Source organism: Neofelis nebulosa, chromosome 3 (assembly GCF_028018385.1).
Source record: "Neofelis nebulosa isolate mNeoNeb1 chromosome 3, mNeoNeb1.pri, whole genome shotgun sequence".
Classification (NCBI taxonomy): domain Eukaryota; kingdom Metazoa; phylum Chordata; class Mammalia; order Carnivora; family Felidae; genus Neofelis; species Neofelis nebulosa.
This window is the reverse complement of record NC_080784.1, coordinates 88,894,851-88,966,939: the sequence shown is the minus strand read 5'-3', so window position 1 is coordinate 88,966,939 and position 72,089 is coordinate 88,894,851. Positions and strand designations below refer to the sequence as shown.

Genomic DNA, 72,089 nt, shown 5'->3' with positions numbered 1-72,089 from the left:
GAGGCAAGGAATCTCATTTATCCGAGCCACGAGATTTACTGTACAGGACATGCAGAGCCCTCATCCACCAAAGATAAAGTAATTCTTTAGATGTCCACAATGAGTTCAGGACTGCTCAACTTACCTTAAAGTCAGCTCCTCCCTACCACCAGTACATGCAGCCCCCACACATACATGCATACACTTACCCACACCACACACACACACACACACACACACACACCACACAGCATGCACACACTGCCAAAAATTCTTGTAACAACAACAAGGGAATGGACTAAAACCCAGCACGCAGGCCTGGGGCAGAAGTTTAACATCCCTACTGCTTTGGATTTCTATTACTTTAGTTGATATTAATTAGATACTCTTTAAGGCACATTCTCTCGGTGATACTCAAAAATTGTCTTCCCAGTTTATAATTCCAGAACATGCGGACCCTCATAAGGCTTTTTGATACCAAGCCCCTGGGATAGCCACTTGTGACCATTCTTTAAAAACTTACTAGAGAATTTAGGGGTGCCTGGGTGGCTCAGTCGGTTAAGTGTCTGACTCTTGACTTTGGCTCAGGTCATGATCTCACTGTTTGTGGGCTCAAGCCCCACATCAGGCTCTTCACTGATAGCACAGAGCCTGCTTGGGATTCTATCTCTCTCTCCCTCTCTGCCCTTCTCTTTCTCTTTCTCTCTCTCAAAATAAATAAAAATAAACTTAAAAAACTTAGAATTGACAGCATAAATATAAAGAAATGATAATACTGATACTTACGAGCACTGTCTTAGTGCTTGACAAATGTTATTGAATTTAATTTTTGTAATTAATTCACAAGGGCTGCTTAATAAATCAAGTGACATTTGAATCCAGGGCGGCTTGATTGTACAAGCCCACGTTTTTACCTACTGATAATATTTTGCTTTACATGGCACAATTGGTAGAGAAAGTACAAAAAAGAAAAGATCTCTTAACCATGATTTGGCTTATTTAGAACTAACCAACTAAATAGTGAGAATAGAATTTTCCACTTGAGACAGAGAACAACTTGATAACCTCATACCTCATACACACACCATATTACTCATTTGAAGCCTATAATATCCTTTTCTTCCAAGAATTCTTCCAATTCTATCATTTGTAACTCATACCCTTTTTAACTACTTAAAATGAACAAAATGGATTTTTAAGTTTATACAAATTTAAAGTCTGGCAATAGAATTATAGTCCTTATACCTTTGGCAATGACCCCATTGCTGCATAAATGCCACCAGTGAATGAAAACTAATTACAGTTCTTTCAGGCTAAAAAGCGGCAGCTGAATACCACTAATTATGCAATGAAGCTAACAATAATACTAAAAAAACATTAGCAATAAATACATTCACAGGAAAGACAAATAAAGAATAAATGTAGCAAATCAGCCATTGTAGGAAAAAAAATGGCAAATGCTGAGATCTTCCTGTATTACAAAATGGATATTTTTAAGTGCTTAATTATCATACAATGATTACTTCTAGCTCTTCACAAAGGCAATTTTCATAGCTGTCACACACCCCCAAATGCATCGTTAACACATATTGATGATTTTGAGTTTTGTATTAATGGAGCTATGTCTAAGCTCACATGGCAAACAGCTAGACCCGACATTCAGTTATGCCAAGAACCATAGACCAATTTATAAGATCACAGTTGTCCAAATGACGGGGAAGGAAAAAACAGGGCTTTGTTTGGATTTGGGAGAAGTAATTGCTATTCAACCAGTGTTAACCTGGCCAAATTGCTCTTCCACGCGGACTTCTGTTCTGGTCAAATTAGATGCTGCATAAAATCCTAAGGATTCAATTGGGAACATATGCCAATTTTATCCTTAATGTGGTCTGATCCAGAAGAGACTTATTGGAGAGAGAGAGAGAGAGAGAGAGAGATTAATAATATGAATACAAACCAATCATAGCTGGCTGTCTAATTTAAAATTTTTTTTTTCAACGTTTTTTATTTATTTTTGGGACAGAGAGAGACAGAGCATGAACGGGGGAGGGGCAGAGAGAGAGGGAGACACAGAATCGGAAACAGGCTCCAGGCTCCGAGCCATCAGCTCAGAGCCTGACGCGGGGCTCGAACTCACAGACCGCGAGATCGTGACCTGGCTGAAGTCGGACGCTTAACCGACTGCGCCACCCAGGCGCCCCGCTGGCTGTCTAATTTAATAGTGCCCATCTAATAGTGAACATCCCCACCATTCTTCTCAGTAGGCATTTGCCCCAGAATGGGCAACAAGTGAGAAACCTGAGTGTCCTCTCACCTCAGCCTCAGTTTTCTTGTCTCTCCTGGGGTGAGCAACTCACTTGCTTATGGGCTCTTTAAAGAACTTTCATTTTGAGTTTATTTTTTTTGTGAATGGTGTAAGAAAGTGGTCTAGTTTCATTCTTCTGGATGTTGCTGTCCAGTTCTCCCAATACCATTTATTAAAGAGACTGTCTTTTTTCCATTGGATATTCTTTCCTGCTTTGTCAAAGATTAGTTGGCCATACTTTTGTGGGTCCAGTTCTGGAGTCTCTATTCTATTCCATTGGTCTATGTGTCTGTTTTTGTGCCAATACCATGCTGTCTTGATGATTACAGCTTTGTAGTAGAGGTTAAAGTCTGGGATTGTGATGCCTCCTGCTTTGGTCTTCTTCTTCAAAATTACTTTGGCTATTCGGGGTCTTTTATGGTTCCATACAAATTTTAGGATTGCTTGTTCTAGCTTCAAAAAGAATGCTGGTGCAATTTTGATTGGGATTGCATTGAATGTGTAGATAGCTTTGGGTAGTATTGACATTTTAACATTTTGAAGGACCTGAATGTGAGACAGGAAGCCATCAAAACCCTAGAGGAGAAAGCAGGAAAAAAACCTGTCTGACCTCAGCTGCAGCAATTTCTTATTTAACACATCTCCAAAGGCAAGGGAATTAAAAGCAAAATTGAACTATTGGGACATCAACAAGATAAAAAGCTTCTGCACTGCAAAGTAAACAATCAACAAAACTAAAAGACAACCAACAGAATGGGAAAAGATATTTGCAAATGACATACTGGATAAAGGGCTAGTATCCAAAATCTATAAAGAACTCACCAAATTCCACACCTAAGAAACAAATAATCCACTGAAGAAATGGGCAGAAAACATGAATAGACACTTCTCTAAAGAAGACATCCGGATGGCCAACAGGCACATGAGAAGATGCTCAATGTCACTCCTCATCAGGGAAATACAAATCAAAACCGCACTGAGATACCACCTCATGCCAGTCAGAGTGGCCAAAATGAACAAATCAGGAGACTATAGATGCTGTTGAAGATGTGGAGAAATGGGAACCCTCTTGCACTATTGGTGGGAATGCAAACTGGTGCAGCCACTCTGGAAAACAGTGTGGAGGTTCCTCAGAAAATTAAAAATAGACCTACCCTATGACCCAGCAATAGCACTGCTAGGAATTTACCCAAGGGATACAGGAGCGCTGATGCATAGGGCCACTTGTACCCCAATGTTTATAGCAGCACTCTCAACAATAGCCAAATTATGTAAAGAGCCTAAATGCCCATCAACTGATGAATGGATAAAGAAATAGTGGTTTATATACACAATGGAATACTATGTGGCAATGAGAAAGAATGAAATATGGCCCTTTGTAGCAACGTGGATGGAACTGGAGAGTGTGATGCTAAGTGAAATAAGCCATACAGAGAAAGACAGATACCATATGTTTTCACTCTTATGTGGATCCCGAGAAACTTAACAGAAGAACATGGGGGAAGGGAAGGAAAAAAAAAAAAGTTAGAGAGGGAGGGAGCCAAACCATAAGAGACTCTTAAAAACTGAGAACAATCTGAGGGTTGATGGGGGGTGGAAGGGAGGGGAGGGTGGGTGATGGGTATTGAGGAGGGCACCTGTTGGGATGAGCACTGGGTGTTGTATGGAAACCAATTTGACAATAAATTTCATATTAATAAAATAAATAAATAAATCATCTTCCAGACAAAAAAATAAAAAATAAATAAAATAAAATAAAGGCTATGGTCTACAGGTCAAAGGAAAAAAAAAGAACTTTCAAGGGTAATTTACTAAAGTTGACTATATGTGATTTTTGCCTTCCATGCTCTCTTTAGAATCTAATTGTCATGAGGAAATTATTAACAGTGAAGGTGAGTTTTTCTGTGATAATGTATATTTTATGTAAATGAACTAAGGATTTTTAATAAAGTCTTAATAGTTTGAGCTTGGGTAAGTACTAAGCACTGTAGAAAGAAGCTTGCATACATTTGTAATATTTTAGAGGAGGGGGAACTAGAAATGCTGGAAGTAATATTAGAATAAGAAACAAACTAGGTTCTAGAATTAACTCTGAAATTAATTACAAATGGTCCCCGAGTTACAATGGTTCAACTTACAATTTTTCTTAATTTTTTTAATGTTTATTTATTTTTGACAGTGAGTAGGGGAGGGACAGAGAGAGAGGGAGACACAGAATCTGAAGCAGGCTCCAGTCTCTTCTCTGACAGTCGAATAGTAGCAAGCCTGATGTGAGGCTCGAACCCACTACCATGAGATCAAGACATGAGCCCAAGTCAGACACTTATCAGACTAAGATACCCAGGCACCCCTGCAATTATTCAACTTTACCATGTTGCAAAAGCCATACATACTCAGTAGAAACTTTACTATGAAATTTGAATTATGATCTTTTCCCAGTCTGGCAATATGTGGTATAATGCTCTCTCTTGTTGCTGGGCAGCAGCAATGAGCCACTGCTTCTAGTCAGCCACACTTTCAGGAGGGTAAACAACTGATACAGTTACAAACATTCTGTACCCACCACAACCATTTATTTTCGCTCTCCATACAGTTCTCAATGAATGTTCAATGTTTGATTATGAAATAGGCTTTGTGCTGGAAGATTCTGCAGAACTGTAGGCTAGCCTAAGTGTTCTGAACACGTTTCTGGTAGGCTAGGCTAAGCTTTGATATTCAGTAGGTTAGGTGCCGTAAATGGCATTTATGATGGTTTTATGAACACATAACCTCACAATGAGGCATCTGGGTGGCTCAGTCAGTTAAGTGTCTCATTTTGGTTCAGGTCATGATCTCACAGTTTGTGAGTCTGAGCCCCACATAGGGCTCTCTGCTGTCAGCAAAGAGCCCTCTTCAGATCCTCGGTGCCCCTCTCTCTCTGCCCCTCCCTCTCCCTACTCCCCTCTCAAAAATAAATTAACATTAAAAAACATTTTTAGGGGCGTCTGGGTGGCTCAGTTGGTTGGGTGTCCAACTTCGGCTCAGGTCATGATCTCACGGTTTGTGAGTTCAAGCCCCACGTCGGGCTCTGTGCTGACAGCTCGGAGCCTGGAGTCTGCTTCGGATTCTGTGTCTTCTTCTCTCTCTGTCCCTCCCCAACTTGTGCTCTGTGTCTCTATGTCTCTCAAAAAATAAATGTAAAAAAAAATTTTTTTAAAACGAACATTTTTTTTAATGACATAACCCCACGGTGATAAATGAATATCTGTACATGCAACTTGGAAAAAGTTCATTTATGGTTTACTTACAAAATGCTCTATGACTCTATTCTTTTTAGCATTCTTATTACTACATGCCTATCTGTAATACTTCTGAAACTTCTCAATTGTTCCAAAGAGGGGAGAAAAAAGAAACAAAAATTGTTTTTTTTTTAAAGATATGAAGAGAAACAAAAGGGAAAAGTGAGTTTAAAAAAATATAATACCATCTATATGTCAGTGCAAATGATTAAATGAGACCCAGAATCTCCTGGACCTTAAGCAGAGGGAAAGGGGCTCAGAAAAGAGCACGGAATTATGAAAACAAAGTAAGGTGCAAAATGAGTATTTATTTTTAAAGAGCAAAGAATTACAACTCATTGCAAATTTAAAAGCTTCTGAAGAACAAACTAAAGGTGAAAAAAATTTTAAAGTTATTTTGCTCATGGGACAAGGGAGACCCCAGTGAAGCAAGAAACGAATTTAGCAAGACTCTTCAGAAGCTCAAAAACAAAAAGCGGAGTGGGTTCTATATGATGAGGATTCTGATTGGTTATGAAGAGGACTGTACAATCCTCAGAATTTGCCATTGCTCTCTTTGCCATTACAGGAGAGCCAGTACAGTTTCAAAGAGGTTGAGCAGCTCAGTCTAGAGTCATGCAGGAGGCATTCCGTTAGGTTTGTACTCAGAGCTGATAAACTGTCCTACCACAAATATCATGAAATCCATGATAATAATAATCACACTTCTAGTCATTCTATAAGACTCTATTTTTTGTTTGTTTGTTTGTTTTTGGCTTCACCCTCTTGATTGCTTTCCATATGATAATTTTGCAACATATATTCTTAAATCAGCATTTTCTCTATTTTCTTTCCTGCTTAAACAGTAATACAGATCAGTTGTACAACAATGTGAATCTACTTAACACTACTGAACCGCACCCTTAGAAATGGTTTAGATGGCAAAATTTGTATGTTTTTAGCACAAATAAAATTTTTTAGAGTATTTTTTTAAACCAATATAGAATTTAGACAAGTTTCAGCTTCGCAATTCATTCTCAGTATTGTACATTTTTAGTACTATTGTCAAACTGGGAGAAATCACTTTACAAATTAAGTTCTTCTAAAGTTTGCCTATTCAGTGACTAATATTAAATACTCTTCCTTAACGAGTTTGTTACTAATGTCTTCAGTGTCATAGGGCATAAGTTTTATCTTCATCCATGTCAATATTTATGACAAACTATCAAGAAATTCAAGGTTTTTCCCTATATGTTTCATTCATTCCTCTTCATTAATTGGGTTATCAAAAGTCTAAGACCCTATTCATTATCTGTACCAAAAACATATCTCTTCCCCCACATCAATTAATTGCTTTGGGTATGATTTTTTTTAATATGATGCTGAAATTTTTTCAGTATTCCAATATATCTGAATATGCTTAGCTCTTTAAAAATTAAATCTAGAGATGATAAAAGAGATAACTGAAACATCACAAAACATTTTTACAAAATGCAGTTCACATGAAATCTATACAGGTTTTATCAACTGTTTTGAATAACATTTCTTTTTGTTTTTTTTCATTTACTTATTGTTTGGCTTTCTCTTTTAAAGTGTCATTAATATCATTACACCTGAGTTGCTAGGCTTGAACCACTTTAAAATTCAAACCATTCCATCACACATGACCTCTAAAGACAAACCCAGTTGGCATGTGTGTTTAAAATATTCAATCCAGGAGATGAACTAGAAAATAAAAAAGGGCGAATTGTTTTTACTGAAGTAGTCCCCAGCCTCAAGGACAGTGGAGGCAGTGGGGTAGGGGAGAGAGAAGCCAGCAGATGATGGAAGGCAAGCCAGCAGATGATGGGTGGGTCTGGCTTGGGTGCCTGCACCTACCACTGAACAAAGTTAGTTTAGTTAGTTTAGCACCAAGATTTGGGAGACAAGAATAAGTGAGTATTTGCTACAAGGCATCTTGGGAAAGTGACTTTGAGATTGATGCAGCCTTTCAAGGGAGGACTTGACAAGTGAAGAGAAAATTAGCTATAGTCTTCCAATAATAAAAGGAATTAGCGAATGTTCTCCCCTTCTGAGGGCAAGAGACAGGCTGGGACCAGAGTAGTCTCCAGGGCATCACCAGTGCTTTCTCAACAGATGTCCTTGCTAGCTATAATTTAACCACTCATGCAATTATCTGCATACCAAATATCTATATCCCAATAAAACCAAACTAATTGTATCCCCCACTCAGCTTCCCCTTAACCAAATGCAAAAACACCCACAGCCACTCAACCACTCAAGAGGAGGGAAAGTTTCATGGAGAAGGAGTCAGGGTGGGAAGTCAAGTGTTCTTAATCAACTGACGACAAACTGACTTGCCTTTACAAAATAGTTTAAAATGCGTCACCATATGAACCCATTCCTAGAGCCCCTTCTGGATCCCTGAATAGGGCCTAGACAAGTAAGTGGCCCTAGAGCTCAAGTTTTATTCTCCTCACTGTAGATCCTCCTGCTTCAGACTCCAAGCTCCTGGACGGCAAGAACTGCATATTTTGTTTTTAATATTTGTATACCCAACTCCTTGCACAGTGCATGATGCAGTGTGGGTGCATATAAAATATTTTATGGATAGGGGTGCCCGGGTGGCTCAGTTGGTTAAGCATCCAACTCTTGATTTCAGCTCAGGTCATGATCTGGTGGTTTGTGAGTTTGAACCCCACATCGGACTCAGTGCTGACAGTGCGGAGTCTACTTGGGATTCTCTCTCTCCGTCTCTTGCTCCTCACCTGCTCACTCTCTCTTTCTCAAAAATAAATAAACTTATTTTTTTTTTATTTCATGGATAAATGAAGCAAGTGTGGCGCACACAAGAAAATACTGGAAAAAGGAGGCAATTAAATCTTCATGCCAAGATGAAGAGAAGGACCAAGTAAGGCTTCTGAAATTTCTGAAATAAAATGATATTTAGGAAAAATATATCAGACATTTCCAATTGATTTTTTTTTTGTCATCCTTCATCTGATCTCTTCTTCCTAAATTTGGGAGATTAGCCATTAGGTAAGTCTTGTGGGAGGCCATGCCCTTCTCTCATTACAAAAGCATAATAAGCCAGCTATATGCTTCCCTACCTTTAGGAGGCTAGGTGACAAGAATATGACCCTAAGCTTCGCCAATTAGATATAACCACTAAGGACTTGCTTCAGGAGTTAGAAGTGACAATCCATCCATTTTAGGAGTGCCAAGAGTATCTAGTGTCCAATGGCAGAGGGCCAGCTACAACATATGGTTTCCAAAGAATGCAGTGATGGTGGTACCAGGGCCAGAATTCATTGTTCAGCACCCTTTCTGGAGATTCAGAGCTATATGGAAACTTATTGGACTTATATTCCTTTGACAACACACTCTGTTTTTTCCTTTGTCTCCTATGACAACACACTCTCCTGCTGTCCTCCTGTCTCTTTAACCATTTCTTCCCTGTCACCTTTGAAGATTCTTTCTGACTTCATCAGCCTTTAAATGTTAGATCTTCAAAGTTCATCCTTACGCCTTTTTGTTTCCTCACTTTATAATAATCTTCGACTGGCAACCTCTTCCACCTCGCACTCTAGCTCCAGGCACCAGCACCTCTAGATTACAACATTTGTTCTGTCCTTCCACATCCATCCCTCATACCTCCCTACCTTCCCCCAGTTTATGTAATGCAGTCTCTATACTGAAATCAGAGTGGCCTTTCCAAAGGGCAATCAGATGAGCCCTACTTGTAAACGCTTCATTGGATTACAAATGGCTTTAGGATAAATACCAAAATCCTTACTATAGTTTACAAGGCTTTGCCCAGTCTTGTTCCTGCCTATCCTCCACACACATGACATGATGCTTGTCTTTTGATGAAACCAACCCAAGCCCTCTGTCCTGACCTTCCCTTCATTGAACTATTTCTTTTTTTTCAACGTTTTTTTTTTGGGGGGGGGGGGGGGGACAGAGAGAGACAGAGCATGAACGGGGGAGGGGCAGAGAGAGAGGGAGACACAGAATCGGAAACAGGCTCCAGGCTCCAAGCCATCAGCCCAGAGCCTGACGCGGGGCTCGAACTCACGGACCGCGAGATCGTGACCTGGCTGAAGTCGGACGCTTAACCGACTGCGCCACCCAGGCGCCCCTCATTGAACTATTTCATGTTCACTTTTCAAATCTCAGTTCTAGTATGACATCCTAAGGAAAGTCTTCCCTGACCCAGACTAAGTGTGATCTCTGCATTAAGTGTTCTTAAAGAACCAAATACCATTCCTTCATAAGACTTATCATTTGAAATTATATATTTGAGTATGTGATTATGGGATTTGACATCTAAATCTCCAGTTAAATGGTAAGGACTATGAGGGAGGGACCCCATGTCTTTTATTGTTTTTCACCATCACATTCCATCACTTGACTCTTCCTTTCCTTCATTCACTATTTAACCATCAAGCTTCATCATTCTTATTTGGAAATTTTCTCCTCCATTTTCACTTTATATTCAACTGTCCTCATGCTAGCACAAACATCATGCTTTCAGAAGTAAATTTTTATAACTGCTGTTCTATATGCTTGAGCTCTCCTTCTCAAAGTGCATCCCACATACTACTGCAAAATTTAGTATATGCCCCAAAGATAAGTAAAATATCGTTATACCATAAGCTTATAGTGGTAAGTATAAGGGAAGCCATCAGAGTTTTTGAGAATGTTAAAAGTTTCTCAGGGGCACTCAGATGGCTCAGTTAGTTTAAACGTCTGACTTCAGCTCAGGTCATGATCTCACAGTTCGTGAGTTGGAGCCCCACATGGGGCTCTGTGCTTACAGCTCAGAGCCTGGAGCCTGTTTTGGTTTCTGTGTCTCCCTCTCAGTCTGTTCCTCCCCCATTCGTGCTCCGTCTCTCAAAAATAAATAAACATTAAAAAAAAAAATTTAAGTGAGTTTCTTAACCTAATCATCCTAGTTCATCAGAGCCTGCAATCAAGGTACCTAAATGACCTTGTTTCCCAAATATTCCAATATAAAATATCACCTCTTGCTAAGATAGTCTGATCACATTCTAATTTGCATAATTTCTGACTCCCATCTTTTCTTCTTTTCTCAAATTGCTCTCACTTCCTAGAATGTCTTCACTGTGTAGTTTTTTGGTTTTTGTTTTGTTTTAAGGCCAGTCAATGAGGCAGAAGTGGATAAGGAACAAAGAAATCTGTAACTGGATGTTATCAGTTAATTGTAAACACCACTGCAGTCAGACCAGCCTTCCCTCATCTTGTTTTGACTATAAATCTATCACCCACATACAACTAAGGCATTGCCCAGCCCAGTCTATCATAACTTTCAAATGGCAGAAAATTGTAAATGAAAGCAATTCCAGTTTTGACCATCTTCTACCAAGGGACAGGATGGCAGAAGTAGGATCAAAAGCTTTTCATTACATTGAAAAATATGATAAAACCCTCTCTACTTCAACTACTTTCAATATTAACTAACTCTTTCTTTCCCTTACCCTCCCAAACATTTTCCAAATTCAGCCCATAAATCCTTCACTTTTTCCCCCAATCCTATCTAATTTGAATTTGTCTGCCTTTCCCCTGCTGTTGATTCCTAATAGGTTATTCTTCTTATTATAAATCTCTTTGACTCTTCTGCTCATCTGGATTGATATCATGTGCTATTCCAGTGTGAAGTGAAGTGAAGAGGCCCTTAACCCTCTTACATGAATAATTTTTGTCTCTGTTCCAAAATACCACGCATCCTCAAGAACAAGTCTTAAGAATTATTTCTCCCATAAAAACTTCCCTAATGGTTTCATCATATACTTTATAAACCTACATAATTAAGTTCTGTATCATAAAATTTTTAGCTCTTAAATACACACTCAATGATTAAATTTTAAATTAGAAAATGTTTTTGGAGATCGTCTGTTTCATTCTTCCCTTTTGCAGATGAGAACATCAAAATTCCATTTTTCAATCCTGTTACAGATGTATTCCTTATTGCCTCTCAATAGACTGAAGTATCTGGATAGTGGAGAATGGTTATATACTGTTTTCATGTCTTCCTCAGCCCAATGCATTGTACTATGTACAAAATAAATAAACACCTATTTAATATCTAAATTGAATAAATAAGAGACACTATGTCAAAAAATCATAAGGGAGTCATTTGCCCAAATTCCTCAACTTCAAATAAGAAAACTAAAGCCTAGACATAAGTGCTTTGTTCATGATAGCACATATAGTTAGAAGCCAATGTAAAGTATTAAAATATACTATTTTTAAACCATAATTAAGTATATTATTTTAAACTTAAAATATGATTTAGCTGGACTTGCGGGAAAGATGGTGAAGTAGGAGGACTTTAAGATCACCAAGTCCCATGGATACAACTGGATGACAACCACATCATTGAAAATAGCCCAGAAAATGAACAAAATATGGGGAAACCCTACCACAACAAGCAAAGAGAGCTGCTTCACAGTACTGGACTAAAGGCAAAAGTGGCTCAGCCACAACAGCACAGTGCAGGCAACACACACAAGAGACACCTCTGAAGTGCCAGGTTCTGGTGAATAATAGATGTTGCACTGCAAGGCACTACAGGACCTTTTCTTTACAAGAATTCTACTTTCAAGAGCAAGAGACATAGCTGACTTTCCTAACACATAGAAACAGACACATACAGTTCAATAAAATGGGCAGACAGAGGAATATATCCCAAATGAAAGAAGGCAAAAATCATAGTAAGAGATTTAAGCAAAATGAAGAAAAATAATATGCTGATAGAGAATTTAAAGTAATGGTCATAAAGATACTCCCTGGACTTGAGCGAAGAGTGGAGAATCTCAGTGAGACCTTTAGCAAAGAGATACAAAACATAAAAAGGAACCAGTCAGAGATGAAGAACTCAATAAGTGAAATTAAAAATACACTAGATGAAATAAATAGTAGACTAGAGGAAGTAGAAGAATGGATCAGTGACCTAGAGAACAGAATAATGGAAAGCAATCAAACTGAACAGGAGAGAGAAATAACAATAATAAATGAAAACAGACTTAGGGAATCTAACAACACAATCAAGCATAATAACAATTGTACTATATGGATCCTAGAAGATGAGAGAAAAAAAGGGGTGGGGGAGAAAATTTATTTGAAGAAATAATAGCCCCAAAATGCCTAAATCTGAGGAAGGAAACAGAATCCAGATCCAGGAGGCACAGAGAGCCCCCAACAAAATCAACCCAAGGAGAATCACACCAAGACACACAGTAAGTAAGTAAAATGGCAAAAATAAATGATAAAGAGAATTTTAAAAGTAACTAGGGAAAAAGGAAATAGTTACATACAAGGGAAATCCCATAAGGCTATCAGCTTATTTTCCAACAGAAACTTTGCAGGCCAGAAGGGAGTGGCATGACATATTCAAAGTGCTGAAAGAAAAAAAAAAACCTGCAGCCAAGAATACTCTATTCAGTAAGGCTATCATTCAGAATAGAAGGAGAGATAAAGAGTTTCTCAAACAAAAGTTAAAGAAATTGATGATCACTAAACCAAGCCTACAAGGAATGTGAAAGGGGATTCTTTGAGTATAAAGGAAAGTCCATAAAAAGAAATAAGAAAAGTAGGAAACACAAAAATAGTTAAAATAAGTATATCTATAAAAATCAGTCAAGGGAAGGGACTTGCAAAACAAAAGTATATAAAGTATGACACTATATACCTAAAAAGTTGGGGAAGAGGCATAAAGAATGGGTTCAAACTTAAGCAGCCATCAACTTAATATAGACTGCTATATGCATAACATGTTATACATAAACCTAAAGGTAGCCACCAATCAAAAACCAGTAATAGATATGCAAAAATAAAGATAAAAAAAATCCACATATATCACTAAAGAAAGCAAACAAACCATGAGAAGAGATCAAGAAAGAAACAGAGTACAAAAACAAGTAACAAAATGACAATAAGTACATATCTATCATTAATTATGATGAATGTAAATGTACTCAATCAAAAGACATAACATGAGAGAATGGATAAAAAAAGCAAGACTCATTTATACACTGCCTACAAGAGACTCATTTCAGATATATAGATTAAAAGCTAGAGGATGAAAAAGCATTTATCATGCAAATAGAAGTGAAAAGAAATATTTATATCAAAGAAAATAGGCTTTAAAACAAAGACTGTAACAAGAGACATAGAAATATACTATATAATCATAAAGGGAACAATCCAACAAGAAGATATAACAATCGTACATATTTATGCACGAAACATGAGAGCACCCAAATACATAAAGTACCTAATAAAAAACATAAAGAGTGTAATTGATAATAATACAATAGTAGTATGAGGCTTTAACATCCCTCTTACATCAATGGATAGATCATCCAAACAGAAAATCAAGAAGGAAACAGTGGCTCTAAATTGCACATTGGACAAGATGGCTCTAACAGATATATTCACAACATTCCACCCTAAAACAGCAGAATACACATTATTTTCAAGTGCATATAGAACACTATCCAGAAGAGATCATATATTAGGCCACAAAAATCTCAACAAATTAAAAAATATCAAAATTAGGGCATGGTATATGCACCTTTTCCAACCACAAAACTTATGAAACTGGAGATCAACCACAAGAAAAAAATCTGAAAAGAACAAAAATTAATAGAGGTTAAATAACATGCTACTAAGTAATGAATGGGTCAACCAAGAAATCAAAGTAGAAATAAAAACATACATGGAGACAAATGAAAATGAAAACACAAGGGTCCAAATCTTTGGGATTCAGCAAAAGCTATTGTAAAAAGAAAGTTTATAGGGGCCCCTGAATGGCTCAGTCAATTAAATATCTGACTTCAGCTCAGGTCATGATCTCATGGTTGATGAGTTCGAGTCCCAAATCAGTCTCTGCACTAACAGTGTAGAGCCTACTTGGGATTCTCTCTCTCCCCCTCTCTCTCTGCCCCTTCCAAATTTGCTCATGCTCTCTCTCTCTCTCTCTCTCTCTCTCTCTCTCTCAAAAAAATAAACTTAAAAAAATTTTTTTGAATAAAATAAATAAATAAATAAATAATAAAAAGGAAGCTTCTAGCAATAGAGGTCTACTACCACAAGAAGCAAGAAAAATCCAAGTAAACACCCTAACTCTACACCTAAATGAGCTAGATAAAGGGGAACAAACAAAACCCCAAAATAGTAGAAGGAAGGAAATAATAAATATTAGAACAAAATATATGAAATAGAAACTAAAAATGCAATAGTACAGATTTATGACCCAAGGAGCTGATCTTTGAAAAGATCAACAAAATTGATAAATCTTTAGCCAGACTCATTCAAAAATAAAAAATGAAAAAAAAGGTGGGCAGGGAGAGAAAGAGAAGTCAAACAAAATTAGAAATGAAAGAGGAGAAATAACAACCAACACCACAGAAATAGAAAGGATTGTTAGAGAATATTATGAAAATTATATGCCAGCAAATTGGACAACTAGAGGAAATGGGTAAATTCCTAAAAATATGTAACCTCCCAAATCTTATTCAGAAAAGATAGATTATTTGAGCAGACTAATTACTGGCAATGAAATTAAATTGGTAAACAAAAACTTCCCAACAAATAAAAGTCCAGGATTATATGGCTTCACAGGTGCATTCTACTAAACATTAAAGAGTTATTACCCATTCTTCTCAAACTATTCCAAAAAATAGAAAAGGAAGGAAAGCTTCCAAATCCATTCTATGAGACCAGCATTACCCAGATACCAAAACTAGATAAAGACACTACAAAAAATGAGACCAATATCCAACCAATATTTCTGATGAACATAGATGCAAAAATCCTTAACAAAAAATCAGCAAACCAAAGCCAACAATACATTAAAAAAAGTCATTCACTATGATCAAGTGGGATTTATTCACAGGATGCAAGAGTGGTTCAATATTCACAAATCAATCAACATGTACATCAAATCAACAAGAGAAAAGATAAGAACCATATGATCGTCTCAATAAATGCAGGAAAAGCATTTAACAAAGTACAATATCCATTCATGATAAAAACCCTCAACAAGATAGATTTAGAGAGAACATATTGCAACATAATAAAGGCCATATATGAAAAACCCACAGCTAATATTATACTCAATGGGGAAAAAAATCCCAAAGATTAGGAACAAGATAAGGATGTCCACTGTCCCCATTTCTATTCAACATATACTGGAAGTCCTAGCCACAACACAGACAACAAAAAGACATAAAAGGAATCCAAATCAGTAAGGAGCAAGTAACACTTTATTTGCAGATGACATGATTCTATAGAAAACCCTTAAGATATCACCAAAAAATCACAAGAACTGATAAACAAATTCACTGAAGTTTCAGGATGCAAAATCAATGTACATAAATCCGTTGAATTTCCATACACTAATAATGAAGTAGGAGAAAGAGAAATTAAGAAAGCAATCCCATTTACAACTGCACCAAAAGCAATGAAATGCCTATGAATAAACTTAACCAAGGAGGTGAAAGACCTGTACTCTGAAAACTATAAAACTCTGCTGCAAGACATTGAAAAGGACACACACACACACACACACACACACACACACACACACAAAACAGAAAGACATTCCATGCTCATGGATTGGAAGAACAAATATTGCTAAAATGTCCATACTACCCAAAGCAATCTATAGATTTAAAGCAATCCCTGTCAAAACACCAACAGCATTTTTCACAGAACTAGAATAATCCTAAAATTTGTATAAAACCACAAAAGACCTAAATTTCCAAAGCAATATTTTTTCAACTTATAATTTTTCTTGATGGTTATTTATTTTGAGAGAGAATGTGCAAGCATACACATGAGTAGGGGAGGAACGAAGAGAGTTGGGAGAGAGAATCCAAAGCAGGCTCCATGCTGTTAGCAAAAACCTGACTCTGGGATCATGACCTGAGCTGAAACCAAGAGTTGGGTGCTTCACCAACTGAGCCACCCAGGAATCCCCAAATTTTTTAAATTTAAATTCTAGGTAACATATGTTAAGAAATCCTGAAAAGAAAAATAAGGGTGGAGGTGTCACAATTCTAGATTTCAAGTTATACTACAAAGCTGTAGTAGTCAAACAGTAGAGTATTGCCACAAAAATAGACACGCATATCAATGGGACAGAATAGAAAACACAGAAACAAACCTACAATTACATGGCCAGTTAGTCTTTGACAAAAGAGGCAAGAATATGCAATGGAAAAAAGAAAGCCTTTTCAACAAATGGTGCTGGGAAAACTGGATAGCTACATGCAAAAGAAAGACACACTTTCTTACATCATACACAAAATAAATTCAAAATGGATTAAGGAACCAAATGTGAGGCCTGAAACCATAAAACCATTAAAAAAAAAACTAAAACAGAGCACGGACAGTAATTTTTTCTGACATCGGCCATAGCAATTTTATTCTAGATATGTCTCCTGAGACCAGGGAATAAACTATTGGTACTATATCAAATAAAAAGCTTCTGAACAATGAAAGAAACAATCAACAAAACTAAAAGACAACCTACAGAATGGAAGAAGATATTTGCAAATGGCATATTCAATGAAGGGTTAGTATATATATAAATATATATAAAATATATATAAAACTGATACAACTCAATGCCCAAAAACCAAATGATCCAGTTAAAAAATGGGCAGAGGACATGAATAGACATTTCTCCAAAGAAGACATACAGATGGCCAAGAGACACATGAAAAGATACTCAAAAGTCACTCATCATCAGGGAAATGCAAATCAAAACTACCATGAGATATCACTTCACATCTGCCAGAATGGCTAAAATCAAAAACAAGAAACAACAAGTGTTGACGAGGATGTGGAGAAAAAAGAACCCTGTTGCACTGTTGCTGGGAATGCAAACTGGTACAGCCATTGTGGAAAACAGCATGGAGGTTCCTCAAAGAATTAAAAATAGAGGGGTGCCTGGCTCAGTCAGTTAAGGTCTGACTCTTGATTTTCGCTCAGATCATGATCTCATGGTCATATGAGGTCAAGCCCCACATTGGCACTTGGGATTCTCTCTGTCCCTCTCTCTGCCTCTCCCTCCTACTCTCTCTCTCTCTCTAAATAAATAAACATTTTTTAAAAATTAAAAGTAGAACTACCCTAGGGTCCAGTAATCACATTACGGGGTATTTACCCAAAGAATACAAAAACATGAATTCAAAGGGGTGCACACATGCCTATGTTTATTGCAGCATTAGTTACAATGGCCAAACCATGGAAGCAGCCCAAGAGGTCACTGGTAGATAAATGAATAAAGAAGTGCCATATATATATATATATTGCCATATATATATATATATATATATATATATATATATATATGTATATATATATATATATATACACACATATATATATAGTGGAATATTATTCAGCCATAAAAAAGAATGAAACCTTGCCATTTGCCGTATATATGGCATTTTTATATATGGCATATATATATGGCATTTTTATATATGGCATAAATATATGGCATATATATATGGCATATATATATATGGCATATATATATATGGCATATATATATATGGCATATATATATGGCATATATATATATGGCATATATATATGGCATATATATATATGGCATATATATATATGGCATATATATATATGGCATATATATATATGGCATATATATATATATATGGCATACATATATATAGCATATATATATATTTATATATATATAGTGGAATATTATTCAGCCATAAAAAAGAATGAAACCTTGCCATTTGCCGTATATATGGCATTTATATATATATGGCATATATATATGGCATATATATATATATGGCATATATATGGCATATATATATGGCATATATATATATATATGGCATACATATATATAGCATATATATATATATTTATATATATAGTGGAATATTATTCAGCCATAAAAAAGAATGAAACCTTGCCATTTGCCATATATATGGCATTTATATATATGGCATATATATATGGCATATATATATATATGGCATATATATATATGCCATATATATGTATGGCATATATATATATGGCATATATATATATGGCATATATATATATATGCCATACATATATATGCCATACATATATATGGCATATATATATGGCATATATATATTTATATATATATAGTGGAATATTATTCAACCATAAAAAAGAATGAAACCTTGCCATTTGCAACAACTTGGATAAAGCTAGTGAGTATAATGTTAAGTGAAATAAACTCAGTTATAGAAAGACAAATATCATATAATTTCACTCATGTGGAATTTAAGAAACACAACAAATGGACAAAGGGGGAAAAAAACAAACTAAAAAACAGACTTTTAACTATAGAGAACAGACGGTTACCAGAGGGGAGGTGGGTAGAGGGATGCGTAAAGTAGGTGAAGGGGACCAAGAGTACACCTAACATGATGAGCACAGAGTCATACTCAGAATTGTTGAGTCACTATATTGTACACCTGAAACTAATATAACGCTGTATATTACCTGGAATTAAAATAAAAACTTTACCACTAAGAAAAAGAAAGAAATAGGTGATGGGGATTAAGAGCACACTTATCAAGATAAGCACTGAGTAATGGATAGAATTGTTGAATCACTATATTATACACCTGAAACTAATATAACACTATATGTCAACTATCCTGGAATTAAAATTAAAATACATATGATGTAAAGTATTTAAATATATTATTTTTGGGGCGCCTGGGTGGCTCAGTCGGTTAAGCGTACGACTTCGGCTCAGGTCACGATCTCGCAGTCCGTGAGTTCGAGCCCCGCGTCGGGCTCTGTGCTGACAGCTAAGAGCCTGGAGCCTGCTTCAGAGTCTGTATCTCCCTCTCTCTGACCCTCCCCCGTTCATGCTCTGTCTCTCTCTGTCTCAAAAATAAATACACTTAAAAAAATTTTTTTTTAAATAAATAAATATATTATTTTTAAATAAATCATGTATAATATAAACTACTAAGGGAAACTACAGGGAAAATAAATGCCAATTCAAGATAACAGTTTTAGGCAGTAAGCCCAGCGATCTTGCAGATCTGTCTCTTGCTTCAACAGCATTTCAATAGAACAAACCCAGGGGTTTTTCTTCCTTCAACCTCAAACCACCCTCCAAGTTTTTCAACCAGTTGCAACCTTCAGAAACATCCTCTTTGCCGACCCCGGCCTCTGAGACAAGCCAACACCATATCTGGAACTCCTTATTGCCCCCCAGCTATGAGCTCCCACATTCCTCATAATTATTTCATCCAGGTGGAGGCCACTTGTCAACCGCTTGGTCAGCATGTATCTGTACACTTACCTCTCTCTGGGCTTCTCTTTCCACCCTGACAGTGTGGCTCTCGAGGGTGTGGGTTGCTTTTCTGTGGCTTTGCTGAGGAAAAGCTCCAGGTGCCAGCAATTCAAGACACAAAATCAGCGATCTACACCCTGCACAGGGTATGCAGAAACTCTCCCAAGATGAATGAGGTAAAACTCTGGACGTCATGGAAGTTGCCACGGTTCTGGAGAAGACCCTGAACCAGACCATTTTGTATCCGCACGCCCAGCATTCCAGACCCACATCTCTGACTTCCTGGAGATCCACTTCCTGGATGAGGAGGTGAAGCTCATCAAGAAGATGGCCAACACCTGACTGCCCTTCCAGGCTGCTTGGTCTCCAGGCTGGGCTGGGCAAGTCTCTCTTGGAAAAGCTCATCTTCAAGCACAGCTTAGAGCCTATGGAGCCCAGAGGACTGCATGCCAAGGCTTCTGCTTGAGCCTCTTCCTCAGGCACCAGGCAGCTTTTTAACCACCTTGGAGCACTTTCTCAAGCCACGAACTGAATGGAAAAAATAAAGCTTTTGAAGAAAAAAAAAGGAAAAAAAGCAAAGATAATAGTTTTATTTGAGGAGTAAGGGCAGATTAAAATAAAGGGGGAAAGCAGAAAGAGCATCAAAGGCAATGGTATTCTTACAATACGTGGTGCGTCCATGGGCGTGTGTTGTACTGGTGTTCTTTTAGCCCTGTGATTATTTTTTATAATGAATGTTTTATATTAAACTTTAACATACACATAGAAAATGGCATAAATATTAAGTGAACAGATTAATGAATTATCACTAAGTGAACACATCTGTGTAACCAGTACCCATATTGGGATACAGAAATTTATAAGAACCCAAAAGCTTTCTTGTGCTCCCTTCCAGTCATCACCCTCCAAAGGTAAACACTTTCTAGACTGCTAACAGCACAGATTAGTGTTGTCTGTTGTTGATATTCACATGAGTGGAATCATGCATTAAGTACTCTTTTGTGTCTGATTTCTTTTGCACAATATGTCTATAAGCCAACCATGTCACTACTTATAATTCCTGTTTGTTCCTTCTGATTATTGAATAATCTAAGAATGCTGCAATTTATCCTTTCTATTGTTAATAATCATGTATTTTTTTCCAGTGTTTGGCTCTTATAAATAGTGCTGCTATAGATGTTTCTGTTCACACATAAGTACATATTTCTGACAGAAATATACCTGAGCATAAGGAACATACCTTGCTGGTTCATAGGACAAATACAAATTTAGCTTTAGAAATTATTGGGAAATGGTTTTACGAATGACCAATTTATATTCCTACAGCCAGTGCATAAGATCCTCATTAATACTCGGCATTATCGGTTTTTTATTTCAGTCATTCTGGTGGATGTCTTACACATATTTTTTAAATACTTTGTATCTAGGGGAGCCTGGGTGGCTCATTCAGTTATGTGTGCAACTCTTGATTTTGGCTCAAGTCATGATCTCATGGTTGGTGAGCTAGAACACCATGTCAAGCTCTGCACTGACAGCATGGAGACTACTTGGGATTCTCTCTCCCTCTCTTTCTGGCCCTCCTCTGCTCGTGCACCTGTGCTTGCTCTCTCTCTCAAAATAAATACACATTAAAGAAATAAATAATATTTTGTGTCTAGTCAAAATTTAATAAAGTTTAATAAAAAAAAGTTCTCATGATGAGCATTGAGGTCACCTGTTAGGATGAGCACTGGGTGTTGTATGGAAACCAATTTGACAATAAATTTCATATTAAAAAAAAGTATTTGTGTTTCATTGAATTTTTTGTATCAAGAAAACCCACTCTTCTGCTATCATATGTAAAAGATTGATGGATTGATTGATAGACATTAGTGTAAACACAGCTAATGATAATCATTAGAGAAGCAGATTAGCATAATAGTTAAGATCTAAGCTCTGAACACAGACCATCTGAATTAAATCTTGGATCACCCACTTAGTAGCATGTAATCTTGGGCAAGTTACTTAAATATGTTTTTTCTTGGATTCCACTATCTACAAAATACCATTAAAAATAGTACATACTTCATAAACCTGCTAGGATTAAACAAGCTAATATATACACCAGTAAAGATAATGAGGACTACAGCAAGCAATAAATAAAAATATTGGTTGTTGTTATAATAACTAAACCTACATGAGATTATTTACATATACACCTATTATTACATAGATAGCCATCACCTAAACTTGTGTGAATTAAGTGGAAATTAACCTTCTTCTCCCCCATTCCAGTTACACACCTAGGAAAAACATTCCATGTTGAAAGAAAGAAAGAAAGAAAGAAAGAAAGAAAGAATAAAAAAAAGCACAATTACTCCAAACTTGTACTTAGATTTACCCTAGATTCTTTAGCAAAATTTTTAAAAAGTCAGGGGAATCTGGGTGGCTCAATCAGTTAAGCATCAGACTCTTGGTTTCAGCTCAGGTCATGATCTTGTGACTTCGTGGGTTCAAGCCTGGCATCAGGCTCTGTGCTGCCAGCATAGAGCCTGCTTGGTATTCTCTCTCTCTCTCCCTCTTTCTTTGCCCCTCCCCACTTGCACTGTCTCTATCTCAAAATAAATAAATAAACTTAAAAATTCATAAAATACATTAAAGTCAACTTGTTCAAATTCCTCAATTTCAAATAAAGAAAATGAAGCCTGGAGGTGTTAAATGTTTTGTGCAAGAACACATATCTAATTAGTGACAAAGATAAAGCCCAGTGACCCTCAACCCAGTGCTTAGATATTTCTCCAATAAAGCCTCTCCATCTGTAGAGAGATTTAAGATGCTAAATCAATCAGAGTCCATAGATCGGCACCAGAATAATTGAATACATTCAAAACTGCTTGGGAAGGAAGGTAAAAAGTTAATATCAATTGAAAATGTACACACATTCTATCATTAAAACCCAAACTTATCTACTTGAAGATATCAAATAATTTATAAGTGATTCATGTAGTACATAAAGATAAATTTATATCATTCCATTGAATTAATACTGTGAAAATCAATCACATTGCTTAATACAAAAATACTATCAGATTTTCAAAACTTTGTATATTTCCCAAACTAATTGATACATCTTTCAATTCTGAAGATAATACTACCTTACTTCATATTCTTTTCAATTGTTTATATTTACTTTTAGTGGGATCTGAAGTGAATCAGATTAATCATAAAGATCACTGACTTTTATTCTTTTGAATTTAATAGAAGACACTTTATTGCAAAATGCTTTGTTTTTATGGAGAGTTTCTTTCTTATGAAGTGAAATTTTATTTGCAAATCTGAAAGCTAGATATCAACAAAAGTTAAGATCTCTCTGCAGTTCGAATATTTTTACATTGGCCGACCTATGAATCAATGAATAAGCATATAGTTTATTTAGACAATTTTGTCTTCATCTCTGAACTATAGATTTAAAATTTTTTTGATGTTTATTTATTTTTGACAGAGAGAGAGAGACAGAGCATGAGAGGGGGGAGAGGCAGAGAGAGAGGGAGACACAGAATCTGAAGCAGGCTCCAACCTCTGAGCTGTTAGCACAGAGCCCAACGCGGGGCTCGAACTCACAGACCAGGAGATCATGACCTGAGCCAAAGTCAGACACTCAACCAACTGAGCCACCCAGGAGCCCCTGAACTACAGATTTTAGTAAGATCACAAGTTTCAGGCTTTATCCTCAGCACTTATGTCCTATTTAAATATCCTCCATCTTTTATCTCCATTGTCCTTACCATTTGGCTCAATTTATCCATCCATGCAATTTACTGAGACAGCTCAAAAGGTGTGAAAACAAACTGCCAATCTATCCATGAGTAAAGATTCTAGTTTTTACGGAAGTACCTATGAAACATTTGCTAAGGGATTGACCACATGAACAACATAGTAGTTACACTACTTGGACAGTCTTTTCTCAAACATTTAAGTATGAACATTTTCAAACCTATAGTAAAGCTGAAAGAATTATATGATATTCACCTATATATTTACCCTCCAACCTCTAGAGTTCTTTACATTTTTTTAGAATTGCCTTATCATATATCGATCCAGCTATTTCATTAATCCTGCTTATGTTTTGATACATTTCAAAGTACGTTGTAGATATTAACTATTATCCATCACTCTAAAACCTTTCTATACAATTTTTTATTCTGTTTTGTTTTGAAGTTAAGATTCTATGTCATGTGAGGGGCGCCTGGGTGGCTTGGTCGGTTAAGCGTCCGACTTCGGCTCAGGTCATGATCTCACGGTCCGTGGGTTCGAGCCCCGCGTCGGGCTCTGTGCTGACAGCTCAGAGCCTGGAGCCTGTTTCGGATTCTGTGTCTCCCTCTCTCTCTGCTCCTCCCCTGTTCATGCTCTGTCTCTGTCTCAAAAATAAAATAAACGTTAAAAAAAAAAAAAGATTCTATGTTATGTGAAATATAGAAAACTTAAATTTATCATTTGAGAAGTTGTCAGAAATGCATACTTCCAAGTAGCCGAAACCACAATCCATCAACCCAGTAAGTTCCCTTGTGCCCTTCTGTAGTCAACTTCCACCCTATATACATAGAGGCAAGTATTGTTCTGACTGTTTTTTTTTTTACCATAGATTAGTTTTACCTAACATAAAACTTCATATAAATGGAAGAATGCAATATTCACAATATACACAAAAGCATATAACGCAAAGTCAGGTACATAGTACATGGTCAGTATCTTCTTGAACTCCTTTCCAGAATGATAAATACTACTCTGAGAGCTAACATGGTTTCGTTTCCTTTTGCTCATATAATTTTTACTTCTAAAATTTCATCCAATCTTATAGCTCCAATTCTCATCACCAATTCTAATATCTCCCCTAAGTTCTAGCTCTATGTTCCCAAAATACTGCTGCACATCACATCCATATTTGATAGTAAAACCCACCAAGCCTTCATACTCAATGTGTCTAAGAGCAAATACACCCATTTCATTTCTAATGGAAGCACCACGCACCCAAGCAATTCGTAAGCTTTCTTTACTCCTCTGTCTTCTTCTTAGACATTTGCTTGTCAAATCCAGTAAACTCTCCCCAATGACATATATTTACATTTTGTTTTCCTTTCTTTCTCCATTCCGTATGCCAATACCCTATTTCAGATCATTACCCCTGAATTGTAGTATTAAAATGGCACCCCAGTAAACGCCCTTGTCTCTAATCTCTCCTATCTTTAATCCATTTCACATTTTGCCATGATAAATCTCCTTACAGCAATGCTAAATTTGCAATTTCATTTCCCATTACTCTTTTAAATCCTGGTAAAAAAACAAACAAACAAACAAACAAACATCAGAAGCTATTGCCCATCAATGACCTATCACTTCTGTCACTTTGTAACTACTAATATTGGCTCTTGTGCCGGGGAATGCATCTCCTCTCATTCACATCCAAATTCTATTTTTCAGTCAAGGCCCAGAGAAAATGTCACCAATCTTTCCATGAATGACTAACTGAACAATCTCGTTTTTCTCTTCCCCAGATAGTATTACGTTTATACTGGGATTATGGCACTTATCCTTTCTGGTTACATAATAGATTTTTAAGCTACTCATTTTTTTTTTTAGAATAATAGTGTTTCATGACATGTAGAAATTATATAAAATTCACATTTGTGTCCGTAAGTTTTATCGGAGCACAGCCACACCCATGTGTTTACATATTGTCCAGGGCTGTTTCTGTACTATAATGGTAAAACTGAGTAATTGCCTAAAAGACTTACTGGCTGGAATTTTAGAGAAAGATATTGTCAATCCTGGGCCTAGATGGTGAGGAATTTTAGTTCTAATATGTACGTACTAATTGATACATGGCTTTTTATTTGAAGTTCACCTTCTAACTGTAGGGTTTTTTTCTTTTATTTTTATTGATAAAAAATACATAAAGAAGATCAAATATGGCCCATTAATACCACTACTCAGACTACCCTTTTTAACATTTTTTTATGCTTGCACACATAAGTTTATTTTTTAAGGTTTTTTTTTGAGATTTTTTAAATATATAATTTATTGTCAAATTGGTTTCCATACAACACCCAGTGCTCATCCCAACAGGTGTCCTCCTCAATGCCTATCACCCACTTTCCCCTCTTTCCCAGCCCCCATCAACCCTCAGTTTGTTCTCAGTCCTTAAGAATTTCTTATGGTTTGACTCCTCCCTTTTCTGTAATCTTTTTCCCCCCCTTCCCCTCCCCCCGGGTCTTCCGTTAAGTTTCTCAGGATCCACATAAGAGTGAAAACATATGGTATCTGTCTTTGCCTGACTTATTTCACTTAGCATAATACTCTCCAGTTCCATCCACATTACTAGAAATGGCCAGATTTCGTTCTTTCTCATGCCAAGTAGTATTCCATTGTATATATATAACCACATTTTCTTTTTTTAATATGAAATTTATTGTCAAATTGGTTTCCAAACAATACCTAGGCTCCTTTCAACAGGTGTCCTCCTCAATGCCCATCACCCACCCTCCCCTCCCTCCCACTCCCCATCAACCCTCAGTTTATTCTCAGTTTTTAAGAGTCTCTTATGGTAAAACCACATCTTCTTTATCCATTTATCAGTTGATGGACATTTAGGCTCTTTCCATAATTTGGCTATTGTTGAAAGTGCTGCTATAAACATTGGGGTGCAAGAGCCCCTATGCATCAGCACTCCTGTATCCCTTGGGTAAATTCCTAGAAGTACTATTGCTGGGTCATAGGGTAGGTCTATTTTTAATTTTCTGAGGAACCTCCACACTGTTTTCCAGAGCGGCTGCACCAGTTTGCATTCCCACCAACAGTGCAAGAGGGTTCCCATTTCTCCACATCCTCACCAGCATCTATACTCTCCTGATTTGTTCATTTTAGCCACTCTGGCATGAGGTGGTATCTCAGTGTGGTTTTGATTTGTATTTCCCTGATGAGGAGTGACGTTGAGCATCTTTTCATGTGCCTATTGGTCATCTGGATGTCTTCTTTAGAAAAGTGTCTATTCATGTCTTCTGCCCACTTCTTCACTGGATTATTTGTTTCTCAGGTATGGATTTTGGGGAGTTCTTTATAGATTTTGGATACTAGCCCTTTATCCAATATGTCATTTGCAAATATCTTTTCCCATTCTGTCGGTTGCCTTTTAGTTTTGTTGATTGTTTTGCAGTGCAGAAGCTTTTTCTCTTGTTGATGTCCCAACAGTTCAATTTTGCTTTTAATTCCCTTGCCTTTGGAGATGTGTCGAGTAAGAAGTTGCTGTGGATGAGGTCAGAGAGGTTTTTTCCTGCTTTCTCCTCTAGGGTTTTGATGGTTTCCTGTCTCACATTCAGGTCCTTTATCCATTTTGAGTTTGTTTTTGTGAATGGTGTAAGAAAGTGGTCTAGTTTCATCCTTCTGCATGTTAATGTCCAGTTCTCCCAGCACCATTTGTTAAAGAGACTGTCTTTTTTCCATTGGATATTCTTTCCTGCTTTGTCAAAGATTAGTTGGCCATACATTTGTGGGTCCAATTCTGGAGTCTCTATTCTATTCCATTGGTCTATGTGTCTGTTTTTGTGCCAATACCATGCTGTCTTGATGATTATAGCTTTGGAGTAGAGGCTACCCTTTCTGGTTACATAATAGATTTTTATGCTACTCATTAAATTTTGAGGTGGTCCAGTACAGTGAATCTACATGTTCTCTAGAGTCAGATAGAGGTCCTAATTAATCTTAACCCAGCTACTCACTAGCTAAGTGACCTAGGCCAAGTAGTTAATCTCACACACAGAATCTGTAAAAGCAGGTATAAAATTAACTTCACCTATTTTTTTGAAGACTGATTGTGCATAGAGTGCCGGTGACACAGTTGATATTGAAAGAGTATTAGATATTTGTTCAAGCTTCATATATGCCAGCAGATTTCACAAATTCATCTTAGTGTTCAGAACAATCCTATAACATAGGCTTCATGCCATTTAGCATTTGAAGACGTTGAGGATCTGGTCACATGTATGGTAAGTGACAGAGAAACTGTGGGCTCTATAGTCATGTTTATTTCCTCATAGTAACATGCCTTGTACATAATAGGTGTTCAGTTAACAACAACAAAAAAAATTGTGATTCAAATTGTTCAGAAACAAACAAAACATATCTAATAGCCAAAGCCAAATAATAAAGTAGCTATACTAATAAGTCAATCATAGTTACTGCTTTATATTACATTTCTTTATGATGTGGAAAAAAGGTAATCAGAACATCTATTTAAAAGTGATTCTGGGGCGCCTGGGTGGCTCAGTCGGTTAAGCGGCCGACTTCGGCTCAGGTCATGATCTCACGGTCTGTGAGTTCGAGCCCCGCGTCGGGCTCTGTGCTGACAGCTCAGAGCCTGAAGCCTATTTCAGATTCTGTGTCTCCCTCTCTCTGACCCTCCCCCATTCATGCTCTGTCTCTCTCTGTCTCAAAAATAAATAAATGTTAAAAAAAAATTTAAAAAAAAAGTGATTCTAAATTTGGAAGTCATGCTGAGAAAGAGGAAGAAAATAGCACAATAATATCCTGCTGCAGACAGAGCAAACTTAATTTATCTCAGGTAAAATAATCCCAAACACCTGGAAGGCAGTAATGACAAAAAAAGACCTGAAGAAAGAGTGGATAGCAGATGATATATGGGCTTGCATTACAATACAGAAACGGAAGGATGAAAAAAAAAAAGAAACGCTTATGTAATTTTCCTGTAAACTCAGAGGAATCATGATACTGAACAGAATTTCGCCTAGAAAGCTCTGGTCAGTTCTGAATATCACGATGTGTAATAGTTGTAAAACACTGGAGGCACTTCCAAGGAAAGCAATAAAAGCGAGCCCAAGCATAGTTGGATGTGGGATGAATCTACACAATGTTTCTGTGCACAAGTGGACTTTAAAATTCAGTACCAACCATTTACTTCCATTAACACAGCAGCAAAGAACAGGTCGGCCTGAGGAATCAAACAATTTTGCAAATGTCTACATCTGTGTGTGCAAACTTACTACATCTGTGAAAAACCAGTATACAGTCTCTTTTTGTAATTTAACACCTAGGAAAAAAAGGGGGGAGCACTTTCCAGTTTTCTCTAGACATAGGATAAGTAAACCCAAATAAAAACAAATAGATAGTATTTCTAATGCAAGTTTAACCTGCTACAAGGAGGGGGTCAATCAGGCAAAATTAACATGAACAAGGAGAGAATGAAGGATTTGCTCTAGAAGAAACACAGTACCTTTGTGATTAAAAGACTGGGTTCTCTAACCTATAGGTCTGGGTTCAAATCCCAATTCTACTAAGCACTTAGCTATGTCAACATTGGACAAATTATTCAACCTCACTGGACCCCAGTTTATGCAAACAGGCCTAATTACAGCACTTACCACAAAGAGAGGTAATAAAAATTAAATGCATTAATACAGCTAGTGCACTTAGAACAGCGTCCAACACAATTTACATTCATTAAGTGTTAGTTATTGCATATTATTTTCAAAAAGCAGGCTTGAAGTCAAATGATAAAGGCAGGTAAAGATTAAAAGAAATTTCTAAAATTATAGCCAGAAATTCTGGGTTTAAATTAGAAGTCATAGGACTGATCTGATGTGATGTGCTCTATAAAATGCTCTAGCTCTCTGTGTCTCAGTTTTCTCAGATGTGATATTTTTTTTCCTACATCAAATGATTTCTATGATAATGAAATCATATAAAAGAAGGAAGCCTATAAAAACTTATATTAATGTTTATTATTATTATCAGCATATGTCATAGTCCAAGGTGCTTAATAGATATTTAGTAAATGTTGATGTTAGATGAATATTATAATAAACACATTTTGGGGGATGGTTATTCAGAAAGTTAAAAAGAGAAGAATTCATATAGGCAACATGAAAAATTCCACTTGGGTATTTCACTTATTGATTAATTTACTTTGTTTTAATTTTCCAGATAATTATCTCAAATTTTACTTTTGTATGTATATAATAAAAGACTTTTATTTTATTTTGTTTTATTTTATGTTACCCATATATAAGAAAATTTATTTCTTTAATAGGGAACTTGGGACAAGTCTTTTTTTTTTTTCTTCTAAGTTTTTATTTAAATAACAGACAGTGTAATATTAGTTTCAGGTGTAGAATTTAGTGATTCAACACTTATGTATAACACCCAGTGCTCATCACAAGTGCCATCCTAACTTTCCATCACCTACTTAACCCATTACCACTGCCACCACCCTGCCCACCTTGTCTCTGGAAATCATCAATTTGTTCTGTATAGTTGAGTTGGTTTCTTGCTTTTCCTCTCTTCCCCCCCTGTATATTTGTTTTGTTTCTTAAATTCCACATAGAAGTGAAATCATATGGTATTTGTCTTTCTCTGATTGATTGATTTTGCTTAGCATAATACACTGTAGATCCATCCATGTCATTGCAAATGGCAAGATTTCACCCTTTCCATTGACTAACATTCTATTGTATATATACCACATTTTCTTTACCTATTCATCAGTGGGTGGACATTTAGGCTCTTTCCATAATTTGGCTATTGTTGATAATGCTGCTTTAAGTACTGGGGTGAATGTATCCCTTCAAATCAGTATTTTTGTATCCTTTGGGTAAATGCCTAGTAGTGTAATTGCTGAATCATAGGGTAGTTCTATATTTAACTTATCAAAGGTTTTTATATATAGTATTTTAAAGTTAAGTATTTTTCTCATTAGGAAAAGCAAAACAATATGTAGTGTTATTAAGCTTAAATTATATCCAATGTATTAAATGTCAGGCTGCCATATCATAGGTTTCAGCTACTTCAGAGTTGAGATCAATGGGTAACAACCAAAAGGTATTTTAAGTCAACAGATTTAATTTGTCCCCTCACAGATCTTTTCTGGAACTAATTGCAAGGAGCAAAATGGACTAATTTTAAAAGGAGCATATCTGCTATGGAACATTAAAAACAAAAAGAACATTTTTGAGGTACAGCAAAAGATTTTTTTAAGTAAAGTCACACCTTGCTTCCACAAAAAAAAAAAAAAAAAAATAGCAACTACACAGAACTAATTTCTCTAAGAACAGACTGGAAATGTGACAAGGTGAAAGGACCTATGTAAATTCACAGTGGACATGTTCTGAGGGCAGTTGTGGGAGGAAGAACATATGAAGAACTTTCTTTAGGACTAAATTACATATGCAGTGACCTAATACTTTGGTTGGTAACTGAGGTAAATTGACCCATCCATCAATCAACCTCATAAAACAGAGTTAAGAATACTTTCCAAACATAAGTCTCATGCCTTGAGAACTATCCCTACTTTGAAATTATTATTTCTTTTCAAAACTTCAATCTCTATTTATCAGTTTTCTTTGTAATGGGGAGCAGCTATTTCTTTTCTAATTTTTGGCCCTAATATTAAGACATAAAAAGCTTTTTAATGATCCATTAGACCCAGCTTATTTCTGTACAGTGGCACCAAAGAGATATTTTATGGAGTACCCAATTCTTTTCTTCATGGCATTAAAGTTATTAATTATTAAAAACACTAACACTGAAAATATTTGCTGACTGCATCTTTATGCCAAATGTGGTATAGCTTTCAACAGGTACATGGCATTTTTATATTTATTAGTGCATTTGACCTTTGTAATAATTCTATAAAATAGATATTATTATCCCCCTTTTAAATTTGAAGAATCTCCACAGCGAACACCATACTTAATAATAAAACTGCAACAGAATTCCCGTTAAAGTCAAGAATAAGAGAAGAATGCCTCTTTTGTCATTCTTACATAGCATCGTTCTGAAATTTCTAGCTAATGAGGTATAGACTGCAAAGGAGAAGAAAAAGTTATTTTATTTGCATGTGGCTTTATTGCTCAACATATAAAACTCAGCAAAATTAACTTAAAAACCTGAGCAAAAAAAGAAAAAGGAAAAACACTATAGCAGTTGTGTTTTGCTCCAAATGCTAAAACAACTGCAATAAACAATGGCTTAAATATGCAAAGATTATTCTCTCATGTAAAGGATATGGAGGTAGATGGCAATTCTACAAAATCATTAGGGAGTCGGCTTCTTGGAGCTTTCTACTCTGCCTTCACTAGGGAATATCCTCGTGACTCCTGCATCTAGGAATCATTGAATTCCAGTCATAAAGAAGGAAGAAACAAAGAAAGACATATACCTTCCCTTATAGAACCACTGCCCATAAAGAGTTCACACAAAATATGTCTGCTTATATGCCTTTGGTCACAACTTGCTCACGTGGCTACAACTAATGCCAAAGGGGGCTGAGAAATATCTTTATTCAAGGTGACCATGTGTCCAACTAAAAATCAAAAGTTCTTTTAAAGAAGAAGGGAAGAATGCATTCTGGGCATCAATTCAAAGTCACTGCCCCCAGTACAGTTCAAAATATTCAGAATAAAAAAGTGAATTATGAAGGAATGAAATTAATAAAAATTGCATTAGACAGTATAAAACCTTGCTGAAATTATTTAAACAAGTTTTAAATAAACAAAAATAAATATCAGGGTGCCTGGATGGCTCAGTTGGTTAAGCGTCCAACTTTGGCTCAGATCATGATCTCACAGTTCATTAGTTCAAGCCCCACATGGGGCTCAGTGCTGACAGTGCAGGGCCTGCTTGGGATTCTCTCTTTCTCCCTCTTTCTCTGCCCTTCCCTGACTCATGCTTTCTCTCTCTCAAAATAAATAAATAAACTTAATAAATAAATAAATATTATTTTTTCTGGATTGAAAGAAGCCATAATGTAAATATCTGAGCTTTCCCCAGATTCATCAACGAGCAGTATGTAATTAAAATGAAATCCCAAAGAAATTGGACATTAAGAAAGTGATTCTGAGATGTTAGAAAATAAATGGATGAAAATTGGTGAGAAATTTTAGGGGTAAAAAGAGAAGGGAGCTGCTGACTTACTCCATCAGATACTAAAGCATACCACAAAGTTGTAACAATTAAGGCAGTATGGGTTTGCACAAGAACAAATAGTGATGACAATGAACAGAATATTAAAACTAAAGAGATAATTATTTATTGAAATTTAGTAAATGATAAAACTGGTGATCTAGCTACATGAGAAAGCAGCACATACCAAAAACAAAACAAAACGAAACAAAAACAAAAATCACCCCCCAAACATCTAATCCTAGTGCCTAATCATTTACTTTACCTACTAAAATGGCCCTTAGCTCTTCCCTTCTCAGCAATCGCTTTATTATGTTATGAAAGTTATAAATTCTAGTGACTAAGACCTCAGGTTTTAGAACTCGAAAAGGCCCAGATTTAAATTCTGATTCCACTGCAAGTTGGTTGGATTACCCAAAGGAAAGTCCTTTCCTTTTCTAAGTCTCAGGACAATATAGGATTTACCTTGCCCAGCTTCTAGAAGTTACTCTGTGAGATGTCCTGCCTGGTAAGAGTGTCTTGGCTTACTTGAAGATTTGGGGCCATGCCAAATAATCTATGTTAACTATGTGATTTATGGTGGGGGCCTTGGGTCATGCAGTATCAACTTGACCTCTGGAGGGGCTGGAAAGTAAGGTCAGCTGTGTAGGAAGTCAGCTTTATCTACATGATTGACTCTGAATAAGAACCCTAAACACCGAGGCTCAGGTGAGATTCTCTGGCACCACGCATGTTGCCACACAGCATTGCTGGGAGAAACAAACTCTGCCCATATGACTCCATGCAGGGGGATAGCTTAAAGTTTGTACCTGGCATCTTCTGAATTCTACCTTACTTTCCCCTTCCCTTTTCTGGAAGAAACCATCACCATGTGTCTAACAGCTTTTATAAGGTCTGTGAGTGCTTCTAGTCTATCACTGAAACTAAGGGAGTCTTGGGGACTCCCCAACTGTAGCCTCTGTCTTTTACTTTATAATGGGTGCAATAATATTACAACTAAAGAGTTTGTTCTGAAGATAAATGAGACAATGTCTATAAAGTATTTGGCACAAAGCCTGCCAACAACACTTATTCCACAAATATTAATTTTATTAATTTAACTTAGTGGAAGAAAATATATCATTCAATAAGTGATATTGAGACAATCATTTGGCAATTTATGAGAAAAATAAAGTTAAAGCAATACATCACATTTTATGTCCAGATAAGTCTAGGATAGATATAATGTTTATACATAAAAAATAAAGTCATCAAGAATTTCAGGAAGTTATAGATGAATGTATCTGTTCTTATGAGGGGACTGTTCTTTCTAAGCATAAATTGGAGAATATCCCAAAGAGCTATGATAAATAATTTAAAAATACACAAAAGTTTAAAAACATTTGTATTCTCTAATAAGCACCTTGAACAAAATTAAAATCAGGAAACAAAATGTGAAAATATTTGAAACATATAGAGCAGGCAGAGGGCTAATACCCTTCAAATACATTTTAAATAGTTATATATTTTATAAGTATATATATAAAACCCCCAAGTTTAAAAAATGTTCTCTCTTATTAGTAAGCAAAGAAATGAACTCTGTTTCAAATACAGTATCATTTTAATCCCATTTAAATGAGAAGTTTACTTATTTTTTTTTATGATAATACCCAATGTTGACAACGGTAGGTGTAATAGACATTCTTGTACCATAAATGGAATACAAATTGGCATAATCTTTCTGGTAGTGTTTTCTCCACTATCATCAAAACTCTAACAACCATTTCCCCAACCTACCCTTCCTCTAGCTAACCTCATCTTCTACTTCACAGAAAAAAAAAATAATAATAAAATTAAAAAAAGAAATCATAAAGCAAAATTTCTTCTCCCAAATCTACAACATTATCTGTATCTACACTCATTTCTCCCCTTTTCCTTTCCTCTGGCAATCAAAGATATGCCCCTCTCTCTGGATGCAGTGAATCCTATCCCCTTGATTCAGATACTAATTCCCACCCCCACATTCATAAAGTTTAAACGATCATTTGTATCTTCTCCTATTTAGAGCTCTTCTCTGGTATCTATACCCTTCTGACTTATCTACTACTTGATTGGCTTCATCTCTGAGTCTCCTGTGCTGGTTTCTTTTCTTGCCTTTTTTTTTTTTAATCCTAACTTCAATGCCATACTCCAAGTATTTGTTCTTTATAGGTGATTTCATCTATCCCCATGGACTTAATATTGTTTCTATACTAATGACTCCTGAAATTATGTATCCATATATATTTCTTCCTTGAAACCAATATTTACATAATTCAACTGTCTGCTTGTTATCTCCACTAGAATATCCAATAGGAATCTTAAAGTTAATATATCCAAAACAGAATTCTTGATTTACAACCTCTGTAAACCTGTTTCTCTCATGGGTTCTTTGTCCTGGTAAATAGCACTGCCATTTCTAACAAAAATCTAGATGTTTTCTCAGATTCTTATTTTTCACACCCCTACCAACTACTCCATCATCAACTCCTGTCAGTTCTACTCTATAAGAATATTTTCTTTTAGCATTCATTATGATCAAAATAAAACCAAAGTGACTTCTGAACATCCAATGGGATGAGAGGGAAGAGCATCCACATCTGTACTAAGGGGCTGAACAAACCACTTGCCTGGAAATTCTTCACTTGGGATAGTGGAGCATGAATGCCTCCTTGCATATGGGTCTCTCTATATAATAAATATCATTACAAAGATACAGAAAGAGAAACACATCATCATATTAAATAAGTAGCAGTTACTTTGGAGTGGTATAATTACATGAAAGCAATGTTTATTCTGTGTGTTTTTGTAGTTTTTACATTTTTACTTATATTTTTAAAATATTTTTAATGCAAAACGTATTATTAAACAATAGAAAGATGTACCTAAAATAATTGCCTTACAATATAAAAATGATAGAACTAGTGGCTGAAATTGAGAAATCTACTGTTGTAATAGAAGATTTCAACACTCATCTCTCAATAATAAGTCAAGCAGATGAAAAAAAGTCAAAAAAAGATATAAAATATTTGAATAGGAGAAGTAACAAGCGTGATCTAATTGGACAGAGAGAGAACTCCAAACCCAACAATTACAGAACATACATTCTTCTTAAGCACAAATGAAACATCTACAAATGTTGACCACGTGCTTGTCCAGAAAGCAAGTCTTAACAATTTTCAAAGAAATGGTATAATATAGATCATGTTTGCTGACTAAAAATGCAATCAAATTAGAAATCAGTAACCAATAAACATGTGAAAAACAAATATCCATATATATTGGGAAATTAAACACTTCTAAATGCCCAAAGAACAAGAACTTTTAATAAATATTAACAGTATATTTCAGGGCACCTGGATGGCTCAGTTAGTTCAGTGCCTGATTCTTGATTTCGGCTCAGGTCATGATCTCAGGGGTCGTGAGATCAAGCCCCATGTTGAGCCCGGCACTGATCTTGGAGACTGCTTAAGATCTCTCCCTCTCCATCTGCTTCTCCCCACCATCTATCTAAAAAAAAATTTTAAGAGTATATTTCAATCTTCAGAAATTCTAAAACTCTAGCCTGTTGATAAAACTATTAGGAAATAGACGTTCTCATACTCTGATGGTGATAGTACAAAACAATTCCCCTATGGATGGCAATTTGATAATGCTAATCAAAATAGATATACATCTATTCATTGGCCCAGCAATTCTTTCCTGGGAATTTCTCTTAGCATACTCTATGCTATGTACAAAATGACATATGCAAAGTTATTCATTACAACAATGATTACAATAGCAACAGAGAGGAAATAATGCCTGTCCCTCAATAGAATACTAGAGAAACAATTTTTGTTTCTTGCTCACAATGGAATATTTTGTAGCCATCATAAGAATGAAATTTCTAGGACACTTTTTTTTTAACAATTAAGATTTAATCCATTGTTTATAAAGTATGTTCAAGCAAGTTTATAACTAAAAGTTTAATTTTAACTAGTTTGCCAAATTATTGGGACCCTATACGTCTTCCCTCTCATTTTTGACTAGAATCTTCTTCCTTAGGTGCTCTTTTACTTTTTTTAATTTTATTTAAATCCACGTTAGTTAATATATAGTGTAAATGATTTCAGGAGTACATTTTAGTGATTCATCACTTACATATAACACCCTGTGCTCATCCTTGAGGCTCTAGGACACTTTCTATCAATAGGGCACAGTGTCTAGAACAAGGAAAGGAAGTATACAGTATATGTTCCCTTTTGTGTAAGAAAAAGGGAAATTAAGAAAAGGTATTCAGATCTGCTCATATTTACACAAAAAAAACAAACAATAGACCCTCTCACCACTCCTTTTCTCCTTTTCTACATCACCTTGGATGCCCTTGCTAATGCAAGGAGGGAAGAAAGAGCAGTAAAAGGTATCCAGATTAAGAAAGAAGATATAAAATTGTCTTTGTTCACAGATAACACAATTGTGTAAAAAATTCCAAAGGAATCAACAAAAATCTGGAATGAATAAGTGATTATAGCAAGATGGCAGGATACAAGGTTAATATATAAAAGTTGATTGCTTTCCTATATACTAACAATGAATATCCGGAATATGAAATTAAAAACATAATACCAATTATATTAGCATCCCCCAAAATAAAAACTTCTATATAAATCTAACAAAATATGTACAAGATATATATGAGCAAGACTATAAAACTCTTGTGAACAAAATCAAAGAACTAAATAATTGGAAAGAAATCCCATATTCAAAGATGGAAAAACTTAATATTGTCAAATGTCATTTCTTCCCAAATTTATCTATAGATTCAGCATAATCCTGGTCAAAATCACAGCAAGTTATTTTATGGATAACAACAAACTAATGCTTTTCTGGAGAGGCAAAAGATCTAGGTAGCCCATCCAATATAAAAAAGAAAAAAGTTGAAGGACTGAGACTACTCAACTTCTAGACTTACTATAAAACCTCAGTAATTAAGAGAGTGAGTTATTGGTGAAACAATAGACAAATAGATCAATAGAACAGAGTAGAAAGCCCAAAATAGATCACCATAAATATAGTCAACTGATCTTTGACAAAAAATGCAAAGATAGTCTCTTCAACAAATAATGCTGGAACAGCCAGATATTTTTCTATGTACAAAGGAAAAAAAAAGATGAAAGAAAGAAAGAAAGAAAGAAAGAGAGGAATTAGACACAGACTTTACACCCTTTATAAACACTCAAAATTGATTATAGACCTACATGTAAAATGCAGAACTATAAGATTCCTAGAAGATAACATAGGAAGACATCTAGATGACCTTGGGTATGGGGATGACTATTTAGATATAGCACTAAAGACATGAAAGAGAGAATTGATAAGCTGGACTTCCTTAAAATTACAAATTTCCACTCTATGAAAGACAATAGAAAAGAATTAGAAGACAAACTACAGACTGGGAGAAAATATTTGCAAAATATACATCTGATAAAAGAGTGCTATCTAAAATATATTTTAAAAACCTCTTAAAACTCAACAATAAGGAAACAAAAACCTCAATTAAAAATTGGGCCAAACACCTTGAGAGAGACACCTCACCAAATATGTGCAGGTGGGAAATAAGCATATGAAAGGAGGCTCCACAGCATTTGTCATCAGGAAAATGCAAATTAAATGAGATACCACTACACACCTATGAGAACGGCCAAAATTTGCAACACTGACAACACCAAGTGTTGGCAAGAATGTGGAGCAACAAAAACTCTCATACATTGATGGTGGGTATGCAAAATGATGCAGCCACTTTAGGAGATAGCCTGGCAGTTTCTTATAAAAACTAACTTAGTTCTATTTAATCCAGCAGTTGTGCTCCTTGGTATTTGCCCAAAGGAGCTGAAAACTTATGTTCACACAAAAACCTGCACATGGATGTTTATAGCAGGTTTATTCCTAATTTCGCAAGATGTGTTACAGTAGGTGAATGGATAAACTGTGGTACTTCCGGACAATGGAATATCATTCAGTGCTAAAAAGAAATAAGCTATCAAGCCACAAAAAGACATGGAGGGGGGCACCTGGGTCGCTCAGTCAGTTAAGTGTCCGGCTTAGGCTCAGGTCATGACATCGCAGTTTGTGGATTGGAGCCCCACATTGGGCTCTGCTGACAGCTCGGAGCCTGGAGCCTGCTTCGGATTCTGTGTCTCCCTCTCTCTCTGCCCCTCCCCCGCTCACACTCTGTCTCTTTCTCTCTGTCAAAAATAAATAAACATTAAAAAAAAAAAGACATGGGGGGATCTTACATGCATATTGCTAAGTGAAAGAAGCCAATCTGAAAAGGGTACCTACTATTTTATTCCAACTATATGACATTCTGGAAAAAGCAAAAAAACTATGGAGACAACAAAAATATCAGTGGTTACCAGGGGTGGAGAGTGGGAGATAAATAAGTGGAGGACCGTGGCTTTTTAAGGCAGAGAAAAATGTTGTGTTACGATAAGGGGTGCCACGTTACATTTGTCCAAACTCATAGAATGTACGAAAGCAAAAGTGAACCCTAAGGTACAGTACAGACTTCAGGTGATTATGATGGATTGATGTAGGTTCATCCTTGTGAAAGAATGTACCATTTTGATAAGTGATGTTAGTAATACGGTAATATGATGTTGGTAAGGCTGTGCAAGAGTGTGGGGAGGGAGATTATGGGAAATCTATGTACCTTACTCTCAATTTTGTTGCAAGCCTAAGACTGCTCTAAGAAAAGTAAGATTTTAGGGGCGCCTGGGTGGCTCAGTCGGTTAAGCATCCGACTTCGGCTCAGGTCATGATCTGGCGGTTTGTGAGTTCCGAGCCCCTCACCGGGCTCTGTGCTGACAGCTCAGAGCCTGGAGCCTGCTTCAGATTCTGTGTCTCCCTCTCTCTCTCTGCCCCTCCCCTGCTTGCACTATGTCTTTCTCTCTCTCAAAAATAAATACATATTAAAAAAAATTTTAAAGAATGCATGAATAACTAATAGAAGTCATAACTCACAAAAAGCTGGGGAATGGAGTGAGTAGGGAAGGTAGGCACCAGATCCTCAGTCTGCATCTTATTCCATAGTTTTAATTTATAAATTATGCATATATATTAGCTGTTGAAAATTTTGTAAAAAATATGAAGAATGAAAATGAAAACACAGCATGTCTAAACTTGTGGAGTCAATGAAAATAATACCTAGAGGAAAATTTAAAGTCTAATGTACATATGTTAGAAAAGATAGAGGCTAAAAATTAATAACTTAGGTATCTAACTTGGTACCTAAAAACAAAAGTTGAAAATATTAATTATCTAAATATCTAACTTAAAAAATTAGAAAAATAACACCAAAAGAGTAGAAGTAAGGAGATAAAAATAAGAGTAGGATCAATAAATAGTTTTGAAATCTGAAAATAAAATAGAAAAGAATCAACAAGTCCCAAAATTATAGCCTCTATTCTAGAATGATCAAAGGGAGGGAGTCAGAGACAGGGATACAGAGGTAGAGAATATCAGAAATAAAAGTAAAAATAAAAATCTCCAGTAAAAATTGGGAGAAACTGCAGGTCAGAGTCTAAGGGTACTTAAGGGGCCACCTGGGATTATATATACTCTAGAGCTGGACTTCAAACTCAGGTATTCTGACTCAAAACCAGTGTTTCCATTATCTTCTGTCTATTTCTGAGACACATCTTCACATCATTCTTCTCGTTGTTGTAATTTTAAGACTTTATTTGAACAAAAATCTATTTCAATCAGCAGTGCCAAACTGGAAGGGGTTAGGAATTCTCCACCTAACAGGAGGTGGTGGGGGGAGGAAAGGTTTTTATCGAGAAAAGTCAGAAGCAAACCAAGGAAATTATTGATTGGCTATACTTTAAAGCCTAGTTGGCTATTTGTGATTGGTCGTTTCTAGCGTTTTGATTTTGTAACCTTGAAGCATTTGTAGGCTTAGATTTTGGTTTGCTTACGTAGGCTGCCACAGCATTACAGTCATGAATGATTTAAGACATGAATGATTCAATCAATAATTATTGGCTTAGAGAGAGAGAAGGAAAAACTAGTCAAGTACTTAATTTTCTTCTCTCAGGCTGCCTCTCATTCTTTGTATATATTTTTTCCACTTCTTGGCGTAGGAATGTGGAGGAGCGTGGATGTGACAGTCATACCAACTAGAATTCCAGCAGCTGCCTGGTCCTTCTCCTCAGAAATTAAGAGTCCTCAAGGCCAAACCTGGAACTTGAAAGGAAAGAAAATCCTTAATATAAACATAATATCTAATAACTTGACATCTACTAACTCATTCCTATTGCTGTTACGGCAACACATATGCCGTAGACATTCACTCCAAGAATTCATGGGGCCGTGCCACTTGTGACATTTTGCACAGACACTTCATGCCTCTGAACCCACCATGTCATTAATAAATCATTGGTATTGGTGTGGGCTCTCTTTAAATTTTCTTCCACTCTGTCATTCTGTGCCTATGATTCCAGGAATACAAGAAATCACTGAAGGATATATTTCAGAGACTTAGATGGTAGTCACCTTTGCATGAGATTAAGTTTACCCCTGAGCAAATGGGGATGAGACTCTCAAAAACTAACAGCGATTGCTAAAGCTGAATATTTACCAGAATTCAGATACTCATATATTCTCTACTCTCCTTGGTCTACAAATTAAAAGATAAAGCATCAAGGGAAGTTGTATCAAAACAATGATCAGTAGATCCATATACTGCCAAGATTTCAAGTTTCACATATAAATCCCAACCTGATTCAGAGGAAAAGAGTTCCCTAGAGGTTTTAGCTGACTAATACACTTACCTATCAGACATATATTAAGACAACCATAATTATAAAGTGCTTTGCCAAAAGAAAACATGCTTTACAATTTCAGAGTACTATAGAAAAGGGAACAGAACATGTTTTTAAAGTAGCTACTGGGAGGAAGGAGTGGGACTGATTGGCACTGTAATAGTGTATTACTGTAACAAAGCCCTTGTCAGTGTTATTAATACATCTATTTGGAGATCATAAAACAGAGGCCTCAATAACTTATCAGAAAATGGTAAAAATATCATTTCTGCTTAGGTTTTCTGATTTTAAATTCTGTGTGCTCCCAGTAAGTCAGGCTCTTCTCAAATCTGCTAACAAATAGAAAGTATACAAAGTAGTTTCTACAGTTTCAAAAATGCTATTCATCACTCAGAAATTAAATAAGGATATGTTCTAAAGCAGGAGACTTCAGATTCATTTCCAGTCACTAAGCCATTGATGAGCTTCTTTCCACAACTAAAACGTCTAAAAGCAGAGTGAAGTACATTTATATGGTACTTTCTAAGAAAAGCTTTAGAGACTAGATGAAACAGAAGTTCCTTGCAGAGAGTGAAGTGAAATCTCCATGTCAAAATACCCCCCTTTAAGAGATGAACTTATTCTCTTTCCAAACCAGAAATGAGAGTTTTCTCATGGATGTTGGTTTATGAAAACTCTCTTTTATCTAAAACATATGCTCTGCAGCTGCTTCAGATACACATCCTGCCATTGGATGTATAGCATCACATAAAACTCAGGATCTCCACCTCCCTGGAGCCATATCCCATTTTCTCCTTTATTCTTGTATCTCAAGAGGAGAATACAGAGACATTACATGAGTTAACTTTGTCTCCAGCATGAAAATTTGGCAGGGATGATATCATTTACAGATGCTTTCTTATTTTTCATTTGTTTAAAGACCTCATTCCTCAGAGAGTTGGAGAGTTTCTTAAGTTTGCCTCCATCTGGGTATTATGAGGAAGAATGTTGAGAGCATTGTCACCATCAACATCTCCATTATGACTGTCAAATGAAGCTTCCAATATGTAGAATGGCTCCCCTTTCTCCATCCTGTTCAGTTGCGGAGTAATCTATATGTAAAGTAATGGAAGTATTAACATCCATCCAGACCAATAAGAGGGAGTTTAAACTCCACCTCATGATTCTACTGTACAGGTAGCAGTGGGTTGTTTTGTGAACATCAGCAACTGTTTTAGGGGCAGGATGACTGCAGACTTCAGATTTATAAATTATTGAAAATACTTAGATGAGTACACAATGATGAAAATGTTGGACATAGACTACTCCAGAAAACAGGTGCTTTGAATACTTTTTAGCATGACTGACTTCTCCAAGTGGTTATAATCTCAGTTCTGCTGAGAATTCTGTAAATGCCACTTAGGTATCTTATTGTTATATGCCGGGTTAAAATTTATTTCCAATAAATTAATGGAAAAATACGTACACTAACCTAATTAACCTCAAGTGGTATAGAAAGAACTTACCTATACAGAATTCAGATACGCCATAGTCTCACTGAACCAGAATATCTAACAAAACTGGAAATGAGCAGAAAAGACCTAACTTCAGGGAAACTGAAATAAGTGTGACAAAACCAATCCTCCTCTCAGAGCCCATTTATTCATATTTTCAAACATTTTCAAAAAGTCCAATTTTCCATTCTCTGTAGCCAAAGTTGGCCACTTGAAATGATTTAGAACCCAACTTGGAATGTCTTATCTCTTTTAAAAATATAACTTTTAAAATTTGGTGTTATGTTTTCTTGGAACTTGTAAGATTGCATAATGAGAGATTATGTTCTCTTATTCAGAAGACTTCGAAGACTTTCATTCCAAAAGCAACATACCAACCATCTGACTAGTTTTCAAGGACTAAAATATGCTGTTATGCTTTCCTTCAGCTAGAAAAGAGGTGACCCTGACTGTCCCATCTCTGGATAGAGCTATGAAAGCAAGGGCTGGGCACTTCACTCTGTGCACACCTATCACAACATCGAGTTAGGCATTTGTATTTTTTATGCCGGCACTGGCGACATTGAAGAAGATTGGGGTGGACATTTTAGCCCATCTATAAACCTCTACAATTCTCCCATTACTTTCCATGGAACTACCATGATTTGGGGAAAATCATATGAAATAATCCTTTCTTCATGCCTTCATTTTAGATGCAATAGTATCCTGGTTATACCAAAGCATTTGTCTTTCAGGTGTTTGAAAAATGCACATAACTTTCATGTCATGTGATAACTATGTCTTTACTAGGAACCCAAGGACAGTGTAATACCTAATACAACATATGTAATGTCTTTGATGTAAGATACTGCACGTATGGCTCGGGACATCTGGAGGGTCAGCTGGAAGTCCCTTTCCCTTGGTTCCCTTGCTCCCACTCTCTTTCTCTTCTCCAGGGTCCAGGCTTTATCCAGCAGCTAGTCCTTTGATCTCTTCTAGTTCCTGCCAGAGGAGTACAGTGACTCTTTCTTCTTTGGAGCTTAACACTGACAAAAAATAAAAACAAGGTCATCTCCTGTTAATGCTCATGGCATTTATACACTAAAATATCCCTCCTCACCAAGGGTGAAGTTGAAAGGATTAAAGAAATGAAAGAGATAACCATGTTCCATTCACATTCATTTTCACCAAAAATTTCAAGGTATGAAAAGGACAAGGATCTTACTAAAGTCAAGCCATTTTGCATTCTATAAAGTACGGCATGAATCTGGTAGAACTTATTTCAACAGCAGCTTTTGTTACCTGTTATTAAAGACAGCAAAGCCTTGGCTTTGAGACTATAGCGTCAAACGGCAGTGGAGGTGATAAGCCTTTCCTGTGAGATGTGATATATTTCCAAATGTAGAGATTTCCTCCATATTTGCAGACTGACACATATAATTGTCTCCTGAGATAGAGCATCAAGCAATGTCATGTTGTTGTTTAAAAGGTTTAATTTCTTTTCTCAAAAAACATACATAAAATTATGTTTTTGAAAAGTTTGCTTTCTCAGTGAAAATCCCTAACCTAACAAAATTTGGGTTAACAGTGAAAATTGACTTCTAGATAGGTCTCCATTTTAAGTATTTATTCTGATCAAATATATCAAACTTAAAAATTTATAATTACTACATAAAACTGAAATTGAATAGCCAATATCACCTTTTCAAAAAGAATTCCTAGTGTAAACCACTTAGCAATGTTTTCACAGTGTCCTATGCCTACTAGAGGCTATAGGATTTTTTTTTTCTTTATTTAGAACAAGTGAGATGAAATAGTTGTTATTCTTATTTTGATGTTCTTGAAGGGCAGATCAAATGAAGCTTATCCACAATAATAATGATTGATGAGCTTCATCTAATGATAATCCTTAATACCTTTGAGAACAATCCCAATAGATGCAAACAGCAACAAAGTTCCTGCTCAGTGAAGGGCACTGTGAGTACACAAAATGTGTGCAATTAGTAATGTGTGTAAAAAAAAGAAGAAAAAAAAGTATGTCAATTGCAGCACAGCATAAAGGAAAGACAGCTGACATTGTAATTTTTAATTCCTGGGAGTTTCCCCCAGCTGTGCCAGTTAAGGAAAATGGACATTGGAGAATTTCACTAATTTCTGTGAAACTTAGAGTCCACATGTATAAAATGAGCACTTGCTTAATTGTTTCTTTTCTCTCTTGATTTTATGTTTTTTTTTTAATGTTTTAACGTTTATTTATTTGTGAGAGACTGAGACAGAGCACGAGTGGGGGAGAGGCAGAGAGAGAGAGGGAGACACAGAATCTGAAGCAGGCTCCAGGCTCTGAGCTGTCAGTGCAGACACAGGGCTCAGACTCACAAACCAGGAGATCATGACCTGGGCCGAAGTCGGACACTTAACCAACTGAGACACCCAGGTGCCCCTAGATTTTAAATTCTATAAGGTTAGAGATCTTGTCTTTCTGGTTCATTAAGTGTCAGGCATAATGCCTGGCTTTTAGTAAATGCTGAATAAATATGTGATGACTAAAATTATTCAGGGGCACCTGAGTGGCTCAGTCAGTTGAGCATCCGACTTCAGCTCAGGTCATGATCTCACGGTTCGTGAGTTCGAGCCCCACGTCAGGCTCTGTGCTGATGGCTCAGAGCCTGGAGCCTGCTTCCAATTCTGTGTCTCCCTCTCTCTCTGCCCCTCCCCCACACAGGCTCTGTCTCTCAAAAATAAATAAATGTAAAAAAAAAATTTTTTTTTTTAAAGAAAGACTAAAATTATTCAGCTTTCGGTAAATACCTACTGTGTATTTCCTGTGCCCAGGTAATGTTCTAGTTGCCTAGTTGCTGGGTATGAGATTGTAGGGTGCATGGTTAGAAAACAGAGAAAAATCCTTGCCTTTGTGGGGCTTACATTTCAATCAACAAAGCAAGTAAGCAAAAGAGATGCCAAAAAAATAAAAAGTTAAAGTTGGAAGGGAAGTTAGGAAATGTTGGATGATAGAGACGTTTGGTGAAATTTTAGTCAGGATTGCTAGGGAAGTCCTCGGTGAGAAGGTGACTTTCAAGCAAAAACCTGAAGAAAGTGGGCTGCTACCCACATGACCATCTTGGAAGTGACAATTCCAAGCAGGAGGGACAAAAAGTATGAAAACCCTGAGGCAGGATTTTCAAGAAAAAAGCACAGGGCCAGGGTCGTTTATGGAGCAACATGCATGGAGAGAGCGAGGATGAAGTCAGAGAGGTAAAGGGGAGGCAAAAAATCACAGGACTTGAAAGTTATAGCAGGGGCTTTGGCTTTGATTGTGAGAGACAGGAAGCTGCTGGAAGGTTCTGAGCAGAGGAGTGACATGAGCTGACCCATATTTGAATAGGATCACTCTGGCTGCTGTGTTAGTAATAGACTACAGGAAGACAAGGACAGAAGTCATATAAACACCTACCTCATAGCACTTTTGTAAGGACTACTCAGAAATACATGTGGAGAGCCCAGTGCAGACACAGCCCTAATTGTTCTTCCTCACCAAAAAAGAGCTGTTATCATTCTCACAGATAATGTTTGTGCTCTCCCTCCAGACACACACACCGGGGTTCTGCGTGGTCACTGTTAACAACCTCAAGAGACCCTACCTCCTTTTTGGCATCCTGGGAGATGCGTTATGGAATTTAAAATGAGCCACAATCGGGGCGCCTGGTTGGCGCAGTCGGTTAAGCGTCCGACTTCAGCCAGGTCACGATCTCGCGGTCCGTGAGTTCGAGCCCCGCGTCGGGCTCTGGGCTGATGGCTCGGAGCCTGGAGCCTGTTTCCGATTCTGTGTCTCCCTCTCTCTCTGCCCCTCCCCCGTTCATGCTCTGTCTCTCTCTGTCCCAAAAATAAATAAAAAATGTTGAAAAAAAAAAAATTTAAAAAAAATAAAATAAAATGAGCCACAATAACCAATGGACTTCCAAAAGAGATGGCCCTAAAATCTAACCTAATAGAATTCTTCAGGCAAAGTGGAGTAGTCGCCCTACTTAGCATCCCTGCCTGGAACCAAAGGATCTCATTCACTTCCTGGTGAGGCATCAAAGGGTTGTGAGGACACTGGGAATTTAGCTTTTATCAAATGTTTATATCTAAATTCCATGGTGCTAGCATCAAAGAGCAGCCATTCGCATCAACATCTACAAACAAAACACACAGAGGCGCGTTCCACTCACGCCATGTCTAATACGTTTTGGAAAGCCAAAAGCTACATGCAACATGACAAAATCCATGAACCTTAATTAAATTTCTCCTTAAAATCCCACCACTGAACTTTAAGGTGTTTTATTCTTTGAAGATATAACCGCTTAATTTTATTTCTGCTTAATAAAAAAAAAAGAATCCAACAATTTGAGGGGAGCTGTTCAAGCGGTCCTGACCTTGCAAATAACCAACTGAGCAGGTGGTGTTTCTTTCCCTTCGCTTTCTCTCCCCTTCCTGCTCACAGATGTTAAAAGACTCTTTTTTCCTATAGCTGCCCCCACTTTAGTGCTACTTCTGGGAGAGTTTGTAGCAATTAATTCTTTTCTGGTGAATATAATTTATTGCCACATTGGCTTCCATACAATACCCAGTGTTCATCCCAACAAGTGCCCTCCTCCCTGCCCATCACCCACTTTCCCCTCTCCCCCACCCCCCATCCACCCTCAGTTTGTTCTCTGTATTTAAGAATCTCTTGTGGTTTGCCTCCCCCGCTCTTTGTTTATAACTATTTTTCCCCTTCCCTTCCCCCATGGCCTTCTGATAAGTTTCTCAAGATCCACATATGAGCGAAAACATATGATATCTGTCCTCTGACTTATTTCACTCAGCATAATACCTTCCAGTTCCATCCACGTTGCTGCAAATGGCATGATTTCATTCTTTCTCATTTGTAGCAATTAATTCAGTATCAGTTTACTGAAGATCTATTTTGTATCAGGTGCTATTCTAGGTGCTAATGATGCAGCAGGGAACCAAACAAGACATTGCTCTCTGGGAACTTACCTTCAAGTGCCAGCTGGAGATTAAAGAAGAGGAGGCGAAGGTAAGAAAGAATAACTCACATCCAGGTCCTCCCTTTCACTACATCGCTCCATCCCCAATCACTTTCATCTGGTGGCCTTTGGTAGACACCAACAATAGCATTGTCTGGAAAAGAAAACACTTGAGGACAAATCAGGGCTTTCCTCTGAAATGCTGATGAATCATGTCTTACCTCTAGGGGATCCAAGCACACACCACATCACGTGTGTGCATTTGTGTTTGAATATGAAGTACTGAGCAGAAAGGAGGAAATATTTGTTCAAAGCCAATAAGTAAAACTCAGTAATATTAGCTTTTAATTTTTTAATAAAACTTTAGAAACTTTGTAATTTTAAATGAAATTTTTGAAACTTTCAAATTTTCCCTTTAATTATATTTCTACACATTTTAGTTTGTTTCCACAGTTACTGCATTATCCAGAGCTGCTATTTTTCAGACGATGTTTACTAGGATTACCCACCATAAAAGGCATTTTTTGCTTGCCTTCTCTGCATCTTTTCCCCATTCTACTTTCCTATCGCAACTTAAATTTTATTCAATTACCCCTTCCCATTTATGATGTCAGGCAAGGTGACATCCCTGATTCCAGGGTAATTCATGGTCACCCTCAGCCAATCAAGTTAGGGCATTCCATGGAGGTGCCAATGCTTTAGGAATGGACATGTGGCCTAAATTGGCTTAATCAGACTGAATGGAAGAGGTCCGTGGTTAAAGGAGTTCTTTTCTCTCTCTCTCTCTCTCTCTCTCTCTCTCTCTCTTCTGCTAGATAAAAAGAGATTAGAATTAACTCCATAGGAGACAGAACCTGAGCCCACTATTAAGAGCCCACCATTGCACGTCCGACTTCAGCCAGGTCACGATCTCACGGTCCGTGAGTTCGAGCCCCGTGTCAGGCTCTGGGCTGATGGCTCAGAGCCTGGAGCCTGTTTCCGATTCTGTGTCTCCCTCTCTCTCTGTCCCTCCCCCGTTCATGCTCTGTCTCTCTCTGTCCCAAAAAATAAAATAAACGTTGAAAAAAAAAATTTTAAAAAGAGCCCACTATTGCTCTTAAATGAAGCAAACCTGAGGCTATAGCAGATGATCAATTTGTTTCCTGCCTAAGCCCATCTGAGTAGCTACTCTGCTACTTGCAGCCCAAAACATTCTATCAGGTACACACTGGAATTGTCACAGCTCTGGGCAAATTCAGGCTTTTTGTAGTTCAGATTCCAAGCAGGAAGAGACTCTTCACATCACAGTCTTTTTAAACCACTCTTGTTTCTATGGCATGAAGAAAGAAAGCTGTGCCAGAATACAGAAGTTTGATCCGGGCAGAGAACACACACCCAGAACGTTCAGGCTAGACTTTAATACTACAGACCCCCTGTACTCTGGGCTTACTTTGAATCCTCAAGGATGGAATTTTAAACAGTTGCATGAGTAAAGATCATATTATAGCAATAGGGTTTTGAAACAGAAGTCCTACAAACAGATTACCTGGGTAGGATGAGAACAAGGTAGGGCATAGGGAGGATCTCGATAGGATTATACTGGTTCTGTTCCTTAGTGAAGAGGAGACAGATAAGAGAAACTCCCGTATATCTTGTATATTCTATCATACTATAAAATATATCCAGCATGCATGTGTAGTAAATTGCATTGTTTTTCTTACAGACTATTCAGTCATTCTCAGCAGATCCTACTTTTAAACCCGCAAATAAATTCCTAGTATTGCTATCTTTAGACATATTGATGGAGTAAATTCTCTCTCTAGTACATTGCTTGCAAAAATGGTTGCATCAATTTCTCCCATTTTTAAAAGCATATGCCTTTATAAAAATGATTTTGCTGCTCTTCTTCTCAAGGTGGAGCTATTTTCCCTCCCCCCTGGCTGTTAGAACCAATGGAATGCAGTAGAAGTGATGTTGTAGGACTTAGAGCCTCAACTTTAAGAATCCCTTGCAGCTTCCTCTCTTATCCTCTTGCTGCTCTGAGACTGCCAGGTAAGGAAGCCTAGCTAGCTTTCTTGGGGTTGGCCCATGATGAGAGAGAGAAGGAGATCTGTGGGAAAAGGCCCAGTCATCTCTATTGGGACTCAAACATGTTTCTGAGACCATCCAGGACTATCAGTCCCCCATCAAAACGCCACTGACAGAAGTTGCACTGATGACAGACATCTCATGAGACCCTGCAGGAGTACCACTCAGCTGAGCCCAGCCTGGATTATAGATCTTTGAGCAAATGAATTATTGACATCTCAAAGTTTGTGGTCGAAACTGATACAACCTCCCCATCTGTTAAAGTCAGGATTCTGGTGCATAATCAAGTAAAGGACACTCCTTGTAGGATTCTATCTAAAGGAAGCTTTCTTTTTCTACTTGGATATGCAACATGTTATATTACAAAAGTATCTTAGAAAGGCTGAGAGGTATTTTAGGAAAGAGTCATCCTGGAAGGAAAACAATCTCTGTCTCAATGGAAGGTCCAGTTCTTTCCATTCTATAACTATGACACTTTCCCTAGCCCTCACACCTGTCCCACTTGCCTGCCATATGTCACAGGAAATATGGTCCTTGATTGGAGCACAGTATTTGATATCTCCAGAGATTCTGCATATTTACATTTAAAATTATTCTAAGTAGAACAAAAATTGTATACCTTATCACATTTACGGGCATAGCTTTTTACTAATAGAGATTATAAATACAGTTATTTGCAATATAAGTGGAAAGCAGACTGTTTTTAAGGGCTGGTGCCAAAGTCATCATGGAACTACCTCTAACTTACTATCGGAGACTTATTTACCATAATTGACTTTCTCGTTGTTTTACCTTGTCTTTGACCCAGTACACACTAGCATGATGCTCCTGAATTTAAAAGAGAAAATGATTAATGTGGCAAGAGCAGAGACAGTCAAGCTCATGTACACCAATGGGGACCTAGGAGAAGCCTGATAAATAATAAACACTGCCACCTCTCACACTCTGACTCCCCCTTTCACTGCGCCTTTCAGGCAGCTTTTTAAATGAGAGGTCACTTATTTTAAACCAAATACACCTCTGTGCTTTTTGAAACTTATTTATGCCATGGTCAGGAAAAAATATTTACATTTGAAAATGCTGAACCATAAAACTCTAGCCACAGGAAAGGTTACCTGTATAAAAAAAAAAGAAGTTTGTATCAATATAATTTCCATAATCATTTTTTTTTTCCTTTCGTAAAACAATTCTTGCCTCTGCTTTGCCTTGAGAGACTAGCTCATGGGTAGTCTCAAGTTTCTCTGATAAATTTCTCATGCTCATGCTCAAATTTCTCTGAGACAATTCCCAAATCAAAAATCTCTGGGGTTGAATGTAAAAATCGTTTAACTACAAGGGGAAATAAAGTAAATCAATTCTGGAAATATAGATGATTGAAGAACAATGATTTTGTAAAATTAAAGAACATTAATAGACTTCAAAATAATTCTGTGTAGGATGTTCAGACTTAGAAATGGAATATCCAGTTTCTAAAACTTTGGCAATCAGGAGTTAATGAATACTATAATTCACTTTTGTTTCAATGGATCATTTATATCTCCCTCCCACTATTACCTATTATCTTTTTATCCTATTGCTGTTCCTTGGATCTATGCTGATAGCTGTTAGTTTACTAGACATTGTGCTCTCTCTTTCTCATAAGCAGTAAAGTTAGTTAAGGCACAGGGAATTAGGTGCTGTGGAAAATACAGCTAACATATCATTGAGTATCTTAACAGAAAAATGTAATAAATGGCATATGGAGGAAGAAAGATGGGGAATGAGGAGGTGAGAGAGCACCATCGTAAGGGTCTCATTGGTACCTAGATAATTGGGCTGGAGTTAACACTTATGTTTTGTTAGCTTCCTACTTCATTCAAAGTTACCAAGATTATTCTATTTCAGTGGTGGCTGAGTTATCATTTGCCTCCTCCCCCATCCTGATGGGAAGTTGCAAATCTGAATCTCTATTAATAAATTTATGGTAACCGTGAGAAATGCACTGGGTTTAAATCTCAAATATGCCCTGTAACACCAGGTCATTTAAACCCACTTATTTTCAGCTTCTCTGTCTATAACATGAAATCACAATACAATACAATAACATGGGTGGCAACCCTCACTCTTGACACAAAGTAAATACTTCACCTGTGCTTGAGGATGGCCATGGTACATGCTATGTCTCTTTGAGGAAATCATTTCATGTATTCTTTCTTTTATCCTTCTAGTCATTTAAGTATTTACTGAGCACCAAATATATAGCAAAACTTGAACCAGGTGTTAGAGATACATGACATACTACCAATCCCTAACTTCAAGGAACTCTCAGTTGAATAGGATGCTCCCAAGGGGTCTTCATAATTTGTTCAGACTTCTCATCTCATTTGTACCTTCATACTTGAGACTTATGGATCACTAGAACAGATTTTAAGGCAATAGTCATTTTCTCAGAATTACTCCAGCCAAAACTTAATTTTTATTCTATAGCAGCCAATATAGTGAAACACATAGAACAAAGGAATTTAATGTTCACAACAAATAATAGAATATGTATATTTACACTAACTTTTTGAATCTTCAGATATAATAAAAAGGAATCCCCCTTTTGATAGTCCTTTCTTAAGACAGTACCCAATTCCTTCCAGTTCCCCTTGGGTATGATTTTAGGCCCACCTGCATCAAAGTTAACATCACTAAGGGGATACCAATAGAGAGAAACAGAAAAGGAAGAGACCAACATAATATTTTACTATTTTGTGATATTAGAAAATAAAAGATGAGCAGTCCTTCCAATATCTCTTAGGTGACTGAGTTCAGGTAGAAAGAATTATTACTTATCTACTTATTTCTTGCTTTGCCCCTACAAAATAGATTGGCATATGGATTCCAGGAGGGCATCATGTCTGGCTCAACAATGAGTATAGGGAGAAACAAGGAATCTGAAAAGAACATAAACAAACCTCCATAAATATAGCCAGCTGATTTTTGACAAAGAAGAGCAATAAAATGAAGCAAAGATAGTTTATTCAATAAAGCGTGCTGGAACAACTGGACATCCATATGCAAAAAAAAAAAAAAAAATTAATCTAGACACAGACCTTACCCCTTCACAAAAATTAACTCAACATGTTAAACTCAATGTAAAATGCAAAACTATAAAACCCCTAGAAGATAACATAGGAGAAAATCTAGATGATCTTGGGTTTGGTGATTCCTTTTTAGATATAACACCAAAGACATAATCCATAAAAGATTTATAAGCTAGACTTCATTAAAATATTTTTTAAATCTACTCAGTAAAAGACAATGTCAAGAGTATTAGAAAACAAACCATAGACTAACAGAAAATGTTTATAAAACACATATCTGATAAAGGACTTACCTAACTCTTAAAACTCCACAATAAGAAAGGAAACAACCTAATTAAAAATGGGCAAAGACCTTTACAGACACTTCACCAAAGATGATATGCAGATGTCAAATAAGCATATGAAAAGATGCTCCACATCATTTGTCATCAATAAAATAAATATTAAAATAAGGAACTACCACTACACATCTATTCGAATGGCCAAAATCCAAAACACTGACAATGCCAAATGCTAATAAGGATATTGAGCAACGGGAACTCTCATACATTGCTTGTGGGAATGCAAAATGAAACAGCCATTTTAGGAAACACTTTGGTGGTTTCTTACAAAATGAAACATCCCTGTACCATGTAATCCAGTAGTTGTGATCCTTGCTATTTACCCAAAGGAGTTGAAAACTTATGTTTACACAAAAACCTGCACATGGATGTTTATAGAAAATCTATTCCTAATTGTCCAAACTAGGAAGCAACCAAGATGTCCCTCGGTCAGTGAATGGATAAACCGTGGTATATCCAGAAAATGGAGTACTATGCAGCACCAAAAAGAAATGAGCTATCAAGCCATGAAAAGACGTGGTGGAATCCTAAATGCAAACTACTAGTAAGTAAGTAAAAGAAGTCTATTTGAAAAGTCTACATGCTATATGATTCTAACTATATGACACTCTGGAAAAGACAAAACTGTGGAGAAAACAAAAAGATCAATGTTGCCAGGGCAGGAGGGAGAGATAAACAGGTAACAGAGGACTTTTAGGACTGTAAAAATACTCTGTATGATATTATAATAATGGATATGTCATTATACATTTGTCCAAATCCATTAAATATACATCACCAAGAATGAATCCTAAATAAACTATGTACTTGGGGTGATTATGTGTCAATGTGGGTTCTTTCTTGCTAAAAATGTACCATTCTGGTGAGTGATGTCAATAATGGGGGACACTATGCATGTGTGGGGGCAGAGGGTGCATGGGAAATCTCTATATCTTCCTCTCAATTTTACTGTAATCTAAAACTGTTTAAAATTTGAAGTATTTAATAAACAACATAAATATGACAAATCTACTCATTTTGGTATGTGGTTAACAAACTCACTACATATTTTGAACTTTCTTTATTAAACATCAAGTTTTAGTATTTACCAAATATTTGGAACTAAAACTCATTAGTTTAGGATGCCTGGGTGGCTCAGTTGGTTAAGGATCTGACTTCGGCTCAGGTCATGATCTTGCGGTTTGTGGGTTCGAGCCCCACATCGGGCTCTGTACTGACAGCTTGGAGCCTGGAGCCTGCTTCAGATTCTGTGTCTCCCTCTGTCTCTGCCCCTGAATCCTCATGCTCTGTCTGTCTCTCAGCAATAAAATACGCATTAAAAAAATTTTTTTTCTAACTCATTAGTTTTTAGTTTTAAATGAAATGACTGATAAATTACATTTAAATATGTAATACTAATGAAGAAGGCATGCAGGGGAGTACCTTACTAACCCTATTCTCTTAATTTATCATTCTAATTAGAACATCACATCTCATCACTTTTTACACCAACCACTAATTTTTCAAATGCTGTTCATAGGGAAGTCTGAATGATACCCAGCACCCGCACGTGTTGAAAAAGCTAAGATTGACTAGGTAATTTTAAGTCACTGGGGAAAAGACAGGGAGATTGTTCCAAGGCAACAAAATTAGAAAATTCATTGACACAAAACTCAATGTTCCTGAACTGAAACTCTAACACAGACTAACTAGACTCCAACAGGGAAGATATGGATTAAAGGCATGAGGCTTTCTTTTTGGAACAAAAACAGTCAGTTGATTCAGTCAATGAAGGGGTGGGAAAAGCCAATTGTATCATTTATTGATCTGGAACAGAGTTAAGTCAATCAAAACAATCAATCCTGTTAGTCCACACACTAAGTGAGGGGAAAAGCAGAGTTAATTACCAGGGACTCTATATTAAAAACAAAACAAACTTTTGTTCTATTATGGATAGCTGACGTATGCAAGTATTTTTCATGATTTATTCTAAAATATGCATTAGTTTGGGGCGCCTGGGTGGCTCGGTCGGTTAAGCGTCCAACTTAGGCTCAGGTCATGATCTCACTGCCCGTGAGGTTGAGCCCCGCGTCGGGCTCTGGGCTGACAGCTCAAGAGCCTGGAGCCTGTTTCAGATTCTGTGTCTCCCTCTCTCTCTGCCCCTCCCCTGTTCATGCTCTGTCTCTCTCTGTCTCAAAAATAAATAAACGTTGAAAATAAAATTTTTTTAAAATAAAATATGCATTAGTTCACTTAGAATAAAGAGATGCCATTAAAACTACTAGTGAACAACTCTTATCTAAATGAACCATATGGGGTTTATCCCCTCTCTTTTATACATAAACACAAACACAAATACACACATACTAGTCAAATATGTCAGCCTGAGGAAAAATTAATTGCTCAAATCGATTCTGCAAATTGAACAAATTCTTATCCGATGTTTCCACTAGTAACCCTTAACCTCCTTTTAAGGCTCACAGTCCACTTTCAGAATCTGATGACACTCTTCTTAGAAAAAATATGACACATACACACACTCTCAAATGCACAAAATTGCATGTCAATTTCAGGGATTTCACAGATTCTGATTCATTTACTCTGGGTTAAGAACCCCTGTGTCATGTACCTGGAACTGAGCTAGACACTGAAGTCCTGAACAAGCAAGACAGGTCCCCATGTTTGAAGACATGAAACAAAATTATATGATCAGGGGAAATAAAGCTTGATTACCCTGGAACAGAATGCGAAGTCAGAAGACAAATGGTGGGCAGGAGTCAGGGCACATATAAAGGACATGAAGGCCACACGTGTCATGTTAACGAATTTAGACAAGATTCTCTAGCCTACTGTTTCTTGGTGTGATCCAATAACATTTACAGACAATCGCCAGAGTGATTTGTCAAAATCTTTAGGGAGGGGCCCAGGAAGATGCATTTATTCAATGTATGCTGATGCATATTAACTTTTACAACCATTGCTTTGGGCTGAGGGAGGAGACATGGTTAGTGAGAAGGTAATGTCAGCACAAAAGGTTCTAAGGAGGGCTGGAGATGATGACAAGATTTTCATTTTAGATACAACAACCTGCAGGCTGCAAAGGATAGGTTTAATGATGCCAGATTAAAGGGTGGAGACTAGGCTCAAGGTTACCATTGTAGTCAGCCTGGGAAGAGATGCTGTAACATAAAGCAGGAGTTGTGAAGACTACAGAGACATGGACGAGTCTCAGGCAGTAAAAATTATCAGGCTATACCATGGAGAAGTAGAGAGAGGGAATCAATGACCACTCAATGTTTTTGGCTTGGGGCACTGACTAGATGGCATAATTGCCACTAGGATAGGACACTTGAATGAAGAGAAGATTTACGATGAAAAAATAGAGCTGGGATTTGGATTTTGAGATGCTTAGAGAAAATCTAAGTGGAGAAACACACAGATCTGGACTTTAGTGGAGGCATCGATGCATACATAACTTCAGATACTTTTCTCAGTAAATCTTTTCTCCTGGAATGATTCCCTCTGAGGAAGACACCTCCTCTCTGGGCAGCAGACGGCAGGCATTCCAGGAACCCAGTGGGGGAGATGGTGGGGTATCTCATCAGTCGCTTCATCCTCCTGTGTTCAGGCCAGATCTTACTCCATGTTCTACGTTGCCTGGGTCCCGAAGTCCAAAGGCACTTTGGCTCAGCTCTTCTGTGGCTCCTCCAAGCCTTCCTGGGACTCAGCTTTCTTTTTGTCACCATTCTCTATGCCAGTATTTTCTTCCTCATCTTTGGCAACTCAGTTTCTACTGCCCTGCCACCTGTCGATCCCCAAAATAGTATGGTTTGGGTTCCAGGTATCTCCTAGTTTCATAGAGAAAAGCGTTTGTGTCTTTCTGTTCCTTCCTCCTTGTTATTTGGGAAGTGGTTTCTGAAAGGAAGGATGGAGGGGGCAGAAAAATCTTTGTCATTCTAAATTTAATTGCAATTGTCTTTAACATAACATGGACATTTATTTCATTAGTATTCCATTAGTAATATAACATATATATTTACTTCATTAACTCAACAATCCTATTTCTAAGAATCTATCCCAAAGAAATTCTCATTTTAAGGACATAATAATGCATGTACACTGATGCATGGTTTTCCCATCAAGGGGAAAAAAGAAGCAATCATAACAATCACCAAAAAGGGAGTGGTTAAGTAAATTATGGAACATTCATACAATGTAATATTATATACCAGGTTAAAAAAAAAAAAAAAAAAAAGGTAAACCTAAACATTAAAACTAAGGAAACCATATTTTGTGAAAACGTTCCTGCCTGCAACTTATCACCTAAAGAATAATTATTAATGTCTCAACTAATAAAAAACTCAGAGGGAAAGAAGTGACACCTTATGCCCCGTAGTACCAGTTAAACAAGTAAAACAAGAAAAAGTATTAAGCATTAGTGACAGTTGAATAAGACCAAAAAGCTATAAAATATGATCATATTGGAAAAAAGCAAAAATAATGTTTTCAGAATTGGGCTATGAAGACAGAATTAAATCAAGAGAAAGTCTAAATTAATACTGCACCTGGAGATATTGCCCTATCAGATAGCAAAACATACTAAAATATTCTACTAATTAATATAGTATAGTATCATGCAGAAATACAAAACAAGCCAATAGAATAGAATAAGCATACTCACATATAATGAGGATCCTAGTTATAAAATTTATAATGAAGTTGATATTTCAAATTAGTGGGGAACATGAGCTATTCAATAATTGACATAGGAGAAAGTCATCTATTTGTAAGGGAACAAGTTAAGTTCCACAATGAGAGCTGCAATATTGCACACGGCTTTTACAGATTGCAGATGGATTAAAGAATTAAATTTGTACGTGCATGTGTTAGAGGAAAATACAGGGGAATATTTATATAATTTCAGAATGTAAAAGGCTTCCCTAAGTAAACCATAAAACAAAAAAAGGAAAAATTTTTCCTTAGAAAAACTGACAATTTAGAGCTTGTTAAAATTAAAAGCCTTTTCATTTTGTTGATTGTTTCCTTTGCTATACAAAAGCTTTTTAGTTTGATATAGTCCCATGTGTCTATTTTCACTTTGTTGCCTGTCCTTTGGTTCATGTCCAAGAAATCATTGCCAAGACCAATGTCAAGAAACTTTTCTCTGACCTTTTCCTTTAGAAGTTTTACAGTTTCAGATCTTACATTTAAGTCTCTAATCCTTTTTGAGTTAATTTTTGTGTATGGTGTCAGAGAAGGGTCCTATTTCATTCTTTTGCATGTGTATATCCAATTTTCTCACCACAATTTATTGAAGGACTATCAATAGTATCACTTCATCATTGTGTATCCTTGGTATCTTTACCAAACATCAAATATACATGCGTGGGTTTCGGAGGGGTGCATCCATTCTGTTCCAGGGGTCTATACATCTTTTTATGCTAGTACCATATTGTTTCGATTACTGTAGTTTTGTAATATACTTTGAAATCAGAAAGTACGATGCCTCTGGCTTTGTTCTTCTTACTAAAAATAGCTTTGGCTATATAGAATCTTTTATGGTTTCATATGAATTCTAGGATTGTTTTTTTCTGTTTCTATAAAAAATGCATTGAGATTTTGATAGGGATTGCATGAATATGTAGATCACTTTGGGTAATATGAACATTTGAATAATATTAATTCTTCCAATCCATGAACATGGAATATCTTTCCATGATGATCTGCTTTAATCTCTTTAGCCAGTTTATCGTTTTTAATGGGCAAGATTTTCACCTCTTTGGTTAAGTTTATTCCAAAGTAATTTAATGTTTATACCATGGTAAATGGGATTGTTGTCTTAATTTCCTTTTTTGGATAGTTCACTATAGGTATGTAGAAATGCAAGTAAAAAGCTTCTGCACAACAAAGGAAGCAATCAACAAAATGAAAAGGCAACTATGCAATGTGAAATATACCTGTAAGCCATGTTAGTATTCCAAAATATGTAAGGAACTCAAGAATCAATTTGGTAAAATTGGTAAAAAACCAAATAACCTAATTTAAAAATGGGCAAAAGACCTGAATAGACATTTTTCCAAAGAAGACGTACAAATGGTCAACAGGTACATAAAAAAACTAACATATCACTGATCATCAGGGAAATGCAGATCAAAACCACCATGAGATATCACCTCACATTTGTTAGAATGGATGTATTTTTTAAAAGTGTTCACAAAGTTTGGGAAAAAGGGAACCCTACTGCACTGTTGGTGGGGATGTAAATTTGTTCAGGCACTATGGAAAACAGTATGAAGTTTCCTCAAAAAAATTAAAAATAGAACTACCATATGATCCAGCAGTCCCACGTTTGGTTATATAGATATATATCCAAAGGAATTGAAATCAAGGTCCTGAAGAGGTATCTGCTTCCATGTTCATTGCAGCATTGTTCACAACAGCCAAGGTATGGAGGAATCTAAATGTCCATCAATTAATGAATAGTGGTATACCCATACAACGGAACATTATTCAGCCTGAAGAAAAAAGAAGAAAGTGCTGCGATTTGCAACAAAAGAGATGAACCTAAAGGACACTATGCTAATGTAAAAAATAAGCCAGATACAGAAGGATAAATACTACATGATACCATGATATGATGAATAGAAAATAGTCAAACTCACTGAAGCAGAGAGTGGAATGGTAGCTGCCAGGGGCTGAGAGCAAAGGGAAATGGGAAGTTACTAATCGAAGGGTACAAAATTTCAGTTATGCAAGGTGAATAAATCCTAGAGATCAACTGTACAGTGTTCCTATAGTCAACAGCACCACATTATATACTTAAAAAGTTGCCAAGAGAATAACTCTTATATTGTGTGCTTATCACTAATAATAGTAATAATAAGGAAGACAGGCAAAAACTTTTGGAGGTGATAGATATGTTTATGGCATGGACTGTGGTGATGGTTTCACAGGTATATACTTATCTCCCAACTCATCAAGTTGTATACATTAAATAGATACAGCTTTTTGTATATCAATCATATCTCATGCAAAGTGAGATTCAAAGATATTTAAAACTTTTTTTAAATATCTTTACAACAAAAGTCTCCAAAAACAAGGTTGGATATAAATGGCGGATGGAGAGAAACATCCAGAATATATTTTATAAAAGCTTAATGTCTACCATATATAAAAATTATTTGCCCATCAGTTAAGAAAAGCCAAACAACCCAATAGAAATTAAACAAAGCAAATAAAGACACAATTCCCAGAAGAACCAAAACTGGCCGATAAACTTAGGAAAAGACACCACCTCACTGGTGATCGGGGAACTATGAAGTTTTAAAATAGAATATTTATTTAAGGTCAGAACACTTAACATGAGATCTTCCCTCTTTACAAATTTTTAAGTACACAATACAACATCATTAACAGACACAATGTTGTACAGCAGATCTAGAACTTAGTCATCTTGTGTAGCTGAAATATTATACCCACTGAAAAGCAATGCTCCATTTCTTAATTCCTCATCTCGTATTGGCAACAGTTACAAAGACATCTTAAATGGGGGTGAGGAAGGCAAGTCCTTTTACACCTCTGGGAAGAGTATAAATTAATGAAATCTTTTAGGAAGGCAATTTCAGGGATGAAATTCAAGGCATTTAACATCTAATGTGGCACAGGCCTTGACTCATCAAACCACATGCCAGGTATAACCAGTTGATAATGTCCTGGCAACAGTCTTCCCGATACATACCAGCTGAATATCAACCCCACGAGGATTTACCTAGCCTTAAAGTATACATGCCCTTTGATGTAACATTTCCATTTCTAGGAATCTATTCCAAAGACATTCTCCTTTAAATTCACAAAGATCTATGTACACTGATGTTTATTTCATCATTCTTTCAAACAGCTTTAAAAAAATAGAAGCAATCTTAATGATCACCAAAAATGGAGTGGTTAAATAAATTATGGCACATTCATGCCATGAAATATTATATGGCCATTAAGAAGAATGAAATGAACCTAAATGGACCAATATAGAAAAATATAGCAATATATTTAAGGGGGGGGGGGTGTCACAAGTCACAAAATAATTTATATATTTAATCCCCTGTATTTTAAAAATATGTAGGTATTTGTAGGCATAAGTATGCATATAGCATGGTGTGTATGAATACATTCTAAGGCACAGAGAAGAAGATGCAAGGATGTGTAACACTAATTATAGGACAGAATATAGAAAAGAAGGATAGAAGGCAGAAGAAAGGCAGAACATTTTCTTGTATACTCAGCATTGTTTGAATCATCTACAATGAGAATACATATTTTTTAAGATATAAAAACATATATAGAAAGCCCTCAAAATATTAGACACAGTCTTCAAAATTACAGCATGACTGAAATGCACATTCACCTTTAGAAATGAAAGTCAATGTCACTTTTCAACATATAACCTAAAATGTTCAAAGCGTATAGAATAAGCCACATCTCAAGGGCAGCATTTTAAATAAAATTTATTGGACCATTTTTAAATTAGCTAATTTTTAGTTTTAAATATTTGACCTCTGGGTTTTATCCAATGTCCTTATACTCTTTTATATTACTAACTTTGTGTTTTTCTTTAAAGGGAATTCCTAGAAGCACTTAGGGAAAACAGGCTAGCTCACTTGTTAAACATGGAATAGTCTGAACCAAAAGCCCAAATGCATAATCGTCTCCATATTTTTTAGAGCAGAACATCATTTCCAATTGATATTCCTGTCCACAGTTGTGGTATTTTATTTCATATTCTGGATCACTAACTCCACAAGGTGAATGGCCAGACTTCCAGTTATAAATGTCTAAGCCTAACTCTTTAAAGTCTATTATAGCAACTGGACAATCTGCCATAAACATGAAACTCGGTTTTTAAAATGTTAGTTAAACAGAATTTTAAAATAACTTAGACTTATCCAACAAAAGCCTGAATACAACCAGATCTTATCCCTTGAATTCAAGAATACAACCACGTAGAGGATTTTTTATTGGGCAGCCTTCATGAGTAAGGAAAAAGCCACCGAGGTGAGGGAGGGGTCTCTTCCCTGGGAAACCTAGAACTTACAAATCCTTGTGTGCTTTGTGAGGTCACACAAAATGACCAGGGGCTCTAGTGCTGGTATATTCTGAAGAGTTATAGCCTTCACTATCAAATCTGTTCTAATTCACAGTTGGTGCTAGAACATATTTTCCTGTTATGTTTATTAAGTTTCTGTCATTTTTAACATCACTTATTCACCAAATGAACACTTTTAAAAGAGTTTTGGCAAGGAGTAAAAGAACGGCAAGACTCTCATCTCAACTTTACATCATATTCTTTCATCATGCCTACAGAACAGAAGAGTAATTTGAATACATGGAGTATATTTTCCTTAGGTAATTAGATTGTCCTTTCATTTAACTTGTCGGTTGTGTATTCTTCTTGCATTCCTTCAAGACAAATGACCCATTGCTCCCAAGGTGACAAGAATATTCAACGAATTTGGAAAAACCTAAGAAGTGATGGTTCAAGTCTAAATATGAGACAATCAAACCTCTGTTGTCCTTGCAATGAGTTTGGCACATTGATTTTGCCTCTAGTTTTAATTGTGAATTTGGCTTTTTGGTGGATTTACTGCGTGAGATTACAGTTATTCAAATAAAGGAGCTCAGATGGTGTTAACGCAGACATCTTTATGCCCTTTAGGGAGTAACGTTTTCCCTGTTATTAAATGTGATGTGGCCCTACAAGGCAGAGCCCAATACTTCTCTCTTTCCCAAGCTGCTAACATCACAGAAAATTTCAATAATCAGATATTCCAAAACCAGAAATATTTACAATTTAGGTCAGATCTTTTTTCTTCTGTTGTTCCATCCTAATCCTTAAGAGACTTTGTAGAGCATCTCGGCTCATCAAATCTTTTGAGAACAAAATGTACTTTTACCGAATGCCATAAAGAGGCCTTTTGTTTCCACCGCAATTTGAAACACGATGTTCCAGAAATCAAAACTGCATAACAGAGCAAATGTTCATACCGTCTCAGCTGTTTCAGGTTATTTCTTTCAAGAGGTCATGGCTTTAAATACTCACAGGCTAAAAGCAAGATGCGTATTCAGGTGACCAAATGGAGACGGACAAGGTATACAGAAAACAAGGCATGAACGGCCTACCTAACTCTGATTATTCAGAAGAGAGAATTAAGAAAAGGACATGCACACTGATACACTGCTAAATCAAGGATTGTTACATTTCAGATCTAGTGTGGGTCTGACCACCGGAGGTCTGTATTTTGTCAGGTGTCTTGGCAACAAACCCGGAGGGTGGCTAGCAAATTCTGGAGAAGTGAAGACTTAAGTTTTAACCCACATTCCTGATGTAGATAGCCAAATGTTGCATCACTGAGATTGTTCAGTCAGCCCTTGGAAGAGTTGGTCCCCCAATTCTTCTTCACCCAATCTTTCCAGGCTATTGCTCTTATATGGCATCAAAGCCAGTAAAAGCACATTTGAAAATGAAAAGTCTATCACATTCCACGCTTCTTTTGAAACATCAAAAAGCCACATAAAGAAGCGGTAGGACCAGAAAAAGCTGACAAGGAGCAGGACAGTGCCTGTTAGGACGGCAGGAATAGCTGGAGGTGAACCAATGTGAGGTCTATGAAAAGGCGAGTGAGAGAAAACCAGAAATTTGCTTCTGACAAGATGAAACAGCCCACAGCTGTGTCATGCTAATAAAAAGTTAATTTCAACTTTCAGACACTCTTCATGGTACTTTACAGTTCAATGGCACCAAGCTTATCCATTGCACGACATCACCTGTGGAGGCTGGGTCTGCTTACAAGGTTTTGGGATCCAAACAGAATTTGAGGAAACTATTTTCTTTCCGAAAGATGTACATGGGAATAAGAACATTTGTGATCAGGTTGGACAGCTACCCCAGAGTCCTTGCAAACCTGAGCTTTAGTCTTAAAATAAGTCCTGAACATCGACACGGGTGGATCAGGAGCTTTTCCTTAGCTATATAGTTCATGCCATCACTGTAAGAATCTGGGGATAAGCACAGTTTCATATGAAATAAAAAACATCTTAAGTTTCTTGATAAAGCTGTGGTCACCCTCATGACCTACTTCTTTCAAGCTGAAATAGACAGCCTACAAAACTTTTTTAAAGGCATGTCACTAAGTTTCCTGCTATGTTATTTCCTGAAACCATAAATCCAAGCTGTTATGTATACATAGAAGCTGCCTCTAGTAATCTTGTACTTGGTGATGTTTAAGAAATACAAGTAGAAAACAAAAATCCAATAATTCCTCACATGCACATCTTCTCAGTGCTATTGTGCCCTGACTTCAGAAAAAGTCATAGTGACTATTTCACTTTATAAAGTAGGATAAGCTTGGTATATAGCTTACATAGAAGTGCTATCTATGTATTTGGAATTAAAAATCCTGATGAATCTCAACTTGGTCACTGACAGTTTTATCGTAAGCAAAATATTCAACTGTATCCCAAACTACAGTCTTCTGAGATAATAAAGTCTGCTCTGCCCTGCTCACTTTACAAGGGTATTTTGTTCTGAATTTATATTTCTTTAATTATGAATAAGACTGAAGATTTTTCATGTGCTTAAAAAAGACATTTTTTTTCCTCTGAACTTTTTCATATCCTTTGACTATTTTATGAGATCTGTTTATATTTTTCTTGTTGATATATAAGAACCCTGTAGGGGTGCCTGGGTGGCTTCGTCGGTTAAGTGACTGACTTTGGCTCAGGTCATGATCTCGCAGTTTGTGAGTTTGAGCCCCACATAGGGCTCTATGCTGACAGCTCAGAGCCTGCTTCAGATTCTGTGTCTCCTCTCTCTGCCCCTCCCCTGCTTGCGCTCACTCTCTCTCACTCTCTCTCAAAAATAAATAAACGTTGAAAAAAAAGAACGCTGTATACACATTTTGAAGATACAGGCACATGTGCATTGCAGGTGTGGTAAAATTGGTATAAGCCTTTTTGGAACACAATTGCACATGTACAGATTTTTTAGTTTTGTCTTTCGCCTTTAATTACTGCATTTTTCCAAGCAAGTGTTAATATTTTGTAGCAAAATGTATCTCTATCACTCTTGTTTTTAAATGTCTACTTACATTGTTTCTTACTTGAGAAGGTCTTACCCTAAGGTTACTTAATTTTTTTTTCCATGACGCCTTATCAAATTTCTATAGTTTTGTATTTTCTATTTAAAGCATACGGATCCGTTTCTCCCCTCAATAGCTAAAAAGTTTCTTAATACTGTTTAGTAAATAATCTACCTTTCTTCACTGATTTAAAATGCCACTTCTATCACACACTAGATTCCCTGAAGTATTTGGACCTACTTAAGATTCTATTCCGTTCCATTGATCTGCCTGTCTTTGCAGATATTTTAAATGTGAATACATTTATGGAGCTATAATTTAGCATATGTGGGTATATTTCTAGGCTTTAGTTATTTGTATTCTGCAGTATGTTTATTTGTCACTGTGTTCCTCTGGTTTGACTTCCTCAAGGGCAAAGATTATGGATTCTCCTCCCTCTGTAATTCCCTAAAATACTAGTCTCTGCCAAGTTTGACATTTTAGAAACTAGAATCAAGCCGTGTCTTTGGATAGAACCAAGGATGGTCTGAGGGGTTTGAGAAAATGAAGCCCCAGCTCAAAGCATTTGATCCCTAATTTCAACATAAAATTCTACAACAATTAATCCATTTTATTGAAGGGATTTTCTTGAAAAAATGCAAATATTTTTGCACACTACTGAGAATAAATTCATCATATCGTCCCCTTAGTCTAGGTTTTCATAAACACATAACAAGAACTCATATTCAGGGAGCCAAGCAATCTGGTAAGACTAGTACATATTCCATCTCATTTAATATTACCAAAAAGCCTTGGAAATTGGTATCATTAATCTCACTTTACAAAGAGGAAGTAGGCTCAGAGAAGTAAGCTAAACTTGCCAAGTTAGTTAGTGGCAAAGCCTGGATTCAAACCCAAGCTTGTCTGGTTCCTAATATGTCTGAGTCAAAGCGGGGTTACTTGTTTTATATATAGTTCTAGAATGCTGCTCTGCTCTCCCATGCTTCCTCTCAGACACAGAGTTCCCCAAGCAAGGATGTGAAATAATTTCCACTTGTGCCAGCTCTTCAATGGCCGCCTTGAGCACTGAATGGAGAATAATTTCTAGCTACAACCATGCTCAGCAAGAAAGAGGACCGTGACAAATGACCAATGTCTGCCATGGAAACTGGAGGCAAGAGCGGCAGTGTGGGACACTGTATTTGCCACTATTGCCCAAAGCACAATGCTGGGGACCAAAGAAACGTTTTACCAACTTCACAGTTGTGTTTAGGAAAAACCCTAAAATCAGTCAACAAAATTTCACTCCCTAAATAAAGCCTCAGGAGCCAATGAGAAAAATAAATCTTGAGAAATAAAACAAATAGAAGAGAGTATTATATATGGTATCGAAAGTAGATCAGACCAGCAAGTTCGATGTGCTAAATGTTCAGCCTCATTTTGTAATGATCAGCGTGGCTCCACCGGTCATAGGAAGGCCACTTGAACTTCTACCTTTGCTTCACCAAGGCCACTGCTTCAAACCAGTTTTGGCCAGCATAAGGGAGATCAGAAATTCTAGGCAGATGAGAAAAATGGCACAGCATCTAATTCACCTGATTTATAGCTCCATTCTCAAATACATATTAAACCAAGAAACAGAGCTCTGAATCAAGCTCTTCCCTGACTTAACAGTTCTAAGAGGTGGGCCCCTGGATGTATATGATAGTCAATAGACCCAAAACCAACATGTAGCCTCTCTGGACTAGTCACTGTGGGCATCCACCTCCCTCCCACCCTCTTTCTTTCCTTCAGAGATCTGCAATTCTATTTAGATATCCAGTTGTCTCCCCAACTTCATGTGGCTCGGGAAAGTTAGCCCCACCTGAGTCCCTAACAGTCCACATGCAATCCTATGCCCCCTGTCAGGGACTGGATCAGCACCGAGCAGGCAACTGAGTTCAGAGTCCTAAGATACAGGCAGAGGTTTGTGCTAACCATCTGAGGAAGCTCTTCCTCGTTCCTCTGGGACAGCATCAGAGAACAGCTATTTCTTTTCTTCCAGCCAGAGTTCTGTGCCGATTGGAGATCCAAAATTGTAGCAGTTGCCTCTCTACCAGCCATCACTGAGAGGAGGACAGAACCCAAAGAATCACAGAGAAATGAATCAGGACTCAGCCTTGACGATGACAATTAACTCTGAACTTGCAGTTACTGAGTCAATAAATGTGTTTAAATTGTATGCTGTTACTTGCCACCAAATGCTTCCCAGATAACCTCACTCACACACCTCCACCTCGAGTCTCTGAGGGAGTCACTCTCTAGATGCTAGACTAGGTCTCTTTGAAGCTATTTGCCCACCTGAAGGACAATGTAGGAGTTAAGAGTACAGATTTCAACTTTGACTCTGGCACTTATTTCCTGTGTGAACCTCAGGCAAGTTACTTAAATCCTCTATGCTCAGTTTCTTCATCTGTGAAGTGGGGACAACAGTCATATTCCATAGTTGTATAAGGACTATGAGAGAAATCACGTAAAGTGCTTAGAACTAGGCCTGGCATATGATTACTGGCATTAATACATGAATTTCGTCAATGCCTACTGCCTGATCTCTCCCTCCCTAACAGCAGGACCCCAACTCCACACTCCCTGCTACTTGGATCACTACCTGTAATTTCCATCCCTGAATCCAATCCAAGGGTCTTTTTAACCACTGTACCCCAGTTATTCTGATTTTGGACTGAGCCTCTTTACATCCAACTATAGTCACTGGGACTTTTCCAACAGGAATCCCAGAAACAATACAGCTAATACAATCTTGTAACCTAAAGAAATACAAATCTACTGCTAGAAGGATTCTTATAGATATTAACCACGTTTTCCTGCCCCAGCACCTTCTTAAAGGCTTGTTCTTGTGGGTTAATGTGTACAGAACACTAAGTTACTAATTACTATTCATATTTGGCTTTGCTTCCCCATGGACAATTGTCCTGCTCAGTAGCCCTCTCTTCCCATTTGGCCTCAGCTGTTTAATTCATTTGGCATCACTTTTTTTTTCTTTGCTATGGAGCTACTGTGCGCTGAATTTCAAAGGGAGATTGATCAGAGAAATTTTCAAATACATCTTTCAAATTTCCTTTCTCCTAGAAAACGAAGGTGAACAATCCTTATGCCATTGCACGTGGCAGTTGCGCTGATAGGACAACTCCTTAAAAGCGCATACCTACGGCTGTTTTCCATACCCTGCCATCGGCTCATCTGCCACTTTCCATGCAGCTTCCCTGGGAACTGTGCCATATACAGCTATCATTTCATGCTTATAAAAAGGAAGTGAGAGATCGGGATCGTTAGATTCTATAAACACTTGAATGGTTGAGAAATGCAAAGCAATGAGCTATTTTACAGGGCTGCTGGAGACAAGGAGTGGAGAGAGGAGAAAAGAAATGATATCTTAAAACTCCAATGTGTACCATTCTTACGTGATGTCTAAAGAGACAGGAATGCGGGTTGAGCATTTAAATGTTAAAACAAAATTGACAATGTAATGCTCTTTCCAGCAAAATAGCTGCCATGCATGTACTGCCCTGAATGGAAAGGGAAGAAAAAAGAAACAGGTAAAATGAGAGGCGGGGAAGAAAGAGAGATGGATTATCCAGGGAGGGTACAGTTAGGATGCCTGTATTTTACATGAAAAACAATTATGCTACATAAAGGGTACTAAAACAAGGGGAATTGGAAAAAGTCAGGATGAACTTCAGAATGTATGATTCCCTGACATGGAATAAGTCCTCACCTGAATTTCAGGTGGCCAATTCAATGTGATATAATCTCCAAAATGATTCATGGGGCCAAAGAAGCAACTTTGGAGAATCTAAACTCCCTGGTTCCACTCAGAGAATATTATTTTCATATTTTTCTTCACCTTCCCCACAGTTCCAAGCCAGATTAACAGAAAGCCAACAAGGTTTTTAATGTGTGGGTGGCATACCTGGGTGGCTCAGGGGGTTAAAGGGTCTGACTTCAGCTGAGGTCATGACCTCACAGTTAGTGAGTTCCACCTCGGAGCCCCACATGGTGCTCTGTGCTGACAGCTCAGAGCCTGGAGCCTGCTTCAGATCCTGTGTCTCCCTCTCTCTCTCTCTCTCTGCCCCCTCGCCCACTTGCACTCTGTCTCACTCTTTCAAAAATAAATAAACATTAAAAAAAAATGGTTCCTGTGTGGACTGTACTGCTCTTTTTTCAATGTGGTCTGTAAAAACCTTTCCCCATTTGCACAGACACGGGGTGGGCGGGGGGGGGGGGGGAGGGCGCTGTTTCGGTGTTCTGTTTAAGTTTTCTGTTCTTCTACAAAATGGAATGCTCCTGAAAAACCAGGGTGGCAAAGAACTTAGAACAGGTGCTAAAACCATGTTCGGACACTGTCGCTAAATGACATTCCATTGCTGAAGTTGCCGGGCAGTAATGGCTATTGAAATTATACTGGCCCACCAACCCTTGCACAGGAAGAAAACCAGCTGCAAGAACTCAGATTTTATTGAAAATCAAAAGCCAGCGGACCAGATGCTCTCCAAACTCACCTAGGAAACGCTTAGTTGGAATCATCAGGTATAACAATATGCTGAGAAAGATTTAGAAACTAATCCTCAAGGACTTGTTTTAAAACGCACACGTGCACACATATCAGGGTGAATTTTATAAAAGTATATGAAAGGCTGTGGGAAAAAGTGACTTTAAAGATAGAAGGGGGCGCCTGGGTGGCTCAGTTAGTTAAGCAGCCGACTTCAGCTTAGGTCATGATCTCGCTGTTTCTGAGTTTCAGGCCAGCATCAGGCTCTGTGCTGACAGCTCAGAGCCTGGAGCCTGCTTAGGATTCTGTGTGTGTGTGTATGTGTGTGTGTGCCCCTCCCCCCACTCATGTTCTGTCTCTCCCCCCAAAAAATAAATAAATGTTAAAAAAATTTTTTAAATGAAGATAGTATACCACAGCCATAAAACACCTAGTGCATTTTTAAGTTCCATAAGTTCCTAATAACCATAATTGAGCCTGAAACAGAATAGAATAATGAGCAAAAATTAAAGAATAACTTTAAGGCTGAAGGATAATATTTTTTTAAATAAGCATAAGGTGCATAGGTGTACATAAAGGCACATATAACAAGTATAATTATGTAAAGCCGGAATCCCTCACTCATGTGTTGCACAAACGTTTAATAAGCACCTGCACTGAGCTCGTATCTATTCTGTATGCTCTGGATACAGCTCTGAACAACACAGCATTTCTACTAACATTTCAAGTTTCTGTAGAACTCATTTTCTCACTGGAGAAAAACAAATATAAACAAGTATATTTATGTAGCTGTGATCAATGTCTATAAAGGATCAGATCAGTCACTTCACTCAACACTTATACCAGCTATACAGTAAGAAAGAAATGTAAAAACATGTTTGGACTGTGGCACACTTTCATAGGCATCAAAAGCATGACTTCTTTAAGAGTAGTATGATTATGCTCGTGAAATATACATTCTTTATTTTTTTCTTCTCTGAGTGGATACATAGAAGCTGTCTTAAGGTCAATGAGTAGCTGAACTGAAGATCTGTCACTTTCAGCAGATCAAAGAACTTCCATTTCTGCTTTCTTATCATGTTGAACATTTTCAGATTTTCATTTTCAAATAATTTTTTAAACAATCAAGTAAAATGCAATCAAATATTCAAACAATTGAACAAACAACCATACAAGAAGACAACACTGTTACAAGGGAGTTGTTGTCTGGCATATGGCTTCACTATGAAAACAGCTCGAATTTTTGTCACCTGATATAAGAAAGTCTAAACTTTACAAATAAAAAGGTAATTTAGAAGAGTGAAAATGTAATGTAATGAAGGGATACTACGTATGGAAGTTGACTTTAAGGAAGTCTCTATACCATTTTTTTTTAAGAGAAAGAGAGAGAGAGAGAGAGAGAGCATGAGCGGGGAAGAGGGGGAGAGGGAGAGAAAAATCTTAACACTGAGTCCAGAGCCTGATGTGGGGCTCAGTCTCATGACCTTAAGACCATGACCTGAGCAGAAATCAAGAGTCAGACACGTAACCGATGGAGCTACCCAGGCACCCCTGTACCTTTCTTAAGGTACACATGCTGTGTCACGCACACAAGCTGAGTTGCCATAATTACCGTAGGGCCTTCCAATTAGAAGTATATCCTGGAACCCAACATCCCACGTCTCGCCCTTTCTGGAGTGGGACAGATAGGGATCTGAGCCTCTGAGTGAGGTCCAAAGGCACCATTAATAGATTCATCCAAAAGGTACAGAAGACCAGGCGCATTAGTCTTCTCAGAGTCAAGGGATGAGAGAATGGGGACCCGATGATTGGTACCATTTC

At 37.0% G+C, this 72,089-nt stretch overlaps 1 long non-coding RNA gene across 1 annotated transcript; it reads right to left on the bottom strand.

Moving 5' to 3' along the window:
• Positions 1–34,008: 34,008 nt before the first annotated feature.
• On the bottom strand, positions 34,009–43,473 carry LOC131507067 (uncharacterized). Its single transcript, XR_009259302.1, has 3 exons — positions 43,182–43,473; positions 40,932–41,098; positions 34,009–36,379 (listed from the first exon to the last, which is right to left on the bottom strand). It is a non-coding gene; the product is annotated as an uncharacterized LOC131507067 (long non-coding RNA).
• Positions 43,474–72,089: the final 28,616 nt, after the last annotated feature.